At 42.4% G+C, this 62,820-nt stretch overlaps 2 protein-coding genes across 2 annotated transcripts; one reads left to right on the top strand and one right to left on the bottom strand.

Moving 5' to 3' along the window:
* Positions 1-3,855: 3,855 nt before the first annotated feature.
* gtpbp10 (GTP-binding protein 10 (putative)) lies at positions 3,856-26,850 on the bottom strand. The gene is made up of 10 exons (XM_083786080.1): positions 26,746-26,850; positions 25,379-25,572; positions 15,374-15,465; positions 10,969-11,113; positions 9,183-9,256; positions 9,033-9,085; positions 8,682-8,789; positions 7,717-7,794; positions 6,866-6,989; positions 3,856-4,908 (listed from the first exon to the last, which is right to left on the bottom strand). Exons 1-10 carry the CDS (start codon positions 26,776-26,778, stop codon positions 4,673-4,675), a joined length of 1,137 nt encoding a protein of 378 aa, XP_083642206.1. The 5' UTR covers positions 26,779-26,850; the 3' UTR covers positions 3,856-4,672.
* A 5,869-nt stretch (positions 26,851-32,719) lies between these two features.
* On the top strand, positions 32,720-34,243 carry LOC310873687 (sodium-dependent lysophosphatidylcholine symporter 1-B-like; the record flags this gene model as incomplete). The annotated part of the gene is made up of 1 exon (XM_083786236.1): positions 32,720-34,243. The coding sequence occupies one exon, from the start codon at positions 32,720-32,722 to the stop codon at positions 34,241-34,243; it is 1,524 nt and encodes a 507-aa protein (XP_083642362.1).
* Positions 34,244-62,820: the final 28,577 nt, after the last annotated feature.

The following is a 62,820-nucleotide window of genomic DNA, read 5'->3' as shown; positions in this document are numbered from 1 at the left end:
GCATTTCCCGTTTAAAGTTTGCATTTTCAGTTTTAATGCTATATAGCGCATTAAATGGCCAATGGCCGTGGGCTTCGCAGCCTCACCGTTTGGCATAGCCCTCTACCATATTGCCAAGTTTCGCGAAAATCCGACAGCACGGTTCAGCCAGACCTGCTATTTTTGGCGGAAGAAGGAGAAGAGAAAAACAGACACAATAAGGGACCAAGATTCCCTTCTGGCTTGGTCCCATAATAAATAGACTTGGTAATCTAACTGTAGGGAGTACAAACACAGTAAAGAACCTGGGTGTTATCTATGAGAAGGCAACACAATGATCAGAATATAAATATAAACCATGTAAATACAACAAATTGAGCAGGGCACCGCAGGGAGTTGAACCCCGTTCTGGTGAACCAGGAAGTACCACACCAGTGCCTTAGTTTGTTTTGTTGTAATTCACAGATCCAACAGCAATCAAATTCATTTACATGTATTTCAACAGTAAAGCCTGTCGCTTTTTCGTGATTCACCTTTTTTTCAAATCCTCCAAAATCTCACACACCATATAGTAGGCTACAGTGGTGGCGATCCGCGGGCATTTTGCGGCCCGCGGAGCCGCACAATGCGGCTCATGAAGTGAATTAACACTACCTCTAAGTGACATATACGACACCAGTGCTGGTCTCGGAGGGCATACTATAATATGTCGTTTTTCACGATTTGGGAGGAATTGAAAAAAGGTGAAAATCACGGGAAAAGCGAAAGGCTATAGTCCATCGTTTTTTTACGATTTCGGAGGATTTAAAAAAAAAGGCGAAAATCGCGGAAAAGCGAGAGGCTATAGTCCATGATCACGGACCGCATACTGGTCAAGGTCATTTATACTGGTCAAAGTCATTTATACTGTTATAGGCTATAGTCCATGGTGTAGGAGGGCATACTATAATATGTCGTTTTTTATGATTTTGGAGGATTTGAAAAAAAAGGTGAAAATCGTGGAAAAGCGAAAGGCTAGTCCATGGTCACGGACCGCATACTGGTCAAGGTAATTTATACTGGTCAAGGTAATTTATACTGGTGAAGGTCATTTATACTAGTGAAGGTCATTCACTAGTCTTATGAAGGTCATTTATACTGGTCAAGGTTTGAAAAAAAGACAAAAATCAAGACCATTGTCTCGAGTGATTTTTGTCCTTTTTTCAAATCCTCAAAAATGATGAAAAACGGCATGCTATAGTATGCCGTCTGAGATGGGCTATAGCCCATGGTCTAATCCTCGTGATTTCCGCATTTTCGCACAAAAAAATGTGACAATGCGTGACGGAAAAGCGTGACGAAAAAACGATGAAAAAGCATGACGAAAAAGCGTGACGTGTTTTCAGTGCAGTGGTGAGGCGAGTGGATACAATTGGAAAATACTAACAAAAAACTGCTTTTTACTTTTATATAAAGATTAAAGACTGTGCCATTTGGGCTGCTTTCAGTGCTGGGACCTACTTCCCAGCATCAGAGGGGAAAACCCCTGTGACATCAGCTCCCATATGCCCTTGTGTTTATTTTGTTTTTAGAAGGCACCGCACCTGCAACATGACAACAGATTGTTATATGCTAGCATAGCCAGTATATACCTAATGCAGTTATGTAATGCTGGTAAGCCATTTGACTACCTGTGTGCATTAACATACTATATCGAACCTCAATTAGCAACACGAATATAATATGCAGCAGCAACAACATAATGCAACACCAACCACTGACAGCCCATATCCAACCAGATTGTAAACGGATTTAAACTCACCAACATTCTAGCTGTATAGCCTAAAGAAAAGCTTGAATTATCTTATTTCTATCTAGTGTTTGTTTCATAAAAATCACACCCGTGTGAAGTGAGGGGTGCTCTTAATCATTTTACAACATCGAGGAGGGAATTCCTCTATTCATCTAACTCTAATATATTAAAGTCTAACTCATATTGCTATGATTACGGGATATAATGATGTAAAACAAATGGTGACAAAAAAACATTACATTCTCTTCATTGTTAATGGTTTTTTAAAAACAAACATTAAACTTGTATATAGGGCTAAATAAAATAGTAAATATGTTATTATGACTCTGAGCTACTTTCTGCCCAAGTGTTGAACAATCATATAGGACTTTTCTGTTTGGATGTATGGGCTGGCAAGGGTTGGTGTTGCAACTCTAGATTAAAAAAATCACACCAAAATCTACTATAAAATGTATTTACAATTAAAGCATTAACCATCTGCATTATGGATCGTAACAACACCACTGTTATTATTGTATGGTAATGATTTGCATGCTGAAGACGATCAACAATTGAATTACAAAAGTAATTGAAGAAGTCACGATACTTGCCTTTACTGTAAGAGAAGAATAACGACATCCGTGTCAACAAGTGTCCATTCATCAAAAGATTTTAAAGTGGCATTTGTTTTGTTTTTCCAAGTTAAAGCAAAACAAAGTGTTTCGTTCCCATCGCATTGCGAGCTGGTTTCCATTGCTCCTCTGTGCGCTCAGATTGACAGTTTTTGACACCCACTCTGCAGCCAGACATACAATAGCATCGTATCGGTACCGAAGTTTAGGACAGCGTTGCGGCCGGAAACGGCATTGCGCCCGTAGTGATTTTTCACTACCATAGAGAATGAATGGAGAAGGGAGGTTTAGCTAAAATCCTGCATGATTTTAATATGGTGTTGTAAAATGCATTTATATTCATGTTTTTCACAATGAGTTTGAGTACATAGGAAGACATGAGTTACTGCCTCCCATTTCATATTTATTGAGACAGGGTCTCGAACGTATTAATTGTTCAGGCTACCATTCGTACCTTTGTCTTTTATGTGTAGATGCAATGACAACCTTTTTAGAGTGGTGGACTTAGAGTGGTGGACAATTGAATTCTCATTGAGAAGAGAGGCCCTAAGACATGCTCTTTATTAGTTAAGTGTTTTGCTAGTTTTGGTTTGTTGCTCTACTTGTCTTCTCATCAAGGAAAGAACATTACATTCTCTAATACATGCAATAGCCTATAATCCTGAACCCCCCCCACCCCTCCTTTAAGGACTTGGCTACCTGCTGCCCTTTTTGCACAATTAATCAGATTTTATACTCTTACATTGTCTAAAGGACTCAGATTGCCATTCAGTGCAATATTGATTTTCAAAGTGATGTGTATATATAATAATGTGAATTTGTTTACTATGACTGCACTTTTGGGTTCTTGTTGGCTGTAGGTTATTTGCATCAATACGGACAGAGGAAAGTGTCACACCCTATGGACACTATAAAATGTGACACTTCTGTTGTTGACAGCATAGTATAACGCTGACGAAGGCTATACGCCGAAACGCGTACGTTGTGCGTACTGTGCGAATATAAAATAATAAAAAGTGCCTTAAACCAAATGACATGTCCGTGAGTGCTGGTATTCTCTCTATTTCTTGTAAAGTTAGCTAAAAGACCCCCAATTAGCCTGAGGACCCTCCCCCATTTTAAAATACATGCCAAGGACTCCCATAAGAGAAGATCTTTACAGCTCAAGGGCCCCCGGTTTGACCTGAATTAGGCTACGGCCTCATATTTAACCTTTTTACCTATGGTAAAATGAAACTTAATTTAGTGTACAATTTAAATTTAGTGTACAAATGGAACCAAATGGATCCTAATGGCTCCATTTGTACACTCTCTGAGTTACAGACCCATAAGGGTCAATTTGGTTCCCAACTATCATTTAGCTGGGGAACCCCTGAAACTCCCTCAAGGACCCCTAGGGTCTTTGGGAACCACTGATCTACTGTACCCTATGAATAAAGGCAAATAAAATAAAATAAATAAAGATACTTTTAGGGCAATGATTTACAAAACAAAAATCACACTTGTGTGGAGTGAGGGGTGCCTTTCATCATGATGGTCACACACAAAGACGTTGTGTGACGTGGCGTCATTTGCCATCGACTTGGCCTGAAAGTTTGTACGGAACAAATGTCGTCATAAAAGTTCCACAGACTTGGCCACACACATGACGCCACGGGCAGAAACACACAAAGCCAGGCATGGAAGGGGCTAGTGCCCCTCAAACATACTGGAAGTAAAATCGGTCAACAAAAAATATATAATAATAATTGTGCGTTCTCCCTCACTGCAAACTCAGCTTTCCCCTCTTGAAACCAAAACTTGACGCATTTCCTCATCATGATCGACATGGTTGGTTGTAGGGATGCGCCGAATGGGACATTCTTGGCCGAAACCGAATACCAAATATAGGTAACAGTTGGCAGAATACTGAATAGCCGAATATGATTAATATTATTTTTACCAGATTTTGTACAATTATACATTCCGGGCGCAGTTTCCACTCTAGCAGCACCTCGGGGGGTGTGGCGTGCCAACCATTCAGGTGCGATCCTAAATCATGCGTCATGACCGTACCTTCGTTGTAGAGCTAGCGACATGATAAAGGCAAAAGACATGATTACATTTTGATCACGTCATCACAACAAAACAGTAAGTTACAAAAGGTTAACTCTGGTTCTTTGACTATTTGGTTCCGGCTCTAAAAAATAAATCTACCGAACCGAATATGCATTTCTTTTGCCACTATTCGGCTCGAATAGTTTTGGCGGCAAAGAATATTGGGTGGATCCCTAGTTGGTTTGGTGGCAGTTCATAGCGCAGTGCTCTTGCCCCATACGGGCATCATGGTGGCTGTCTTTCTGAGAGCCTGCAGTCTGTCCCAATGGCCGCTCTCGTCTGCCTCGGCAGCGTCCAAGTCCAGGGAGCTCCGGACGAGTGCTTTGAGCCGGTCCGTCCCCAGGCCGCTACAGGCGGACACTGGCACCACGTGTCGAAATGTCAGCTGTTTGGTCGGGACCATGTCGGGAGGCAACAGGTGGAGGAACTCTGCGAGAGAGAGAGAGAGAGAGAGAGAGAGGTGTTATAACAGGCCTAGTAGTGGGAAACAATTTTTTGTTACTCAAATACTGCAATGTAGAAATAAAGTAAAAATCCGGAATTCAAAGTGTACTTGAGTAAAAAGTACAAAGGTATCGGCAAAAAAGCAATACTGCAATGTAGAAATACTCTGTTACAAGTAAAAATCCGGAATTCAAAGTGTACTTGAATAAAAAGTACAAAGTTATCGGCATCAGAATGTACTTAAACAAAAGTAGAAAGTAGTCATTATGCAGAATGTCCCATTTAGAGTTTTCAAACGTGTATAGAAATATTTTGAAAATAGCCGATCTACAAGCTCACAATGCGTCGCACCGCGACACATTGTGAGTATGTCAAGGACCTACAAATTGACACTAATTAGCCTGCAGACCCCCATTTGAAAATAATATGCCAGGGACCCCCATAAGAGAGGATTTTAGCAGCTCTAGCAGTGTGGTCAACCTGTTCAAATCCAAGGACCCCCAGTTCGACATGCATTATAATAATAATAATAATAATAATAATAATGAAACTTTTTTATATCATGACATGAAATGCAGCTCAAAGTGCTATACAGAGCAATGGAGGGGAAAAAAAAGAAAAGCAAGGCAACGACATTAAAAAACAAGCAGTAATGCAATACAGTGAGGACATGAACAACAAAAAATAAAAGATCAATTAAAAGCAATGTTGTAGAAGTGGGTCTTGAGCTTAGAGTATATATGAATAGAGAGGGCACCCGAGTTCTCCTTCCATCCACTTGCATTAAGTTGCTCAAAAGCGCATGAGGCAATTTCACTCCTCCTTCCGGGTAGGAACAGAGAGCATTCTGGGATGGATTGGCCCCAAACACATGAACGCGCTGCCGTTGAACGTGCACGAACGCGAACGAGCGTGCTGCCGTCGTGAACGTGCACAATGATAGTCAACGGACCAGCGCGTTCATGTGTTTGGGGCCAGGCTGCAATACCTTCATTCGGCCACTATGTCCATTTCGCCAGTCAGGGTTTCCTCTGGGTGCCTTCTCTATTCATATATACTCTATGGTATTGAGCTGTGCTTTAAAAATGTCTACAGAGGCTGCCTGACGAAGGTACAGTGGGAGCTTGTTCCATACCGTCGGCCCGTAGAAGCAAAAAGCTGCTTCCCCGTATTTTTTAGTTGCCATTCTTTTAGGCAAAGCGAGCAGGCCAGCAGTGGAAGACCTTAGGGGGCGGTTTGGGACATATTTAGGCAGGCAGTCATGTAGGTAGGAAGGTGCGAGACCATTGAGAGCTTTATACACAAGTAAAATAATTTTTAAATCAATCCTAAAAACAACCGGAAGCCAGTGCAGTGAAGCCAAAACTGGAGTAATATGTTCTCTCATCTTAGTTCTAGTTAAAACTCTGGCTGCTGGATTTTGGACAAGTTGTAATCTGTCAGTTGTTTTCTTAGGCAGTCCAGAAAAAGGTGCATTGCAGTAATCAAGCCGAGAAAAAACAAAGGCGTGGATTAGCGTTTTTGCATCGTCCAAAGACAAATAGGCTCTAATTCGTGCAATATTTCTAAGGTGAAAAAAGGCAATCTTGGTAACATGATTAATGTGTGAATTAAAATTACATTATTATAGGCTACAGACCCCTATTTAATGGCATTTCTATCTCTGGGACCCCAATTTATATTGTAAAATCAATGTTTAATTTAACTCTGAGAGTGTACAAATGGAACCAAATGGACCCATTGGTTCCACTTGTACACTCTCAGGGTTACAGACCCGTAATGGTCCATTTGGTTACAAACTATCATTTAGCTGGGGACCCCCCTGGAACTCCCTCAAGGACCCCTGGGGGTTCCCTACTTTGGGAACCACTGCTTTACACCACTGATAACAGGCAAGCCATTTTGACAGGAAGAAATTAGTTTTACAGTCCATCGGACTCACCGTGTGGGTTTTCCAGCTGCTCCTGCAGCTCTGCCAGCCTGTCCTCCGCATCGGGGAGGTCCATCTTATTCACGGCAAGCAGCGCAGGCTTACACAGCAGCTCCTTCTTATAAAGCTCCAACTCCTGCAGGAGGAGATGCAGTAACGTCATAGATTCACTTATTTACCCCATTGTGATATTCCATAGAACATGGAAACCCCCCCCGACCACCACACCCCAATATTTATATTTGAACCGGGGACCCCCAAAATAACAATATTTGAACTAGGGACCCCACCAAAAAACAACAATATTTGGACTAGGGACCCCCCTAAATAACAATATTTGAACCAACCCAAGCACTTGGAATGTAAGAGTTACAGGCATTACATTTTGTCCGACTTGGTTCCACAGATATTGTGGGGAAAAAAGCAGATCTACAGGCAATTTTTACAATATTTGCCTCTTTCCTATATTAAATATAACTTAACTTGACAATTTGGACAGTTTTTTATAGTATATATAGTTATTGATTACTTTTGATTCAGTAATTGTCTCTCTGTATTAAAAATCTCTCATTTTGTGATCTAATCTCCGCTCTGTCAACAGGAATGGTAAATTCTCTATTTACCATTTCTCTATTATTCTCATTTCTAGGAAATGAAAATGCATGCACCTACAGTATGAACTGAGGGATTTTCCTGCTCAACTTTAATTACTACGCACAATTACCCAGACGGCTCAGTTTACTCTCCCTTTTGCATTTTAGTGATTGGTAAAAGCATCGTAAAACTTTGCTCGAGGTTTGGGTTCGTAATCAAGTCATATCACCTGGCCCTGTATCTCTAGATACTGTGTGACTGGTTCTCACCCTAGTCAGCAGCTGCACGGCTTCAAAGGCCGACCTGAACGGCGTTTTGCTGGCCAACTGGAACCCACAGACATCCACCTGCAGGACGAGAGAGAGAGCGAGAGAGAGAGAGAGACGAGCATCACTACAACATGATGAACCATTACAGCATTCTACCGTACTACTACTGTTGTTAGTGCATGCTTTATTTGGCCCAGAAGCATATCTGATTTCACCGCCTGTTCAACACAAAACCACAAAAGGCATACAAGACAGCAAGTAGCAACATACAGGTACTGCGCATCAGCACCAAAACATAACCCACGGGGAAGACAGTTGACTGGCCTGCGCTGCTATAATATTATATCACACCATAAAGTTATATCGTTGACCTAAGGCGTTATATTAAAAACGATATAGTATGATTTAAAAAAAAGGGTTAGGCCTATGTCTTTTTCATTCAGAAATTACTTTGGACATGTGGAAAACGTAACATGCAGAGTGACGCATTACTTTACCTGGGTTACATCATCTTCGGATAATTCAATATGTTTTGACATGAAATAATAATCCCGTCCCGTACCGTGTAGTATTTTGTTTCATTAGCGCGAGCGTGACAAAATAGGCTGCAGCTGTTGTTGTTCCGCTGCTGCTCTGAACACATACGGACACGGTAACGGTAAAGACATCAAGTATTCGACAGTGTCGTTTCCACTGTTATGCTGTGCATAACGGAAGTGACGGAAGTGACATGGACTCGAAGCAGTTTATAAACCAGTCAGTGTCCCTGATGAATCCTTGTATTTTCATTCAACTGGACAGAGTCAACTTTTCACAGCTGTTTGGGAAATCCTGGTGACGGTCAGGAAAACCTGGGGTCCCTTCTCGCGTACCAGTGGAACATGTTCCTCCGCGGACCGGTGGTTGGGAACCTCTGGCATAGTGGACCAAACTCCTGTACCTCAGCACTAACTACTATTACTCACCACAAACAGCAGTTGTTTGGTTCTCTCCACGTGTTTGAGGAACTTGTGGCCCATGCCCTTGTTGAGGTGAGCGCCTTCTATCAGGCCAGGAAGATCAGCTAGTGAAATCTAGGGACATATAAACAACTTACATAATATATAGGTACTGTATAAGGCTCGTGGAATAAAGCTAAATAAAAATAAATCTAAATAAATCTAAATCTGTGATTTGTGAAACAGCAGGAAAGGAGCATCCTACATCCTAAGACTGAGATCTTTGATTCGTGATAAGACATACAAGGACATGAAATCAAAGGACATACAAACTACTTATACAGTAGGGTTCAAGGGTTGTAGTCGGCCTTCACTCACCTGTTTGTGATCCGTGTACATCAGTTTTCCAATCTCTGGTCTTACGGTGGTGACTGTTGAGTGAGATAATGACATTTTTAGAAAGATGCTGACATGAAGGCGTGAGTGAGTGAGTGTTTGCGTGCGTGCGCGCCTGCTAGTTATACTCACAGGCATAGTTAGCAACCTGCGGAGTTGCATGGGACAGGGCAGACAGTAGGGAAGATTTTCCTGCATTGGGAAACCTGTTGACATTCCAGAAGTTCAGAACATCAAATGTGTGTGAACTGTAATAGTGTAAAGCAGTGGCTGCCTCTCAAACGTTTTCATAACAAGGTACCCCCTGAAGACATGTATTTGCCCACAGCCGCAACAGAACCCAATCCGAAAATATGTTGTGCCAGGGAAATTATTGTTTCACAATCATAGTTTGTTTTGGGGGGAAAGCAATACTTTTGTGACATTTTTAAAAGCTCTGTGGAAGTATTTCTATTTTTGAGGGGCCCCTATGCACAGCTTTGTGTGTTTGTACCACGGAAATGATTTGATTGGCTGAGCACGGAATGTGGTGTAGATGACATAACATTGGTCCGGTTCCCATAGCAACGCCCCACCGTTCCAACTATGGGATTGCATATATATAGAGTAGAGAGCAGTGGAAGGGAAGATTTTCAAACAGTCATAAAGGTCATTACACACTGGTGATTTTTTTTTTAAACCAATTGAAGTCAATGCAAGCCTCCACATCAGTGGAAGCTTGCATTGCATTGCATCTCTTTATTTGTTCGCTCTGGTGTCGGATTTTGCAGACATTCGAACTACAACACCTCTGACCAATCAGAATGCAGCCCAAACTGCGTTGCTGTTTATAAACAGTGAAGTCGGTGGGGCGAACGGTTCTCGAGTTACGTGGATTACAGATGTATAATGCTGTGAACGTTCCTTTGGTTCAACTCTTTAACTTTTTAAACCAAGCCATCCAAAAATCCAATATGGCGGTGATTTTTCAAGATGACTCAGTTTAAAAAGTTAAAGAGTTGACCCAAAGGAATGTTCATGGCAAATGTCACGCTTGTATCACCAAGCGAACAACCATTCCAATGATCTGCTAATTGCAAAAATGTTGTGTGTGTCTGCATCTGTAATCCACGTAACTCGAGAACCGTTCGCCCCACCGACTTCAAATTCGACACACACGTTCCACACACCCACAAGGAGTGCAGTGCCTGGTCTCGAGTCGGCCGGACCCATGGTTGTCCAGAACCGCCACAAACCTTTTTCATTTGGCGGCCATCTTGAAAAATGACCGCCATATTGGATCTTTCGTTGGCTCGGTTTAAAAAGTTAAAGAGTTGACCCAAAGGAATGTTCATGGCAAATGTCACGCTTGTATCACCAAGCGAACAACCGTTCCAATGATCTGCTAATTGCACGAATTTTGTGTGTGTCTGTACATCTGCAATCCACGTAACTCAAGAACCGTTCGCCCCACCGACTTCAAATTCGACACACACGTTCCACACACCCACAGGGAGTGCAGTGCCTGGTCTCGAGTCGGCCGGACCCATGGTTGTCCAGTACCGCCACAAAAGTCCTTTTTCATTTGGCGGCCATCTTGAAAAATTACCGACATATTGGATTTTTCGTTGGCTCGGTTTAAAAAGTTAAAGAGAAGACCCAGAGGCATGTTCATGCCAAATTTCACGCTTGTATCACCAAGTGAAAGATCGTTCCTATTATATGCTGTACTAATTCCCTTTAAGGCTTGAATACAATATATTATCTATATGGTTTATTGAATCATAACGCTGCTGACCAACATTTGCACACACGAGCCATCCCATGTTCCCTTGTTTTTTCTAAAGCATCAGTGCTGTGTGTGTGTATGTGTATGTGTATGTGTATGTGTGTGTGTGTGTGTGTGTGTGTGTGTGTGTGTGTGTGTGTGTTCTCTCACCCCACCATGCCCAGGTCGGCAATAAGTTTGAGGTCCAGCCGGATGTGTTTGACTTGACCTTTACTGGGGTGGAACGCAGAGTGGAGAGACCCACCCCGCCCGCCCTTTGCCACCAACACTCGCTCCCCTTCTGCATTCAGCTCACCTACAGCCAACAGACAGACAAGAGGTGGACACAAAAACAGTCAGTCACAAAATGAAATCTTTTGCAGTACAGTAGAGGTTTTTTATTTTTTAATACTTGTCTACTTGTCTGGCCTAAATGGAATGCCAGAGAAAACCTTGGGAACTGTCTATTTAGGAAGAGCGGCTAAGATTGTCTCAACAGTCTTCGAAATGAAGTATTGTTGTGCTGAGCAGAATTGATGGAAATACAAAATAAGTCACAGATCAGAGAGAAAAAAATAGTTTATACTCAAACTAAACATACTAATCATCAACAGTAAAGAGGCTGCAGCACTGGGCTCCCACAGCGATTCCTCTCTCTCTCTCTCTCAGCAGCAGCTACACACACTGCTGCTGCTGCTGTTATTGGCAGTGCATCCAATAACACCCAATGCCCTGAATGTGTGAATCACTTACCTTTTGCTGCTCGTTTTCAGAAGAATTAATCCAAGGTTTGTCATATCGTTTAAAGTAGTCATAAACTTTAGCTGGTCAGTCAGTGTGTGCAGAGTGAGAAGCAGCACTGCTCTGCTGATTCAATTGATATGACCTAGAAGTCATATGCGCAACTGACTGGCAAGATAATTAGATATTTGGCAACACCTGTGTGGAATACCAATAGTATAATTTATAAAAGGCTTTCATATAGCTTACTCTTAGGCTACATTTCGGGGTGTTAATTTAGTTATACTTGCAAATTGAAGGCCAAAATAAACAAATGAATGAATTAAATTAATGTTCACACAGGGCCTCGCATTTTTCCCAGACGCCTCTGGTGACGGTCATAGTGCGGTGTTTCCCAAACTCTTTAGCCCGTGACCCAAAAGAGAAATTTGAGGTCTTCCCGGGGCCCAAACTAGTGAAAATAGCAGCTCACAACACGTCACTTTGTGAGCTTGTAGATCTGCTAATTTCACTACTACTTAAACATTTGTTCTCTAATTTATATAACTTTTTAGATTTGTCTTGGATTTCTTCATGAAATGACTGAAAAAACATTGAATTTGTTGAATTGAATTCATGAAAAATGTTGCAGTTTTGTTTGGGACTGTATTTTGAAAAAGTTTTTAAACAATAATTATTAACTATTTTTTTGCTGCTAGCTGGTAGCATAAATGTAGTTAACTTATGCCAGCGCCTGTGTCCAGCCGTCCACTAAGAGAATCGGTTTCCTCCCCGCTGTACTAAGCATTAAAGTATGAGGTATAAAGTACAGCAGCCATGTGTTCCTAAAACAGAAAGATTGGGTATTGGGTAAGACTGACGTTATGCATCTTTCAGGACCTTTCACTGCTTTGTCTCAACCATTACTCAATGGCTCTGGTCTCAGCCACTGCAGTAGTTATTTTGACATTCCGTTTTTCTTTTTTTTATGTTGCCACTACTGTTGGAGCAGCCATAAACTACACAGGTTCATCCCGATGTTCTGGGCATCTTTGTAATGTTAGTGTTAGTAAAAAGCAGGTAAAAGAGTAACGTTTGAAGCAGACTAACATCAGTCACTTTTCCATTCACTGTAGTAGAAGCTTGGTGCGGGGAAACTGCAGATGTGTCGTCTCCGCCTACAGGAAATACGTAGGCTGCGACCATGAGACCCACTACGGTATCGGTCAATAGAGACACACGCCCCCACAAATTCCACGCCTCCAAATGAGACAGCGTCCCCACTTCTGGTCCGTTGGAACAGTGTACTGCAGGCCAGCCCTTTGAAATTCAACTGTAGTTAGCCTACTTTTAAAATAATATGAAATGAACTGAAGACTATATTGATTTGAATAAAAATGTTTCCAAATGTATGAAGTGTCTTTGTCAACATTAGGGCCGGGACTAATTGCGATTAATTACGATTAATTAACTACAGAAAAATTAATGCATTAAAAAAATTAACGCATTTTAATCGCACTATTTTTTTCACCGCGGAACGTTGTCACTGGACAGTTTTCAGACGGACCTGCGCACCAAGTGTCCGTGTCCTCTTCAGACAATAACACCACCAGACACTGCAGACAGTTCACCAGACTGGGGGAAGCCGCTGAGATCACTTTGCTTGTCCCCGTGGATTGGAAATAGGATTTAAAAGGCTATCCGATGGTAGCGTGGATTACAGCACAGTTGTGTGCAATTATTCAATAAAGAATTATTACCCCTATTACTACAAAAACAATGTTTTATTGCTTAAACGTATGTATTCACTATTCATTGATTCACTAGTATACCAAAATCCATTTGAAAAAATTGCTTTCTCACTGTTCTCGGGTCAAATAATGATATACGATTAAAATGCGATTAATCTAGATTAATTAATCGCAAAGCCTCTGCTTAATTAGATTAATTTTTTTAATCGAGTCCCAGCTCTAGTCAACATATATTGTTGTTTTCTCAATAGAGGATGTATTTCACATTTAATTTACCACTTGAATGAGTTACCCATAATGTTAACAGAGCAGAGTGGAGACGGCAGACAGAGAACCTGTCGCTTATAAGGGACGTCACTGCCTTTACGAGGCTACGAGCGCCGACTTTGAAGAGTGGAATTCTCAATATACATCCCGATCCCGACTGACTTTGTTATTCATGTCTATATTTTGAACATGTCACAGGCTTACTAATATGTTCTACCTGCCTCGGAGCTCCGACGGTGTGTTTTACCGTTGTTAACTTGTTGTATAATTAACTTGGCTGAATAGTTGCATGGGAAAATAACCCAGCTAAATGGAGGAGTGACATCCTGACATTTTCAACTAACCTAGTGAATTGTCCAGAGACTCCAGATGAGTATTAATAAGTCTTGCAAGATGCTGTTTAGATCATTTTCAACAAATACATAGCATATAAAACGAAATACAACGAATATATCTGGGTATTGAAAACCTCAAGGGATGCAACCGTGACGTATATATAAATATATATATATATATAAAACACTTTGACTTGAGATTTACAATGCTAGCATTTTTCACAAACTGATGGAGTATATTATAGTACATTGTGGGTTGTATATTGAGATGGCAGGTATGTGACATTGAAAAGGACAAAAGAAAAATATGGGACACTTTATTAGAACACAAAAGAAATCGCTACAGCCTCAGTAATGGACCAGTGAAATGAGGGTATTTTATGATCTCATAGGGATTGCATTGACAGCTGCAGTACACCGTTGAAACGGACCAGAAGTGGGGCCGCAGTCTCATTTGGGGGCGTGAAATTTGTCCCTGTGTGTCTCTATAATTCTATATGATGGGGAACGAACATGTACATACTTGGCTGATAAACGTGTTTGTCTGTGTGACACTGCTGTGCTGAGCCCGAGTGCCGCTCGTCACATGCACGTTCACTTTGAGCAGAGCGCTGTGGACCCCATCGTCCAAGGGTAGTCACATGCAAGTTCACTTTGAGCAGAGCGCTGTGGACCCCATCGCCCAAGGGTGTGTGTGTGTGTGTGTGTGTGGTATCTTAGCAACACTGAATGATCTGTCCCATTGGTCGTGTGCTCGTATCATGAGCCAATGGCTGCAGCTCTGAGCTTCCCAGACCCAGGTTCACATCTCAACTCCCACATGCCGTATAGTGAACTGACAGCCACAGCCACAGGTCCGCTCTGTTCTGAGCGGTGAGCGCTCTTCTCTTCTCGTGAAGAAAGCAGGACAGATTTGTCAAATAAATCCCGCCGTCATTCATACTGTATTTATTCCCTGACCCGACATTAAAATACGGAACAACGTGCGTGCCGTATCAGTTCATTACGGGACTCGTGACGGGCTGCAGACACTTGAGAGTTGGGACTACTAGCCGATAGCGCCGCTGCTCCTTCAGTTTCGTTGTTTACAAAATAAAGTTTCTCCTTAGGTCTAGGTTCTTATTGGGATTTGATCATTGATGCAAATTCTAAACATATGGATGCAGCTGCAGAAGTTGTGTTGCTTAAAGGAATGCATAGTTGCGTTCTCAACTGCTGCGCAGCAACAACAAAAATATAAAAAGAATGAAGAAAAAATTGGAAAAAAGTCGTTCGACACGTCGATTTTCTGCCTCGATTCGTCGATTGGCCAAATATGAGTCGTTTGGCATCCCTAGTACGAATATATTCGTACTTCACAGTAAAAGAGTAAAAGAAGAGAAGAAGGAAAACTAAATGTAGGAAACTAAATAAATAAATAAAGGACCCATACAAATGGGTCCCGACCCAGTGGTGGGGAACCAGTGGCATTGTGCATGTAGGTGCTTTTCTTTTTTTACATACCAAGCAGTTGGCCATCATCGCTGGTAACGGTGATACCCACAGGAGCGCAGATCTCCTCGTCCTGTCCCTTCTCCCCTCTCAAAGCACGGATACTGAAACACAAACACGATCTCACCTCCACTCCTACTGCCAATGCTTTTAAACCATTAAGACCGTAACACATCTGTGTCACCTACCTTAACTTTTAATCACTTTAACCAATATTTTAAACTTTAGCTATTGAAAAATAGCAGATATACTATAAGCTCACTTATAGTATATCACTCTGTGCCGCGCTATGAGCTTGTAAATCTTTTTTTTCCTTTTTTTATAATGGAAATTTGTGCAAATCTTTGAATATAATATTCTTTCACAGCAAACCTTTTTAACTCAAAGATTTGCTTCTGCAGGGTCCTTGGAACAACATATTTTCAGATGGGGGTCTGAAAATGCATATATATATATATATATATTTCACTCATTCTTGAGATGAGGGACAAAAGTGGAAAAAACATGTCCCACACATAAGAGCCTTATTATTGTTAAAAATAAATTAATTTAATAAAAATAAAAGCACTTGCAAAGTTACATGTAATACAGTTGTGCATTATTATGCCATTCATTTCATTATAATTGTTTTCATATGCCATCTGAATTAGTTAAAAGCAGGCACTGTACCCAAAAACGCCTGTATTTAGCCTGTCCCCAGCAAGTGGTCATAATTTCAAACTGCTAAAAAAGTGTCTAATACTGTCACAATCACATAAATATACATACTAAATTAAAGTAGATTGTCAACAACATAGCAAACAATATACACAATAATTTTAATTTATTTTTTCCATTAGTTATCTCATATCAAATGTGTGTCCCACGTCTCCCGTCAACTCCGTCAGGTTTTTTAAAAGTCTTAAATTAATCAGAAAATATTGTCGACAGATTTAGCCTGAAGACTCCTTTTCCAAGTCCCGTTTGTATTTGTTGCAACAGTGGAGCACCTGGTCTGACAAGCATTCAATTGTTTGATATTTTAAACAAACAATGTTGATATCAGGGTGGTCACAGCTTTTACATGTCAACTCCGTCAGGACATTATTATGATCTTTGTTAAGAATTCCAAAATAATGTTTATTATTTTAGTTTAGGGTTAGGTTTAGCTAACAAATGAAGCAAAAACAAAATGGCTACATTGTACTACAGAGGGTTAAGATGAAAACAAATTTTGTCAACTCCGTCAGACGTCAACTCCGTCAGGTTTTGTGTCTGATGGAGTTGACATGTATCTGACGGAGTTGACAAAAGTGTTCCTAAAACAATAAAGTTATAGTTTTTGAATAATGGGACGTATTCTAATTTGGCACACAGTTAGAGCATGCCTTAAGGAACATTTTTGGCTATAGGGCCATCACAGATTTGTCTCGTGGTGACCATGGCAGCCATTTTCCAAAATTGCCGCCACCTGATGTTATTTTACAATAACTCAAGTTCTACACCACCTAGGATCTTGATTCTGGTGACTAAGACTACATTTTCAAGGATGAGGGATACAGTGGTACGATTTAGATTTTCCCTGTGACCATGGCAGCCATTTTTCAAAATGGCCGCCACCTGCTGTTATTTTACAATAACTCAAGTTCTACACCATCTAGGATCTTGATTCTGGTGACTAATCATACATTTTCAAGGATGTGGGATACATTGGTACTATTTAGATTTGTCCTGTGACCATGGCAGCCATTGTTTTTCAAAATGGCCGCCACCTGCTGTTATTTTACAATAACTCAAGTTTTAGACCACCTAGGATGTTGATTCTGGCGACTAATAATACATTTTTAACAGATGAGGAATACAGTGGTACTATTTAGATTTGTCCTGTGACCATGGAGGCCATTGTTTTTCAAAATGACCACCAACCTGCTGTTATTTTACCAATAACTCAAGTTTTAGACCACCAAGGATCTTGATTCTGGTGACTAATCATTACATTTTCAAGGATGAACTTTCTCTGGGAGGGGTCAGGGCTTATTTCAGCTGCAGGTTGAGTTGCTACTGACAGGACATTAAAAGGAGGTGGGCTTTCTGGCCTTTGACTTGTCCCTTTCAGGTACACAAGACGCACAGTTTGACTTCACTGGCCACTGCAGTGTGGCGTTGTATCTTGGTGGCCTCCTGCCAGTGTTTCTCCATCCTTCTCATGAGCTCTGTGTTCTGGGGCTCTGTTATAGTCAACTTACATTGTCTTGGCTGGAGATTGCTTTCCTGCAGGGTCCAGCCCAGTCTTGTGCAGATGGCTGCTGGCCCACCTGGAGGCCCCAACCTCACTTGTTCGGTTGGTGTGATTAGGTGGGGTGGTCTTCCCCAATCAGGATGAAGGGTTTGACCCTTTCAAACGGCAGTCTGGCCAAGTGTCTGTATTTAGTTGTGAGGCTAGATACAGGATACGATTGCTCACCCAGCCCCAGGTGACTTGAGGTGAAGGCTCCTTTGATTTGGTAACATTGCTTTGGTTGACATGCTGGGGACACAGAACGACACTGATGCCTTCAGTGTCTGCACATCCTGCCTGATAGTCCTGAAGGCAGATCTTCTGTCTTCAGTCTTTCGCTCACTGTTCACTGCTCACTGTTCACCTCAAGCAGGTCTTCAAGGTGTTTGCCTTTGCACAGGCTATATGGCTAGGACTCGTGCTTCAACCACTCAGAGAACTCCAACATGGTGTTGGTTGCTCCTGGGCCGCAGAGCATTGTGCGGCAGAATTCAGCTCTCATCTCTGGTGGCAGCTTTTTGAGGAGTCGTGCAACATTTGAGCCGCATCAAAGTTCTGTGTCTCCCTCTGGGCCTAGGGTAGACACTTGCTATTTTCCGTAACACTAATTGGTGGGGCTGTCCAAACTTGTTGTTTAGGTGTCAATCGGGTCTCTGTTGGTGAAGTCGGATCTAGGTGGTCTAGAAGATGAGTTAGTCAGGGGATTATTAATACAATCTGGTAATAAATTCCTTATCAAGAATTTTCTTCACCAATGTGTTTGGAAGGGTGTCTACTAACATATCCGCTGAAAGTTGGGGTACCATCAACAACCTATATAAGGCAAAATGTTCATTATGCTTTAAGTAGCATGTGACATGTCAAACTAGGGAGTTTGCATGATTCTGAATGCATTCCAAGCATTAGCTATGCACGAAGAACACTCCTTGGGCTGAAAACGGCCATAGCCGTCATCACAAAATGAGGTCAGCACATTTGGGCCAGTGGATATATGGCCGAATTTAGCCGAAGGGGTTTGACCCCTAGTTTGGCCATAGACTCCCTAGTTTGGCCATAGCCACTTGGTATGGTACCCAACTTTCAGCAGCTGTCAAAAATGCCCCTAGGGTGGTTCAATAGAAACCAATGTGGGATATGTTAGTAGACACCTTTACAAACACATTGGTGAAAAAATTCTTGGTAAGAAATGTAATCACAGATTTGACATTATTCTGATAATATTCCCTGACTAAATTGGTAAAATAATAGCAGGTCCACCATTTTTGAAAATGGCTGCAATTGTCACAGGATAAATCTAAATAGTACAACTGTATTCCTCCTCCTTGAAAATGTAGCATTAGTCACCAGAATCAAGATCCTAGGTGGTGTAGAACTTGAGTTATTGGGAAATAACAAAAAGTTGGCGGCCATTTTTAAAAATGTCTACCATGGTCACAGGACAAATCTAAATAGTACCAATGTATCCCACATCCTTGAAAATGTATGATTAGTCACCAGCATCAAGATCCTAGGTGGTGTAGAACTTGAGTTATTGTAAAATAACAGCAGGTGGCGGCCATTTTGAAAATGGCTGCCATGGTCACAGGGCCAATATAAATAGTACCACTGTATTCCTCATCCTTGAAAATGTGGGATTAGTCACCAGAATCAAGATCCTAGGTGGTCTAGAACCTAAATCAGTTAAACTTGTCAACTCCGTCAGATGTTCGTCAACTCCGTCAGACGTTCGTCCCGTGATGTTTTTGTTAATTTCCAAAGAAATAGAAAATTCGATGTTAAATATTTTGTGCATATGTATTGAAACACCAACTGAAATTATACGTAATGATGTTTTTTTTTTTTTTTTTACATGGTTTTCATGTTATAATATTGAAAATAGAGGTTGAAATGACGGATTTGAGAAATTGGATATTTCATAATAGTGTGATATTGGAAAAAAACAATATTAAAATAATTGTATTACTTAACTTGATTATTGAAAGCCAGTATAAGATAACTGAGGACTTTATATTATTGTTGAAATTATCAAATTCAATTAAAAAATATTTTAGTGTGTCTGACGGAGTTGACATGAATCAGGTATTAAGTGCATAAATGTCCCATTTTAGAAAGAAATGTTATGCGAAAAACCTGTTCCTTCTCAATATTGGTAGTTGAGACCTGTGTCTACAAATACATCCATTTGATTTGAATGTATCTTAAAAAAAAAAAAAATCCAGTTTGAAAAAAGTTTTGTCCCTTATCTCAAGAATGGGTGATATATATATATATATTTTTTTTTTAACTGTCAGGATTTAGATTTTTTGATTTTGTAGAATCAGGTCCTCAGGTCTTAATGGGTTGAATCACATGAGAATGTCAGGGATTCACTTGCATTGCAATTGCCTAATTACTATTAATGAATTACTTATTTTAGGTAGGGTATATCGCCCTCTTGGAACGAGGACCGTGTCCTGACTTTCTTCAATACTCCATCCCTTGAATTGTTGTTGAATTGCAATGACTGAGAAAAGCCAGTCAAATGCCTACAGTATTGTGCAAACAAACCAACTACCACCAAACAAATACAATCAGCATTTTCACTGTAGTACACACCGTAATCCACTTGCAACTCTTGAGAGTATTCATCAAATTCACCCAATTCTATTACATTTGTACACTCAGGGTTAATTAGTGTGGTTGCCCGAATGGGCAACCAGACTCTTGTAACTGTGACACTTTATTATTAGTGTGGTTGCCCGAATGGGCAACCAGACTCTTGTAACTGTGACACTTTATTATTATTTTCTCACTGGAGTAGTCTTTATTTTGACGCTTTATACCTCCCACACTGTACGCTGTACGCACTTGAGCCATATGTCAAATTGACCGGAAAAATCGGGAATCGTGTGCTTGTATTTTGTTAAGAGAAATGTTGTATAGTTTAATTGATATGAATTTATTAGTGAATTAAATTTCCCCATTGACATGAATGGGAAAAGGCAAAAATTCACATAAAAGTATTTGTTCCTCGGAGACTGTAATCACTATAGTTACAAAACTTTTAGGGATAATTCAACATTATCCCTAAAATTATTTAACCCTAAAATTTTATCGGTCGGCCTCATGGTGGCGCTATAACAGCCCACTTTACCTTTTGGCTTATAACTCTTGAACCGTAGGTCGTAAAATCAAAAAAATGTTTTCCCTGGATTCCTTGGGTCATGACGCATCTCCCCATATAGGCCACGCCCATTTCCGCCATGATAGATTTTCCGCCATTTTGAATTTTGTCCAAAACACACTTTTTGCTTTTCCTCCTACAGATTTTGTCCAAATCTCACAGAAATCGGCACACGTGATCTCTGGACCCATCCAATTAAAACTGAACCGCAGAATTTTGAAAGTGCGTATCGTTCGGCCGCAATCGTCTTCCGAAGTTAGTAGGAGGGGCCTATATCACAAAAAATGCCATAAATCACGAACGGAATGTCCAATCCATCCCAAATTTCAATCACATGTCCGGGGTGGTTCAATCAACCAAGTTCTAAAAGCAATTCAATTTTCATCCATAGGGGGCGCCGCAAATGCGAGAAATTTAACCGTTTGTCGCAAAAACATGAATTTCGGGGGTTAAATCCCCTCCGAATGACTTACGCATGATCTAAGGCGTGACTTGAAATTGTAATTGGCTGGCAATACTAGTGGGAGGGGCATATGTAAGCCACTGCGGCAACCACACTCTGCAATTTTTTAAAATTGCGAATTTTCTAGTGTTATTTGTTAGTGTGGTCTTTATTAGTAGTCTTTATTTTGACGCTTTATACCTCCCACACTGTACGCTGTACGCACTTGAGCCATATGTCAAATTGACCGGAAAAATCGGGAATCGTGTGCTTGTATTTTGTTAAGAGAAATGTTGTATAGTTTAATTGATATGAATTTATTAGTGAATAAAATTTCCCCATTGACATGAATGGGAAAAGGCAAAAATTCACATTCAAGTATTTGTTCCTCGGAGACTGTAATCACTACAGTTACAAAACTTTTAGGGATAATTCAACATTATCCCTAAAGTTATTTAACACAAAAATTTTATCGGTCGGCCTCATGGTGGCGCTATAACAGCCCACTTTACCTTTTGGCTTATAACTCTTGAACCGTAGGTCGTAAAATCAAAAAAATGTTTTCCCTGGATTCCTTGGGTCATGACGCATCTCCCCATATAGGCCACGCCCATTTCCGCCATGATAGATTTTCCGCCATTTTGAATTTTGTCCAAAACACACTTTTTGCTTTTCCTCCTACAGATTTTGTCCAAATCTCACAGAAATCGGCACACGTGATCTCTGGACCCATCCAATTAAAACTGAGCCGCAGAATTTTGAAAGTGCGTATCGTTCGGCCGTAATCGTCTTCCGAAGTTAGTAGGAGGGGCCTATATCACAAAAAATGCCATAAATCACGAACGGAATGTCCAATCCATCCCAAATTTCAATCACAGGTCCGGGGTGGTTCAATCAACCAAGTTCTAAAAGCAATTCCATTTTCATCCATAGGGGGCGCCGCAAACGCGAGAAATGTAACCGTTTGTCGCAAAAACATGAATTTCGGGGGTTAAATCCCCTCCGAATGACTTACGCATGATCTAAGGCGTGACTTGAAATTGTAATTGGCTGGCAATACTAGTGGGAGGGGCATATGTAAGCCACTGCGGCAACCACACTCTGCAATTTTTTTAAATTGCGAATTTTCTAGTTATTTTCTCACTGGAGTAGTCTTTATTTTGACGCTTTATACCTCCCACACTGTACGCTGTACGCACTTGAGCCATATGTCAAATTGACCGGAAAAATCGGGAATCGTGTGCTTGTATTTTGTTAAGAGAAATGTTGTATAGTTTAATTGATATGAATTTATTAGTGAATTAAATTTCCCCATTGACATGAATGGGAAAAGGCAAAAATTCACATAAAAGTATTTGTTCCTCGGAGACTGTAATCACTATAGTTACAAAACTTTTAGGGATAATTCAACATTATCCCTAAAATTATTTAACCCTAAAATTTTATCGGTCGGCCTCATGGTGGCGCTATAACAGCCCACTTTACCTTTTGGCTTATAACTCTTGAACCGTAGGTCGTAAAATCAAAATTATTTTTTCCCTGGATTCCTTGGGTCATGACGCATCTCCCCATATAGGCCACGCCCATTTCCGCCATGATAGATTTTCCGCCATTTTGAATTTTGTCCAAAACACACTTTTTGCTTTTCCTCCTACAGATTTTGTCCAAATCTCACAGAAATCGGCACACGTGATCTCTGGACCCATCCAATTAAAACTGAGCCGCAGAATTTTGAAAGTGCGTATCGTTCGGCCGTAATCGTCTTCCGAAGTTAGTAGGAGGGGCCTATATCACAAAAAATGCCATAAATCACGAACGGAATGTCCAATCCATCCCAAATTTCAATCACATGTCCGGGGTGGTTCAATCAACCAAGTTCTAAAAGGAATTCCATTTTCATCCATAGGGGGCGCCGCAAATGCGAGAAATGTAACCGTTTGTCGCAAAAACATGAATTTCGGGGGTTAAATCCCCTCCGAATTACTTACGCATGATCTAAGGCGTGACTTGAAATTGTAATTGGCTGGCAATACTAGTGGGAGGGGCATATGTAAGCCACTGCGGCAACCACACTCTGCAATTTTTTAAAATTGCGAATTTTCTAGTTAGTGTGGTTGCCCGAATGGGCAACCAGACTCTTGTAACTGTGACACTTTATTATTATTTTCTCACTGGAGTAGTCTTTATTTTGACGCTTTATACCTCCCACACTGTACGCTGTACGCACTTGAGCCATATGTCAAATTGACCGGAAAAATCGGGAATCGTGTGCTTGTATTTTGTTAAGAGAAATGTTGTATAGTTTAATTGATATGAATTTATTAGTGAATTAAATTTCCCCATTGACATGAATGGGAAAAGGCAAAAATTCACATAAAAGTATTTGTTCCTCGGAGACTGTAATCACTATAGTTACAAAACTTTTAGGGATATTTCAACATTATCACTAAAATTATTTAACCCTAAAATTTTATCGGTCGGCCTCATGGTGGCGCTATAACAGCCCACTTTACCTTTTGGCTTATAACTCTTGAACCGTAGGTCGTAAAATCAAAATTATTTTTTCCCTGGATTCCTTGGGTCATGACGCATCTCCCCATATAGGCCACGCCCATTTCCGCCATGATAGATTTTCCGCCATTTTGAATTCTGTCCAAAACACACTTTTTGCTTTTCCTCCTACAGATTTTGTCCAAATCTCACAGAAATCGGCACACGTGATCTCTGGACCCATCCAATTAAAACTGAGCCGCAGAATTTTGAAAGTGCGTATCGTTCGGCCGTAATCGTCTTCCGAAGTTAGTAGGAGGGGCCTATATCACAAAAAATGCCATAAATCACGAACGGAATGTCCAATCCATCCCAAATTTCAATCACATGTCCGGGGTGGTTCAATCAACCAAGTTCTAAAAGCAATTCCATTTTCATCCATAGGGGGCGCCGCAAATGCGAGAAATGTAACCGTTTGTCGCAAAAACATGAATTTCGGGGGTTAAATCCCCTCCGAATTACTTACGCATGATCTAAGGCGTGACTTGAAATTGTAATTGGCTGGCAATACTAGTGGGAGGGGCATATGTAAGCCACTGCGGCAACCACACTCTGCAATTTTTTAAAATTGCGAATTTTCTAGTGTTATTTGTTAGTGTGGTCTTTATTAGTAGTCTTTATTTTGACGCTTTATACCTCCCACACTGTACGCTGTACGCACTTGAGCCATATGTCAAATTGACCGGAAAAATCGGGAATCGTGTGCTTGTATTTTGTTAAGAGAAATGTTGTATAGTTTAATTGATATGAATTTATTAGTGAATTAAATTTCCCCATTGACATGAATGGGAAAAGGCAAGAATTCACATTCAAGTATTTGTTCCTCGGAGACTGTAATCACTATAGTTACAAAACTTTTAGGGATAATTCAACATTATCCCTAAAATTATTTAACACTAAAATTTTATCGGTCGGCCTCATGGTGGCGCTATAACAGCCCACTTTACCTTTTGGCTTATAACTCTTGAACCGTAGGTCGTAAAATCAAAAAAATGTTTTCCCTGGATTCCTTGGGTCATGACGCATCTCCCCATATAGGCCACGCCCATTTCCGCCATGATAGATTTTCCGCCATTTTGAATTTTGTCCAAAACACACTTTTTGCTTTTCCTCCTACAGATTTTGTCCAAATCTCACAGAAATCGGCACACGTGATCTCTGGACCCATCCAATTAAAACTGAGCCGCAGAATTTTGAAAGTGCATATCGTTCGGCCGTAATCGTCTTCCGAAGTTAGTAGGAGGGGCCTATATCACAAAAAATGCCATAAATCACGAACGGAATGTCCAATCCATCCCAAATTTCAATCACATGTCCGGGGTGGTTCAATCAACCAAGTTCTAAAAGCAATTCCATTTTCATCCATAGGGGGCACCGCAGAAGCGAGAAATGTAACCGTTTGTCGCAAAAACATGAATTTCGGGGGTTAAATCCCCTCCGAATGACTTACGCATGATCTAAGGCGTGACTTGAAATTGTAATTGGCTGGCAATACTAGTGGGAGGGGCATATGTAAGCCACTGCGGCAACCACACTCTGCAATTTTTTTAAATTGCGAATTTTCTAGTTACCAATATATTTTGACTTTCACTGACTCAGACCAACCTGCTGTTAACTCCAACCGCTCCTAAAAAGCGTTTCTGGGGGTATTTGTCCTTGATTTTCTTCAGGGTTATGTCTTTTGTGGCCGTCACCCACACATCTCCGCCTTTCCCCCCTTGGCCCCCCAGCCGGGGCAGCCCCATGCCCCCACAACCTCCACGGACGTAGAGGCGCAGGTTGTCCACAAAGTTCCCATACTGGGGGAGAGAAAACGTTTTTGATTATTAGACCACCAGGCAGTCCAATCTGTTATACATTATTATTCTATATAAATGTCATATTACATGTGCTCTATCTGTGTTACTTTGTACATGATCCTACAGACATGTGGCATCCGTTTGCGTTTGTATATATATGTGTACATTATTGTTACATTATGATAGGTATAATAGGTCTAGGATAATGTACATAGCTGAAGATGTCTGTTTTATGAATTATTTTTATTAGTTATTACATTCATTAGCCTGTAGAATGATATTTAGTACATCAGTGATTCTAGGTGATTTTAGACTAGCCTTGGATCAAGACGCAATAGCCGCAAACATAGTGAGGGGAAAAGGGGGGGGGGCGGTGGGGGGATTCAGATTTTTATACCCTATGATTTGATTAGGATTACAAAATGTCATGGCTAGAATGGATCACTATAGTACCCTCCATGACTGGGAAACTTTATGCTGACAAATGGAGGACAAAGTTCGAATCCCGTCAGAAACAAACGGTATGTAGTCATTATTTCATCGATGCGTATTGACGCATTACATGGGCAGCTGGGCTGCATAGTTAATGTATGTGCCACATATGTTTACTCATAGTTGCATCCATAAAACGTATTGTTGTACATAGACATTAGACAGTCACGGGAAGAAGGCGAGTGCCTTCCTGTTTCTCAACAACAATCACAAGAACAAAACACAAGGGTGTCTACCCGTCTCCCCCAAACGAGAATCAGATCGGTACGTTTTGTTTAAGTGTAGGATCGGGGTATTGCAACTCTAGATGCATCCCATTATAAAACAAATCTAGAGTTGCAAGGGCTAGTCTTCAGGGCTAGTCTTAATTGATCCAAGGCTACGTGATATCTGTGATTAGTAATTCTGTAAAGCACTTTAAGTTGTAACTTCGTTTGGGAGATCGCTATACAAATACAAAATGCATCATCGATTAAACGGTGAATTTGCATACCATCTCCAAAGAGTAGAGATTGTGTTTGCCTGTCATTTGAGCTATTATTTGTAAACAGTGTAATCACACTTGCATGACCCGACGGTGGCCATGCAAGGTAACCAATACATCATGCATTATTAACTGACGTTATAGCAATATTGTTTCTACAAACAATTCTCTCTAGTAACAGCCTCTTTTCTACTAACCTTCCGCCAGCAGATCCTACTGATGTGAACCATCTTGAATGGATTTTAACGTGGGGAAGGCATAGGAGGGAACGTGGGATTTCTGACCGCTGTGTTTCCTGTTTGCCACGGTCCAGCCCCGCCCACAACATGTACGTCACTCAGAGCGTCACCCAAGAGTGCTGCCCTAAGGCGCTGCCCCTGGTGTAGGTGCAATGATTCTAGTTAATGCGTAGGTGTCGCTGTTTAGACGTGTAAATAATGCCTCACTAACTCGCAATGAATAAACGTTTTGGAATTGTGCTTGCGTGCTGCGCTGTTAAGGTAGACTACTTAAAATGCTGTTTGCATCTAAACACAACCGAGGGCAATAAACACTCATTATATAGGGCTTGACTGGATGCTTGTCACGATGACGATGCCAGTCGACTATAACCATATATGGAGTAAAGTTCTACATTGGCATGATGAATCATCATGCCAAAGAGCTCCATTCCAGTGCTGACATCATCATCATCATTGATGATGATGATGATGATGATGATGATGATGTCAGCACTGGAATGGAGCTCTTGTCAGGGTTTTTGATTGATTGATTGAAATATTTATTAACAGTTTGTAGAATTTACAGTACATTTTAAGCACAAACTCAATACAAAGACTGTTAACTGTGAGTGGATGACCCAATTAAGCATTACACTTGTTTACAACAGGGTCCACATTGTTCAATTCATCAAAACATTTAGAGACATACAAATAGACACTTCTATGTAGCTAAATAACAGAACAAGAATTCATCATATAGGAAGCAAAAAGGGAAAAGATACATATACAGTGACTATATTATCAGTAGGCTATAATATCGATCAAATCTGGGAATACATTTCTTACAAATAATTTTCTTCACCAATGTGTTTGTAAAGGTGTCTGCAGTAGACACCTTCAGTAGACACCTTCTAGTAGACATAACATATGTATCCCACATTTGTTTCTATTCAACCACCCTAGGGAAGTTTTGACAGCTGCTGAAAACTAGGGTGAAACCATTATAAGGCAAAATGTTCTAAATTTCATTATGCTTTAAGTAGCATGTGACGTGTCGAACTAGGGTGTATTCATCATTCTGAATCCATTCCAAGCCTTAGTTTTGCACAAAAACACTCTTTGGGCTAAAAATGGCGTCATCACAAATGAAATGTGATGAGGTCAACACATTTGGGCATATTTGGGCAAGTGGCTATGGCCAACCTAGGGGGTCTATGGCCAAACTAGGTCAAGGGGGTTTTCATGATTCTGAACCCATTCCAAGCATTCGTTTTGCACGAAAAAAAACTCCTTGGGCTAAATTTGGCCATAGCCACTTGCCCAAATGTGCCCTAATGTGCCAAAATGTGCTGACCTCATCACGGCTATGGCCTTTTAAAGCGGGAAGGAGTGTTTTTTTTGCAAAACTAATGCTTGGAATGGATTCAGAATGATGAAAAACCCCTAGTTTGACCCCTATAGTTTGGCCATAGACTCCCTAGTTTTGCCATAGCCACTTGCCCGAATTTTCCCAAATGTGCTGACCTCATAATTTGTGATGACGGCTATGACCATCTTTTAGCCCAAGGAGTGATTTTCGTGAACAAACTAATACTTGGAATGGATTCAGAATCATGACAACACCCTAGTCTGACACGTCACATGCTACTTAAAGCATAATGCAATTTAAAACATTTAGCCGTATAATGGTTGTATGGTAGCCTATACCCCAACTTTCAGCAGCTGTCAAAAATTACCCTATAGGGTGGTTGAATACCAATGTGGGATATGTTAGTAGACACCTTTACAAACACATTGGTGAAGAAACTTCTTGGTAAGAAATGTATACCCAGGTCTGATTTTATTAAAGCAGAAATAACATGCATTTTAAAACTGTAATATTTAATATCATTATTATTGTCTATATCCCTCAAACGTATTACTTGCGCAAGCACAGCACGCAAGTAAAGTTGTTTGTCCGGTGCTCAGACGCGTATGCCGTGGCTGCATGATTTGAGAGTGACGTAATGAAGATATGTACCAATGCCAGGGTATAACTGGCTTTTGGTGACGTAATAAAGGTAGGTTTCAGATTACATATGTTGATATGTATACATAGAGGCATTACCTTTAATCCACCCGACACTGAAACATATCTTTATTACATATCTTTATTATCTTTATTGCTGGCACTTTGCGAAGATGGCCTGTGTGTTATCATTGAAGGTAAGATTAGGCTTTAAGTAATTAGTCACAAATCCAACTACAGATTACGGTAGTAAGTATTTTAGATCATGTATATTTTAACAAATATGAAAATACCATTACAAACATTGAAGTTAGAGACACCTATTACTCAGACCATGATTTGAGTATCACTACAATCCAAAATTAAGTTAAATTAAAGCAAGGTCATTGAACGTTTAAAATAAATAATATACGTGAATCTGATAGGCCTATCCATGTTTTATTTTTCTTTGAGAGTGAATCCTGGACACTTCTATAAAACCGATGGGACTGTATTTCTTTTATAGATAGAAGCTTTTACCATACTTCAAAATACTTCTTTTTTTTTACCTCCAATGACTAGGTAGCCTATGTAGCACATAGCTAAACCTAATAACTCAATATTTAAACCAACATTTCACAAAGAGGCTGAGATTTGAAAGTTCGTAGCGGTCAACACAGGTAACATTTTGATAGATTATCAGCCATTTTGGCCCACGGTACGCTGCTTTTCTTTTCTACCTTTCATTACACAGTAGATTGTGACATTTTTTTATGTATGAAACATGAGCTTTTGGCTACATTTATTGTATTCATTGTGCTGTGTGCCAATCACTTAAGTTGAAGCGTTATATTGTTACATTTCAATTCATGATCTAGATTCACATATGAGTAAACAAGGGCACCAATACTTGTTTCAGATGTTACATGTTAGATATGTGTCTGTGACGTTTGAGAATTTTCTTGTGTTGCCAAAATCAATATAACACATTTTACAAGCAAAAACAGCAGCACAAGATTTTCGTTTTTTGGTTATACACGGTTATAATATCCTGCAGTATTTTGTCACAAGCCAGAAATGTATATGAGTAGAACTGTTAACCCAAAGTCCAGAAGGGTATTGTCTATGCAAAAATGCATTGAATGAGTAGTGCTCATGACGCAGGAACGAAATTCATTTTCTAGGCACTTTTTCTGGTGTCCCAACACAGCCTATAAACAAACATTTAAAGTCCATATATAGACTTCGCTGCCAGATGTTGGAGGGGATAGCGCCCCTCAAAAATGTCTACTGCTCTTACTGCATTTACTTACTGACCTGCACTTAATGTATCACTTTTTACTGACAATCAGATGCGAAAATACCTTTTGCTGTACTGTACTGTACTTTTACTGTACATTGACAATACATTGACAATAAATGTAATTTCATCTCATCTCATCAAAAATATAGTTTTAAAAATCAAGGATAAAAATAATAAGAAATTACACCAGTGTGAAGTGAGTGGCGCCTTTGGATGAACATGTATGATGACAAACATCACTTTTCGGGCCCACAGTCACAGTGGCCTAAAACGTTTATATACGGAATAAAAAGTTCACGGTCATGTGGCAACCACTGGAGCACACATGAACAGACACACTGGTTACAGTATAGTTAATGTTGTGATCTAAAAGGGCGACCATAAGACCTCTAGAAGTCTCCATCTAACCTTGGGATGGTAGGTGAGGATCTGCCGAGCCACAGGCGTGGAGAACATATGCCAACACAGCGCAGTATTACACATACATTCTAAAGTTTATTACAAACATACAGAAATATATAAATATATGTATAGGACAGTGGATCTATGACATCCCTATAGTAGATTATGGAAACCATGATAAGGACAGAATGAGCAGGAACACGCTTGCATCTCATATATTGTACATACAGTCAAACCCTCTGATACAGTAGTAGACAATCATCAGGGCATCGTTATCAATATGCTTATGCAGATAAATGTGTTGTCACTGAGTCAGGCAGCTGAGGCCATGAATTATAACAGTTATTTTTAATAGAAGTGCTCAGTGTGAATGGCACACTGACACCGCACTCCCGGGTCCTCTGTGATATGCACATACCGGTATGTTTGAGGTCGATCGGTCAAACGTTCTCGAGATATGTGAAGGACAGATACGCATACACGCATGCAGGCAAGCACACTGAGCTTTCGTGATTTAGCTTATATCTTACAATACAGGCCAGAGTGGGCTCTGGCCTGTAACCTAATTATTGCAGAAGTTAAATATTGAGTTTGGTAAAGAGACAGTACATTCAACCATTTGCATATAGCCTACTGTGGTTGAAACACACTTAAAACCGAGTTGACCGGATTCCCAAGCGAAGGGCTAGGCCTGCTACTAGGCCTGCTCTTGTTTTTGTTTGACACTAAATATGCACACCGGACATCGCCGATCTCACAACCCCAGAAGAGTGATGGTTCAGTCAGGACAACTCAAGGATGGATGTAATATATATTTATTGAATATAAGATGAGCAATACAGTATATGTATTATGGTTTGGCGATGTATTGGATATGCTTTTTAGGTACTCAGATCAAGCGCATCAGTCCCGGCCATAGGGACTCCGAATCCCCCGTACCTAAACAGTAGATCCAAAACGACAGGTGGTAGCTGGGGTGGAGGTGGGTGAGCAGCAGGTTTGTATGCAGCGGCACATTCATACAGCAGCAGCAGTAATTGAGTGCAGGTTTGTATACAGCAGCACGCTGATACAGCAGCAGCAAGAAAGGAAGCAGGCAGAGGAATGCAAACCTCCGGTTAAAGTAGCCTGTATGAAGATGGAGTGAGTGTGTGATTGGCTGAGTGAATCATGTGAATGAGAGCGTGATGCTGAGGCGGCCCAATTAACGGCCGGCAGCAACTGCACTGAGGTTCCCTGACTGAACTTGCTCTGCGCATGTCTACAACAGGCACAAATGCTCATTAGTGTTGAAGTGGATAAGTCAGTTCAAGTCATTGAAACTGTAGAATAGAGCAGTGGTTCTCAACGTTTTAACCTAGGCCATGAGCCCCCCAAAACTGACAATTTAACTAGGGACCCCCCACCCTGACAAGCACTTACAGTACTTACACATTTAGTTTGACATCTATCTATAATAAATGTGCGTGCGTGCGTGCGTGCGTGTGCGTCCGTGTGTGCGTACGCGTGTGTACGTAACTCGAGAACCTTTCACCCCACCGACTTCAAATTTGGCACAGGCATTCCATACCACCACAAGGTGGAGTGCAGTGCCCGGTGCAGAGTGCAGGCTCTGCCAGTGGACCTCACCTGTAGATTCCATGATGTCACATTGAGATTAGGCAACACCCTTCATATTTGGGCATGCCTGATGCTCCATATATAGGAATAAAGGGACACAGGGAGAGAGATACATAAATTGCCATATATGGGCATAAAAGGGACACAGACAGATCATTGGAACAACGGCCAGGTGGGGCATCGATCTCCAACTTCCATCGTCACAGACTCAGTGCTCTACAGCCGGGCACCGGTCTAGTATTCTAAAAATATACACTGACTGCACATTTGTTGACCCACAGGTTGAGAACCACCACTGACAGTGACTAAAGCTTTTTGTTTGCCTGACCCTATAATGACATGTCCGATAAAGGTACCAGAGTTAATACAAATGACAGTTTGTTAATGTCATACTCATCGCTGGACCCGTAACATAGGCAACGGTTTGTTTAGTGTGTGACGACATATCAGCACTTGCTCAACCTATATAAGCCATAACACATAAGGTGCATGGTTGTGAATTCCTTACACGTTGAGCAAGGCCAATAGAGACGTGCATGCACAGTCTGAGAAGTCCTTAGACGTTGAACAAGGCCTATAGAGTCTGAACTGTATCATCGTAACAACTAAGTATACAGGCTCTGGCTCTGGCATCAAATATGGGTTCATCGACTAAACAGGAAGACCAGAGTAGCTCGGATCACATCGCTCGTCCCAATGAGCCGAGGAACAGACTGTCGCTGTGGAGTAAACTGTGCTATGCCATTGGCGGAGTGCCTTACCAGATCACAGGAGTTCCGCTGGGTCTCTTCCTGCAGGTCTTCCTACTGGACATAGTCGAGCTGGACGCCTCCTACGCGTCTATCATCCTGTTTGGGGGCCGAGTGTGGGATGCGATAACGGACCCGACCGTGGGATACCTGGTCGCCCGCAGCCCGTGGACACGGTACGGACAACTGCTGCCCTGGATTGTGGCGTCCACGCCATTGGCTGTGATTTCCTATTTCCTCATATGGTACGTTCCCCCTTCTTTAGTGGGTGATACCACAGGGCTCTTGCTGTGGTACGTGTCGTTCTGCTGCATCTTCCAGACACTACAGACCTGCTTCCACGTGCCCTACACTTCCCTCATAATGTTCATTACCTCAGAGCAGACAGAGAGAGACTCATGCACTGCCTACAGGATGACCGTGGAGGTCCTTTCCGTTGTGATAGCCACAGGCATCCAGGGACAGATAGTGAAACACGCACCGTGCAAAAGTGATGCCAATTCTACCGACCCACTGGACCCCCTGGATGAAACAAAAAGTCGCTACTTGATTGCTGCTGCTGTTCTCTGCACCATCTACATTATCTGTGTCATTGTGCTGTTCTTTGGGGTGAGTGAGAAAAAAGAATCCTGTCATCCCCATACAAAGTCTTTCACCCAGGCAATAAGGATGGTGGTTGGACACGGACCCTATCTCAAACTGATGTGTGGCTTAGTCACAACATCAATGGCTTACTTTTTCCTGGAGGGGAACTTTGCCTCATTCGCCATCTATGCACTGGGCTTCAGAGATGACTTCCAGAACATGTTACTGCTCGGCATGATTTCCGCTTGCTTGACCATCCCCTTCTGGCAGTGGTTCCTGACGCGGTATGGGAAGAAGACGGCCGTTTACTTTGGAATCCCTTTTGGAATGCCCTTCATGGTTCTATTGGTTCTGGTGGAGAACAACCTGATGCTCACCTACTGCCTAATATTTGCTGCGGGAGTGAGCTTGGCCGTAGTCTTGCTGTTGCCGTGGTCGATGCTTCCCGATGTGGTTGATGACTTCAAGGTCGCCAACCCCGAGTCCACCGGCCACGAGGCCATATTCTACTCCTTCTACGTCTTCTTTATCAAATTTGCCAATGGTATTTCTCTGGGCATTTCCACACTGGCCTTAGATATGGCAGGCTATCTTCCTCGAGGCTGTGATCAACCATATGAGGTTAAGATGACTTTAAAAATTCTAATCTCTGTTGTGCCCATCGTCCTCATTTTGTTTGGCTTGTATATATTCTACTCTTATCCAATAGATGAGAAAAGGAGGCAAAGAAACCGCAAAGTGCTCCTGGAACGACAGGAAAGCCAAGCAAAGTCTGAAATGAGCCAGGCAAAATCCGAAATGAGCTCTACAGACACCACCATTGTCTAGAGCTGACATCCATACACTGGCCTCCAACTTTGTGCCCGTTTCACCCAGCAATAACCAGGCCAATTCTGGATACCGGCTACATAACCTATAGATCTCTATCTTTTATTATAATATTGATCATAGTGCTGCAAAAACATCTGCAGTTTCAGCATAAAATATGTCATCCTCGCCCAAATATGGAGTCCCGTGTGTGTCTGTGTCCACAGCTAATCTGGCAGACTGCGGGCCCGATAGCAGCGCAAGCACCAACTCTTACACATGCACGGCCAATGATGTGAATATATCAGAATATATCACGTATAACTATATGTGCCATGGAAATATGCATTCCACTGAGCACACTTTTATTGCTAAACTTTGCTATGTCCCTGAACTCCCATGCTGCCATTATAATTATTTGTGTCATCATTTACTTTTTACTCTTTGTTTTATTGTTTCTTTTTTCTGTTGATGGCCTCCGTGCAGTACCCATTAGACAGTATACCTATTAGTTAGTACCCATTAGACAGATAATACAATACAGATTATTTTTTACGGCATGGCTCTGCGGGAGGCGGACTAGTTGTATTTGTATGTTGATGTTAACCTAGCACCTCCACTAATGTGTATACAGGAACAATACATGCAGTACCAATACAGTTAACATTTTTTGTTTATTTTTCTCCTCAAAACAATATGGGTAATTCAGGGCGGATTCACAACTATGGTCCGGGTGCGCACTCGGGACCACTTTGCAGATGTTGTGATATAGTGTGAACGATGCGTATACTGTTCCCCGGAGTGGATCACCCAACCGTTCCTGGGACCGCATGAGGATGTCGTTTCACGTAAGATTGATGCGTACTCGGCTATACGGCTCATTCCAATGTGAAAGCATACCTAAAGGAGGAAGTGGACTGTTTTTTTTAGAACGTGACATCATCTCTCGTCGACGAGCAAAGCGTAAAAAAAAGAAAAAGAGAGAGATTTCCAACTAGCAATTTAAATCACGCAATTAAAAACTTTGTTTACAATGTACTAGTTTATGCTTAATCTTCAGCATGACTTCATGGAGCTTCTCCATTTCATCAGACACTCATTTCTAGTGTCTCCTGCAGCTGAGCAAGCTGTCCACATTATTCTTCACGCTCACTTCACAAGACAGCATAGGCCTCACTCACACCTTTCGATCTAGCATACAACATTGATGCATGCTAGATGTAAGCAAGATGTAAGTGTCATGGCCGCCCCAATGCATTTCCAATGGAAGTCACATGGTTTGATACAAGTTGTACAACATTTTGGACTACAAGCTGTTGTATGGCTTTCGGCTGTGTTTCGACTGCCCCCCTCCCCCTCATACAACACAAATGTTGTGTCAAACCATGTGACTCCCATTGGAAATGCATGTATACAACAATCATACATCAGTCTGTTGCGAAGGTGTGAGTGAGGCCATAGTCTCACCCAACCAGCAGTGGTGGAAGTACATTTACTCAAGTACTTAAGTGTAGCGGACCCAGCTGGCAATAACGAGTTGGAGATCGACTGATGAATTTTACCATTTTATTGTAAAAACTGAAAGAAAAACATATAATACATACATCAAACATCAATAAACATCGCATCAATAACGTCACATATCAGTACATCATATATATAAGCAGTTTCATATATAAAAGTAAATCATATTTATGCATTGGCATTGCACATTTCCCATATATACACAGCCTACATTTCTAATAATCTACACAAAGCATCCAGAATCATAAACCACCAGCCCACCATAACACATTACACAATAGATCAAGACCATAAAACTCAATATAACATTTATAATAAACTTCTAGGGAATTCAACAACAGTACAGACAAACAACAGTACAGAGTAGACATCCAAACAAAATACCTTTTCCCCCTTCCAGCTAGGCGCTAAATCATTGAGATATGAACCGCTCGTCTCTCTCAAGGTCCATTCTTGTGTTCTCTCAAAGTTACATGTCCATGGGGATCGCACCAAACATGTCTAGTTTGTCATGCGATTCCCCATGGCGTCCGTCCATGCCAAACAATTCCTCTCCCTGCACATGCTAAGCTGGATTTAAATAGCCCTCTCTGATGACAGCCGGAAGGAGCTGGCTGGCGCTTCCGGCCATACTCTTCAAAATAAAGTTCAGCCTTCTCGGGGTCCGTTACATTAAGTAACATTTAAGTACTTGAGTAGGCTACTTTTACTTTAATGCAGTATTTCCAATTTCCAATAGGCCTACTTTTACTTCTACTCCACTACATCTCAGATCCAAATAGCCTGCCTACTTTTACTCGACTACATGTAGCCTATTTGAAAACGTTACTAGTTACTTTGTAGATTTTGATTATTAATACAAAACATAACAACAAACAAACAACATTGCGTCGCTAATTCACCGGTGTGTAAAGACCTTTAGACAGAAATCACGTGGGGTTTACGTCTATAAGACATATCAAAGGGTAAAGCACTACATTCTGATGGTAATCATTGCTGTAGAATGTTCAATAACAGGAGTCTCCCTCCTGTTCTCCCAACTCTTTAGTAGCCTATAAGCAGAACATGCATTTTCAGGTCTGCCATGACAATGAGTAGGCTATAGCTTACTATCCGAATATAGCTCTGCTATTTAACACTTATATTTAAATAAGTGATATACTTTTTAAATATCAGTCACGTAGGCCTACCCGTACCCTACCTTTAACCACTTGAACCCTATACATATACAAATGCCATTGTAGATCGGCTATGCATTCTGAACAGGGCTACCTATGACACACAAAGAACACTAGAGGGAGCCACATGTCAAAAAATACCCGCTACAAGGCCATTTTGTGGGATGGAGTTTAACTCCATATATGACTTTCTAAACCACATGGTTCCCAAAGTGGGGTCCGGGGACCGCCAGGGGTCCTTGAATGAGTTGCAGGGGGTCCCCAGCTAGATGATGGTTAGGAACCAGATGGACACTTATGGTTATGGGTCTGTAACTCAGAGAGTGTAGCCTACAAATTGAACAGAATGGAAATAGAATGTACACATGTGTACTTATACAAATTGTACATTTAGAGTTAAATTAACCAATTAACCAATTCAGCCCTATATACATTCCGGCCATTTGAAAATAGCCGATCTACAAGCTCACAATGCGCCAAGCGACGCATTGTGAGCTTGTAGATCGAAATGGGACATTCTGACTACTGAGTCGTTTGGTTCTTTAAGTAGGCCTACATTTCGATGCCAATACTTTTGTACTTTTAACTCAAGTACATTTTGAATTCCGGACTTTCTACATTTATTTCTATACATTTGAGGATGTTTTCCACCACTTACACTTTGCCACTTCTACATCTCCAGCATTGTGCCGTGCTTGTCTGTTATTTTATTGACAACAGAATAAACCATTACATGTCATAAAGAAATGTCATACTATACTATACAATACTATACTATACTATACTATACATTAAAATACTATGTTGTAAAAATAAAAATAAAGCCATCATACAGTATTATTCTGTTTCCCCACTACCTTATGTGACAGGTAGGCCATCTATGCTACCAGCCTAGTCTTTCGGTTGAGTTCAGTTAAGTGAATTCAACACCTGGTGGAGCTGTCTGCTTAGATGAATAAGAGTGCGGTGAGTAATGGGGGTCTGTAGGTGGTGTTATAATATCCTAGTATAGAGCACTGTTATTTCTAAAACAGTGGTCTTTACTAGGGATAACACCACCACACAGAGGAGCAAAATTAACTGCAACACTTAGGATCTAAGTATTGCATACAAGACTAATATGAAGTTTAAGCAATTCATTTTGACATGTTAACTGTTGTTTACATTTACTTAAATGACCACTCACTGCCTAATATAGGCCTACTAACAAACATTTATTTGTATAGCATTTTTGAAAACAAGGTTCCAAATAAGTTTACAACAAATCAGTATTTGTGGGGGCTTGCTCCCCTTGGCTCCAGATTTTTATTCATTTTTTGCGATGAAAATGCTTCAATCTGGTGCACTTTGAGATAAAAATGAAGAGGCTAGATCTATAAAGAACTACACACATCATATTAGATTATTATCATATTTACTGTGCTATTATTGCCATTTGTCAACATCAGCAGTAGGCTACAAAACAAAACATTGGATAGGGCAGGGGTGGAAAACTTTGACGATGGAGAGGCCCAGTATATTTCACTCCAGAGGGCCACAATGCATATAGTCAATAATAGCTGATCTACAAGCTCAAAACGTGTCGCAGTGCGATGCATTTTGAGCTTGTAGATCTGCTTTTTTACAAAAAAAAATTAATTGGAATCCTGAAAAGTAATCTTTTTTATTTAATTTCAAATACATTTATATGTTATGTTAACTTTATGATTATGAACTGAAATGCAAATACATTGGACATAAAAAAAAGTAATTAAAGCGGGTCATGTTTGCATGTTTGGAATTGTAACAGCTGAAATCAATAACATATCAGTATTCCGATATTAACCTGCAGGCCGCATTAAGTGAACTGCGTCTGTGCTCAGAGAATACATTCTTCAGCGTGTCCACAATAGTCCACAGCCCACTTTGCCACTCTCTCTGATCCACTGCACCAATAGCACCCCTCCCCCCCAATGGCAGACAATCATGTCAGACACATATACATTCATTTTCCCAATTCCGAATTATCATGTGTTGAACTTCCTGTGCCTCAGGAATGTCGTACTTCCTGCTCTTTCCAAATGGGAGATGGCCATGATGCATGTTAGTTGTTCCTTGCATGCCTGTAAAATACTTTTTTTTTGTTTGTAGCAGCATGTTTCGAGTTGTTATAACCAGTGCTGCTAGTGAATATCACTGCCAAATATCACTAGAAAACCAATCCAGCACAAAAGGAAGTTTTATATTTTATTATTTACATTATTTTGAGGGGTCAAGGAGGTCGGGTTGAGGGGTCAAGTACCCCCTTTGACCCCTCGTGGCGCCGGGCCTGCGGGGACCACCAGTAGTCCTTGAGGAGGTTCCACAGGGTTCCCAGCTAAATAATGGAGAGTTGGTAACCAAATGGACCCTTATGCATCTTTAACTCTTGAGAGTGTAAAATTAAGGGTCCATTTGGTGTCATTTTACGCTCTCAAGAGTTAAATTCTCTCCTGTGGTATCAACATCAATACATCATGGAACTATAGAACATATTCTAATCTATAGTCTTGGGTGTGAGAGGCTAAATCTCATCAAATGGTGGTCCGTGGCTCAAATGCCAAATAAATAATGGACCTTGATGTGAAAAAGGTTGAAAACCACTGCCACTATCTTTGTCACCAGTCAGTAATTGTTCTTCTTCCTACCAGTAAGGCCGCATATTTCAAGACAAACATGTCCTGATACTGCATGGGCTCATAGCTGTCCTGTCAGAGGCAGCACACCAGGGCTGCTACATCACCACTGGCGCTGAGGTGTAAGGCCGCTACTCTTTCTCTTATACTCTCTATATATCTGAGACATAATACTTGTTGAAGGCTTATGTAACATGTCAGCTAAACAGGGACGACAAGCGTGTGTGTGTGCGTGCGTGCGTGCAGGCACAAACACACACACACACACACACACACACACACACACACACACACACACACACACACACACACACACACACACACACACACACACACACACACACACACACACACACACACACACAGTATGTGAGCATCGGTGTGCTTGTATGGCTTTGCATGCATGTGTGTTTAATATGTACATACAGTATCAGTGTATTAGGGAGTTAAGAGTGTTGGCAGGGGCACAAAGTTGTGTCAGAGTGTCAGGACATATCTGTCCGAACGTGCGTGCGTGAGTGCACGTGGGCGTGCGAGTGCGTGTGTCTGTGCATATGTACTTGTACATGTTAAGTCTGATTTATTCATGGTTGCACGCCGGTGTCGCGCACTGGAAACAGTGCTAGATTTACAAGCTCACAACATGTCTAGCGGCGTTTGCATTGTGAGCTTGTAGATCACAATGCCAACAATGCTGACAATCACAATTGTCAGCATGCAACAATAATCAACTAGTAGAAGTGCGAGGTGCTGTGAAGCTCTCTGTAGGGTGCATGTTGGGTTAACGACCGGGGTCAGGGTGTCACAACGTATCTGCTTGAACAAGCTTCCTCTGGGACACTTCTGGACAGGTCCTATGGTTGCCCGTGGCAACGGTGCACTGGAGTTACTCCTAATATGTTCTTTCCTATCCCATAAGGCAATGGGGCTTTGCGCTGCAGAGCTCCAGTGGCAGTGCGTTCCTATACTGCCATAAATAACATCGTCTGTGAGCATCATTTCTCAAAAACCCAAACAGCAAAAACTTATTATATTAAAAACTAAAATAAGTCACCTTGGTGTTTTCAACAAGATGGGGGGGGGGGGGGGGGTCATTTGAGTACACCAATTGTACAGTGGTGTGACTGCACCTTTTCAAAAGAACAGAAGATGATATAAAGTATAAACCATATAGCCTATGTTAAACACTCAAAACAACTTTTAAATGTGATGAGATTGAGATATTTTGAGGTATTTGTCTCGGGACACTGCAGCTTGAAACCGGGACCATCCCAGCCGAACTGGAATGTCTGGTCACCAAGCGTGGTTTGTTTTTGTAGCTGTGCATTTCAGCTTTCCATTCTTTGCGCGAGTTTGTTATTCTCTAAAGCGTCATAGTGGCAAACCTCACAACGCTTTCTGAGCCCGTGTTGATTTTGCAAAACCCATTTAACGCAATCATTTGAATGAGTTTTAGCCATAGTCTTTAGAATAATTCTATTTAGTTTTAGTCATATTTTTTTGTCATCTGAAATGTTTACCGTTAGTTAACTTTTAGTTGACTAAACAAGTGTCTTTTGGCGGGCCTTGATGGTGCCGTAATACCTGGTTTTACACTTGGTTGCATACTGAAAATAGCCGATCTGCAAGCTCACAATGTGTCGTGCTGCAACGCTTTGTGAGCTTGTAGAGCTGCTATTTTCAGAGCGCAACACCCGAGTGCAACCAAACATAAAATTACTTGGAAAAAAGGACGAACATTTTCCTCGTAGTTTTAGTCGACGAAATTAACACTATTCTGAGCTAAACCTCACTTCCACCGTCCTCGGCGGGCTGCGTTGCTTTCTCTCACTGCTTCCCTTCTTTCTCATTCGTCTCTCTTCGCTCGTGTTCCTTCACTTCACTTTCCAGTGAGGCGCAGGTATCCATAGCAACACGTGTGTGCGAGCTTCACGTGTGTGCACATGGCCTCTTGTCCGTCGTGGTAATTACTGGAGCTTACCTCAGTGCTAATTAAGCGTCGCTATGGTAATTGTAGGGGTCAAGTGAACGATTGGCTCACCTTCCTGGCTCATTTGACGGCCCTTCTCCTCCACTCCCAACTTATCTACTCCACCCTCTCACCCCTGCACCGCTTTTCTTACACCCTACACTCCCTTCTCCACTCTTATGTCCCTCTTTCATTGTCCTCGTGTGTGAACTGCAATCGTTTCTTCCTGCGGAATTTGCCGTGGACAAATACAAATAAGGTCACATTCTCGATGCAAATGGGCGGAGAAGTTGCGATTCTTGCATATATAATTTGCTGTGGTTTGCCTTCACACTGGCTGTGTGTGTGTGTGTGTGTGTGTGTGTGTGTGTGTGTGTGTGTGTGTGCGCCCCCCGAGGGCCACTTTATCTAGTTGGCTTGGTTTTCTTATTCTTGGTTCTCCGTCCAATACTGGCTTCTTGTTTCTGCTCACTCTGTCCTCTAATATAAGACTTGAAGATGGCATATTATCTGCTACTTTCCTCACATTATCCACTTCTTCTCAATACCACCTCATCATCATATCTAATATCTCCTTATCGCATGAAAATAGATCTATTTGCCCTCTAGGAGAAGGCAGGGGGTGAAATGTTCTGCTACTGAAATAGCAAAGAGCAGGCTCCAACCTTATTTACTTGAAACTTCCCCTTCTTAAATCTAACAAACCCCCTACACATGCGCACAGGGTGGGTTGCACGTGTACACGCACGTTAATCAAGTGGTCCAGGCGCATGCCACATATAGGCTCTGGCCTGACAGCGCGTCGCGTGTTCGAGTCCCGTTCATGACGACCTTTGCTGCATGTCTCTCTCTCATGTCACTCTTCACTTGATACTATCAATAAAGGCACGAAAAACCACATCATTCTCATGCCACAACACATCTACAAGCTCACAACATGTGTTTTCATGCTATTTTTAAGCACACTTCTTGGCGTATTTTGCTATTTTTGAGATATGGACGAATATACGAGAACAAACAGACAGTGGATGATTTTGTTTCAAAGTTAAAAACAAGGCTTCAACCACAGATTTCCGGGTGTATGATGAGGTGAGCTTTGGCTTTGACATCATTAACAGGTTGTGGGTCTGTTTACTGTGGAGCTGTACGCATGCACGCATGCACGCACGCGCACGCACGCACACACACACACACACGCACACACACACACACACACACACACACACACACACACACACACACACACACACACACACACACACACACACACACACACACACACACACACACACACAGACAATCACTTCACACCTAAAACTGCATGTATTGAATTTACAGTCAAGGACACACAACCACAAGTAAACAACGAAGGCAACACAAACAATGCAACACATTATCATAGTGTAGCAGGGGGGACTCTGTGTGTGTGTGTGCGTGTGTGTGTGTGTGTGTGTGTGTGTGCTGGGGGGTTCTAGCTTTATCTAGGCTATACTTATCCTCTTGGCTCATTTTTTAGGGCGCCAGCCCCTCATATGTCCAGCTTTTAGTGTCGTGTAAACATAAACTTTGTCCTAACACAAACATTAAATGCCATTGACAATGAATGGACAGTTTTGAGTGTTTGTGTAAACACAAACATTGAAGACGAAGGTGAGGACGCAAATTGTGATTGGCCGGTATGAGATGATGTATGATTGATGATGTATACGATGATAAGAGCACCCCTCACTTCACACGCGTGTGTGATTGTTTATTAATGGGATGGTGTTTAGTCAGACCTGCTTTGCTGTTTACTGTAATGTATGATGACAACGCTGCTACCAGAGACCTCTGTCCATATAGCGTTGGTGTCAAGGACAAACCTCTTATCTCCGTATCTTATTCCTAAATCCACATCCCACTGCATCATACTTGATACTCGAGCTTGGATCTGACTCTTTTGATATATCTTTGAATTTGAAATCCTGAAAAGTAACAGTTTTGGCAGAGATGACAGAGACGGCATCGCCCTCGTTTTACAACAACCGATACAAAGCGGGTGGGAAAGTGTAACAGGGTAGCCTATTGGTGGTGCGTGCACGAGGGAGTATTGCACGGGAAGGTGTGTGGCAGTTGTTTGTCTTGCTGTGTGAGTGTGTGCGTGGTTGTGAAGTGATGTACACTGTGGGGGGTGTAAGAAGGGGCCACTCAGAGCTTCCCTTTGGGCTGTGAGCGAACGACACAGAGATACTGGAAGATATGATGTGATATGATGTGATGATATTCTACAAAATAAACTATTATTTATATTCGACGCCAATTGCTCATTTCGACGCTTTCTGGTCCAAAGTCCAGCACGCCGATTGTGTGTTTCACGCCTTTTTACCTTTTTACGCCTCTAGCCGACCTCTCAGCCAATGGGATAGTATTGCAGCCAGCAAGTTAGGCAACCAGACCCTTTTAGCCTCTAGTCGACCTCTCAGCCAATGGGATAGCTCTGCCAATGGGATAGCATTGCAGCCAGCAAGTTGCAACAACAACCCACTAGTTTTTAATATCAATTGATTAAGGTTCACAACTGTGTCCATAACACTCCAGTAGCAGTCTTTTGGGGGAAAAAACTGAAATGAAATGAAAATTCTGCTGGCTTATGCTATCTATGGCGTTTTTAGAATCGTTAATAGCTCAGATTCTTCTTTTTGGACCAAAAACAAGCTTGATTTGCGGCTCATTTCTCTAAACCATATGATCCTCGTTTAAAAAAGGTATGTTTTGGGTGAATTAAATGACAATTGCGGGACATGTTACATAGCAGATTTTCACTTCCTGACTCGCAGTTTCCGGTCAACGGCTGGCAAACTGTGAGTTCCTTTTCTACATGGTACTGACGGGGGTAAATGAGTTAAAGGTAAAGTTGTGGTGGTGTCTGTGGTGGGCCGATAGCCTACATGTCCAAATAAGGACATACGCCAGTCTGTGCTGTTAGGCCATGTGTGTTGAGTTTATCCCCTGAGCGGCCCTATATATATTTAGGTTTATTTATTTAGCACATAGTATAACATTTTTAAAAACAAAAATACAATGCAAGGAAAGGAAGAAGCCAGCTGGCTTATTTGCAATAATTTCCTGTATGGAGGAGGTCATTGACTATAAGCAGATTAAAAGTTCATTAAGAACAATACAGAAGTCTACAAGTTGTCAAAGGGGGGCAGCTGTGCTATAAGGAAATAAAAACACAGAGACTTCACAAAAAGGGGAAATAAACAATACAACAACAAACAGACAAAAGAAAATATAACACATCAAAGTAAATCATGTAATCTACAGAGAGGGAGAAATAAGATATTTCTTTAGATGTTTCTTGAATATTGGCAAGGATAATGAGAATTTAAGTGAAGCATCTAGGGAATTCCATAGATGAGGGCCTCTAAATTTGATGAATGAATCTTCCGCCGTAGTCTGAAAACCCACCTTTTGGGTTAGGACAAAGTTTGTGTTTGCACACACACTAAAAGCTGCTGGACATATAGGAAGGGCTAACGCCCCTCAAAAATCTGTATTGTAGCTTTAACTTTTACTGTGTACAAAATGAATACCTGCTAGCAGCTTGAAAACAAAGCGGACGAGGAAACCCTGCTTAGCTTAGGGGTGAACGAGACACTGGCGTATCCTGACAGTTGCTTACAACAAGATCTTACAGGGAAAACACAGAGGCACACACGCACGCACGCACGCACGCACGCATGCACGCACGCACACACGCACCAGGAAGGGTGAGTCACTATAGAATATGGGGTCATCCATAGCGACCACTGTCGCCACATTAGAAGAGAGAATGGGAGGAAGGTAGAGAGATAATAATAACAAGTAAGACGCGGGAAGCAAACACAGCTCATAAATTGCAATAACAATTAGAATAAATTACGTACTTGTTTTTTTGTTCGTTTTTTTGTGTAAGTTTGTGTGTGTGTGTGTGTGTGTGTGTGTGTGTGTGTGTGTGTGTGTGTGTGTGTGTGCGCGTGTGTGCATGTGTGTATTTTTTTGTTGTGATACAGCTGCGCCCTCTGGTGGCGGGCAGGTGGTGTCACAGTGAGACAGACAGACAAGACAGACAGACAGACAGACAGACAGACAGACAGACAGACAGACAGACAGACAGACAGACAGACAGACAGACAGACAGACAGACAGACAGACAGACAGACAGACAGACAGACAGACAGACATAAGTGAAGTCACGGGTGCTCTTATCATCTCATTATCATCTATCATCTCAAATGTCTGTCCTCACTTCAATGTACTTGTAAGTATACTATTCTTGTGAGGGCCTACAGTTGGAGCATGTGTGTACGTGTGCTGTGCCGTACACACATATTTAAAGTGTCTGTTTATGTAACAGTGGCAACTGTTCCGCCGACAGGTCTATCGGCCGACAGACGGTATTTGCGACCGACATCCCGCGAGACCGATGACATCTCACCAGCCCGCGGTCGCGGGCATCGGGGAAGCCCTTTTCCATGCGCACGCACGCACGCGCACGCACACGCACACGCACACACACACACACACACACACACACACACACACACACACACACACACACACACACACACACACACACACACACACACACACACACACACACACACACACACAGCTGCTGCTGCTGCTGCTGCTGTTGTGAATAATGAAAACAAGGCTCTCTTGATATGGCTTCATAAATATTACATCAATAATTTGACATTAATGAGTTTCGCTGCCTTGCATGTGCGTGACTTTGTTTCCGCAAAGCAACCACATGGACGCCGCTTTGTAAACCCATGGTGACCGGCCCAGACGCCCAGTACTCAGTACAGATTCAAAGAAAAATCGTGTACATTTTAATTATAAAACCAAATCCAGAATAAATGCTCTTCAGTGCATCATGTATATCACTCTTCAGTGCATCATGTATATCACTCTTCAGTGCATCATGTATATCACTCTTCAGTGCATCATGTATATCACTCTTCAGTGCATCATGTATATCACTCTTCAGTGCATCATGTATATCACTCTTCAGTACATCATGTATATCACTCTTCAGTGCATCATGTCTATCGCTCTTCAGTGCATCATGTATATCGCTCTTCAGTGCATCATGTATATCACTCTTCAGTGCATCATGTATATCACTCTTCAGTGCATCATGTATATCACTCTTCAGTGCATCATGTATATCGCTCTTCAGTGCATCATGTATATCACTCTTCAGTGCATCATGTATATCGCTCTTCAGTGCATCATGTATATCACTCTTCAGTGCATCATGTATATCACTCTTCAGTGCATCATGTATATCGCTCTTCAGTGCATCATGTATATCACTCTTCAGTGCATCATGTATATCACTCTTCAGTACATCATGTATATCACTCTTCAGTACATCATGTATATCACTCTTCAGTGCATCATGTATATCACTCTTCAGTGCATCATGTATATCGCTCTTCAGTGCATCATGTATATCACTCTTCAGTGCATCATGTATATCGCTCTTCAGTGCATCATGTATATCACTCTTCAGTGCATCATGTATATCACTCTTCAGTGCATCATGTATATCACTCTTCAGTGCATCATGTATATCACTCTTCAGTGCATCATGTATATCACTCTTCAGTACATCATGTATATCACTCTTCAGTACATCATGTATATCACTCTTCAGTGCATCATGTATATCACTCTTCAGTACATCATGTATATCGCTCGTTCCCAAACTTTTCAGGTCGAGACCCAAAAGAGAGATTAGACGTCACGTTGGCCCGGTACCCCAACTAGTGAAATTAGAAGGTCTACAAGCGCATAACACATCGCTTCGCTGTCATTTGTTTTCTAATTTATGGAGTTTATTTTATTTCCTAATGAAATTACTGAAAAATAAATGGATTTATTTTTGTAATTCATGAAAAAAGTTTATATTTTTGGGAATGCTTTTAGATTTTTTTTGAAGTAGCCTAATAATAACAAAAACAAAAGGTCAGAAACAAAGAATAAATGGACCCATAAAAATGTGTCCACGGCCCACAAACGGGGAAACAGTGTAAGACTATACTGTAGGCTACAAGACAAAGCTTAACCCAGAGGACCCATACATATTGTTTGTGTCTGTGTCCATTAAGCAACACAGCAGAATATACGGGCTGTGAATTATAGATGCGTATACCTGCATGCTATCTACCACCAACGTGTTGTTGTTTTGTGTTCTGGTGGCGCTGTGATAGCAGCCTCGCAGCTGTTGAGCTTAATTTATCCTCTGTGTCGCCTCCCTAAAAGAACACATCTACAAGCTATACAGTGCATTGCCGCGTGACGCGTTCTTAGCTTGTCGATCGGTTCTTTCATGGAGGCGACACATGTCTTTGTACGGAATACATATAGGCTATACGTCAGGCTTTGGGAGCACAGGGGAAGCCCTTTGTGTACCTCTGTGTGTTTGCTTTGGAAACAACGCTTCTGGTTTCTGGGGAAAGCCCAGGGGCTAACCTCCACCCACTCACTGCACCACTGTGTGTGTGTGTGTGTGTGTGTGTGTGTGTGTGTGTGTGTGTGTGTGTGTGTGTGTGTGTGTGCGCCCTCTCTGGCTGCAACAAAAACACATAATTCTCGTGTTGTGTCTCTTATTCTGTCCGCCCTTTCTTTTCTTCCAGTCAATATCACTTTTATGTATCCCCCCCCCCTCCCACCAGTGTATTGTGATCTACAACCCAAGGGCACAGACATAGGGCTTTAATTCTGTGTCGTTTTGCCATGTGTACCGGGGGGGTGGGGGGGATCTGATATCTCTACTGTGCTAGAAAGAACCCACGAAAACCGAGACAAGAGCCGGCTATCTGCTATGGCACAGGTCGAATGAGGCACTTATGTTGAGCTGGGATTACATATGCAGATTCATATGGGTGCACGCGTCAATACATGCACATAGCGCACTGATAGTTTAGCTTTTGAGAAATTATTTTCTATATATATGCTTATACGCTTAAACCCATGTGCAACAGATGGTTGCTTATAGATGGAGTGCCGTGATTCTTTTCCACCCTAAAACGTGTTCCACCCTAAAAATATGTTCATCAGGTATGGTGGGAGGACGGAGGCGTGGCTTTCACTAGTACAGAAGTGCTATTTCACCGTGGCTGATTCGGGCTGGGTGAGTTCGGGTTCGACATTATTTACTATTCTGTCCATATCGGGTTATAACTCGGACGGGGCTGTGTCGGCTCTACCGAACTTCGCAACGCTCGACACGGCAACTCTCGCCCCTTTAGGGCCACTCGGTGGTGTCTCCCATGGCTCAAGTTCGGTAGAGACGGCGCCCCCTCCGTCATTGTCTATGGGGGGGATTTCAGTGTCATATACAGTATGTACGGATTGTTTGGGTTTTATAGTCGTGTATGTAATTGCAATTCCGTACATATTTACGTATTTCTGTGAGATACGATTGAGCACCTTTAAAACAGGTGCAACCAACAGATGCTCCCCCATGATTACGGGGCTAAGAAGCCACTTTCAGTGCTATTACCCGGGGAGCCACAGGCCCAAAAGCTCAAGGAGTAGTGATTAACCTGTGATCGCGAACATCGCGAAAAAAAAGTTATGGCCATTTTTGTATACCACACCATAGACAACCAATATAAGGCTAAATTTCATCATACTTTAAGTAGCATGTGACATGTCAAACTAGGGGGTTTTCATGATTCTGAATCCATTCCAAGCATTAGTTTTGCACAAAAAACACTCCTTGGCCTAAATGTGGCCATAGCCACTTGCCCCAATGTGCCCAAATGTGCTGAAGTCATCGAGTGTTTTTTGTGCAAAAATAATTATTGGAATGGATTCAGAATCTAGTTTGACATGTCACATGCTACTTAAAGCAGTCTATGCCGGTGTCGTATAAAAATGGCCATAACCTTCTTTTTCACAATGTTTCCGGCAGAGCAGAACTCTCATTCTGTGGACCTTAATGACCAAATGAATAGAAAAATCACACCTGTGTGAAGTGACTGGTGCAACTCCGTGTGGGGGTCCCCAGGAGGGGTTCCAGACCCACAGGAACGCACCCAGGGTGCTGGCCCATTTCCGGCGAGCCGCCCCACGTCCGAAACGGTTGAGAAATGACAGAGTTACCGTGTGGGGGTCCCTCTACTGTACCCTGTACTGTACTGTACTGTACTGTACTGTACTGTACTGTACTGTACTGTACTGGCACACCCGGAATCACCATATATACAGTTAATACGTGCATGTCTGTTTGTGTGTGTGTTAGGTTGCGCACAGGTGGTGAAAAACAACCATGCTGTTTTCTTGCTCAGACGCACCCAGCCAGCCAGCCACACACACACATAGCTCCGTAAGGGAGTGGTTGCACCACTAAAAAAAACACACAAATAAAAAGTATGTCATGACATAACAGCAAGGTCATCTCACATTTTGGGTGACTGGCTCCCCGGCTATATTTAGTGCTCTTTGACATGTACATGTTGCGGAACTGTCCACAGTGCTGAAACTATCTGAAACTAATGAACACAGAACCCTGCTCCAAGAGGCATTCAACATGGCAGCCGCTTTGTAAAATGCCAAAGGAAACCACTGCACGGTGTACGGTATATATATGACACTATGTGTATTGCTCATTTGCAAATTCTTTCCAATCGCTAATAACTAATCAGCCCGTCTGCCTGTGTGCATGGAAAGTTCTGTGAGCATGATGTGAGTGAGTGTGTGGGTGAGGTAATAAGGGAAGAAGGGTGGTGGGAGGGAAGGCACCATGGCTGGTATTGGATGAGGTGTAGGAGGCAGAAGCAGGGCTCCCCTGGATACTGTTGCTCTGTGGGTGGCTGCAGGCAGCCCGGCTCTCCTCTCCTGGCACTGTCACCGGGCTGAGGGGGCGATGGACGGGACTGCCTCTCTCTCTCGCTCTCTCTCTCTCTCTCTCCCTCCCCCTCATGTGTTCTCTCTCATACTATCTCGCTCGTTCTCTCGCTCCTTATCTCTCGCCAGCCCACACTTTGTGCACCCCCCCCCCCCTCTTTCTGCATGTGTCTCCCCTCTTTCCGGCCCTTTCTCTCTCTATCACACTTAGTACACACTTTTCATGTCTCTGTGTCTCCCTCTGCCTCCTCCTTGTCTTGTTCTGGGTCTCCGCATTCTATTCTAAAGATGATATGGTTGATAAAATGTATGATCTCCACCGTGTGATTAGACTAAATGTCTTCCTTTGTTCTGCCTGTTGTATTGACGTTTTGTTATTGTTTGTTTTGTCATTACCTGTAGTATAATATAAGATAAAAAGGTATAGGCACTATAAGCTATACGGCTTCAGCCTATATGCACCTTTTCGGTCCAAATATTCTCTGTAAAGTTTGTTGAAATTAACCCTGTACATGATTTCAGACCGAAATAAACCATTCGTTCATTCATTCATTCATGTTCTCCTGCATGCTCCCAGTCCCAGGCCCTCGAATGGAGGTTTCTCTGAGCTCCACCAGGAAAGGCCGCAACAACACAGTTGATTTAGTCGACTAAAATTTATTTTGCCGTAATGACTGATTTTACACTCTAAATAAGCAGATCTACAAGCTCACAACGTGTCTGCTATTTTCAGCATGCAACCAAGTGTAAAATGACTTAACTGGATCTCTTCCCTTCCTAACATTTTAGTGTAGTTTTTAATTTGTTGACGAAATTATCAATACATTTAGTCTTAGTTTTAATTTACGTAGTTCCCAACTAGTTTTCGTCAATGAAAAACGCACCCCCCCCCACACACACACACACACACATACATCTCTTTGCTCCACGTGCATGGCTGAACCCCCTGACCTCCATCGCTAGAAGCTTTTCCTCTGAGCTTCCATTCTTCTTCAGAACCTCGCCGCATGCCTACTCCTGCATCGTTTCGATGGTAAACAGAGGCAAACACTATGAGTGATATAAAGCGTATAAAGTGGTAGGTGTTGACTCTTGTACCGCCACTCTTTTTTCTTTCATATTGTCGCTTGCATGCCTGTCGGGTAGAAACCTTGTCCTTGTTACAGCTTTACTTTCCAGGATATGGAAAAGAAACAAACTCAATCCAATGGAGTTATATATAGTCACAAGCTCTTGTTACTACTGTTCGTTGGTTAAATATGTATAAGCCTGCAGACACCAGGTATCACAGCTTTAGTCATACAGAAACATCTACAAAACAGGCCATTTATGAATGTATTTATGAAAACATAAAACATTTGAAATATGGAGACAAAAGGTTTCTGCCGGACAGAAGATAAGACCCTGGATTGCTTAAACACATTCTGTCCTTTACAGCTGTTATTCTTTGCATTGGTAAATAGTAGCAGTGTTTTTCAACCCTTTTCAAATAAAAGGCCCATTTTTTATTCTGCATTTGAGACACGGACCACCATTTGATATGATTTCTCAGAAATAATAAATAAAATAAAATATTTAGTGTCCATGTTGTATTGATGTTGGTACCGCATAATAAAGTTGTTTTTATTTGTTTTCTCATGCCCCGCCATGTAAAGCACATTTGAGTATTCATAGACATTCTACATTCTCTAGTTGCGTAGACTGCTTGTAAATTAACGTAAGTAATGCATATGTTTAAAAATAATGTAACTCTTGAGAGTGTAAAATGTTATGCTCTCAAGAGTTAAAGATATTTGGGTCCATGTGTTTACCAACTCTCCATCATTTCACTGGGGACCACCTGGAACCCCCTCAAGGACCACCAAGTATAGAATAATGCGTCACATTCTCGCATTAACGCACATGCACCGACGGTGATGGCAGCCAGCCTCCCACCACATAGGAATTAGGGGTTCAGTGTCATCCTCAAGGACACTTGCGGCCACAAATCCGGTATAAGAACTGCATTGGGGATCAAACCTGGGACTTTCTGGCTCCCAAAACAGACACCGAGTCGCCCGAGTCATTGCCACACCCTTTTTGCTCATCATCTTATGTGTGTTTCCACTGAACTCTGATTATACACTCCTTTATTGGTGTGTGTGTGTGTGTGTGTGTGTGTGACATGTGTGTGTGTGTGTGTGTGTGTGTGTGTGCGTGTGTGTGACATGTGTGTGTGTGTGTGTGTGCGTGCGTGCGTGCGTGCGTGCGTGCGTGCGTGCGTGCGTGCGTGTGTGTGTGTGTGTGTGTGTGCGCGCGCGTGCGTGCGTGCGTGTGTGTGTCTGTACGAGTGTATGTGCAGAGTCTCATCTCCCCACAAGTCCCCTGAGGGACACACGTGTTCATCTGCTCAGACACACTCCTCATATACCTCCCGCTTTGCCTTCTCCCACGGACGACGTCTAAATGCATCTGTTTGGCTAGGCGTTGTTCACACTCCCACAGTGCATATATATATATATATATATATATATATATATTAGGGCTGGGACTCAATTAAACATTTTAATCTAATTAATTAGAAGCTTTGTAATTAATTAATCTCGATTAATCGCATTTTAATCGCATTTCAATATTCAACCCGAGAACAGTGAGAGACCTTTTTTTCAAATGTTTTTTGGTATCCCAGTGAATCAATGAAAAGTGACTACAGGATACCACTCATTTTCAACATTTTACTATGTCATTAATATACCTTAGAGCTGTGTGGAAATAATACAAAAAAAGTCCCCCCATTCTGTGTTGCCTATAGAACTGGAGGTCTGAAAGAAATCAGTAACAGTAACAAGTACATCTCAGTGACATCACAAAGCTGTACTTCATAATGTTACTGTTTTTTGTCAGACCTCCAGTTCTAGGCAGCACAAAATGGGGTGACTTTTTATTATTTCCAGTTTTCCACACAACTCCATAGAAAAATGTTGAAAATGAGTGGTATTCCCCTTTAAGCAATACAACTTTTTTTTCCAACAGATAAACAAGTGCAGCAAGTGCCTATATAAAGTGTCTATGAATACTCAAATGTGCTTTACATGGCGGGGCATGAGAAAACAAATAAAAACAACTTTATTAGGTGGGAAACACTTAGACAAAGGAATCAAATAAAAAACGGTGGAATTAACTAGCTGGGGGTGCATTTCACATGGGGTTGGGGGGCAGACCATTGTCTGACCACGGACTTTCACACTTGCTGCTTCAGTATGTTTCGCATCGAGGACAGCTTGACAGCTTCGTGATGTGGTGAACGTGATGTGGTGAAATCTCTGCGAGCCTCTGCAAGCCTCTACTCTGCGAGACATGTTAAAGCAGCTAGCATGGAAGCTAACGTTGGTCATATGGCTTATGACCTTTCCCTCTGACATGGCACACAACCATGCTGCTATCCACACGTCCATCCGATAGCGTTTAAATCTAAATGTCCCATCCACGGAGCAAAAGCGATATAAGCGGCTTCTTCATTCGATTCGTTTGGGTTTTGTTGTCTGACGGAGCTGTAGTGTAGAGTTGACTTGACTGCTGCTGCTGCAAGGCGTGCAAGCGGTGCAGCAGCCTATTCAGTACTTGAAATGCGCCCAGTGAGAAACGTTCCACCATGAAAAAAAGGTGCGATTAAATGTGTTAATTATTTTAACGCGTACATTTTTCTTTAGTTAATTAATCTCAATTAACGCGTTAAAGTCCCGGCCCTAATATATATATATTGTGGAGTGTGTCAGGTCTCGCCACAGGGGGAGGGGCGCGTCTCTATGGCAACCAGACAAGCGCCGTCGCGGCACGCCCACGGCCGTGTCATAGACGCCATCTACTACCCCAGAGCAATCCTAAATCAGCTGCGCCTAATCCAGCCACCGTCCGTGTTAGCAATTAACGACAGACGCAACCTGTCAGCCGCACCCTTTATAAACGACCCTCACGTCTAGCAGTATCACTCGCTGCTACACACCAAGACGCGCAGGCAGCATATGCCGTCCACTTGGCGTTGGATGGTAAGTCCACTCTGCTCACCTTTATGGATCCAGACATATGACCTAAACACATTGTTTGATCGCTTGTACCACCACTCAATGTACGCTTGTATTCTCACCTCATCAGGCTTGTAGGAGTGGGGCTGAAAGCACACACGGTGTGTGCCCCCCATAACCAAGTGTCGCTTGGAAAGCGGTGCATACCTGGAGACCCTCCTGACTCGGATCGGGGACGAGTAGCAGAAGACGGGACCCTCGTATCCACCGGCGGACCACCGTTAAGGTCGCAGTAAGACAAACGTTCTTTCACTATCACACGTTGACTAAGAAGAGGCACTTACCGACGCTTGAGAAGCTAAGGATAATAAGAAGAACTGTGAATGAAGAGCACCTTGTTGATGTTAACTGAAGAAAAGACGTATAGTTACCTCTGTCACACTAGCACTGAAGAATGTGAACGAAGAGGATCTTGTTGATGTTTATCAAAGGCTGTACATTCTAGTTAAAGTGTCACCCTAGCCCTGTGAACGAAGACAGGCCGTTTCTGTTCAGTTAAACCTGTAAAAGACTTTAAGTTGGCGAGAGCCGCCCTTACCCTGGTGAAAGAAGACCAAGGCTGTGATTAGAAAGAAAAGTCACTGTTTCTGTTAACACATTGGCTGCTGCAGTATACTGCTACGGCAGCCCACATGTTTAGAGAGAAATCAGAATATAAGCACTTGTGTACCTACCTGTTGGCCGAGCCTAAGGGGTCCTAGCTACCATACTCACCCGGTCCCCTTACCAAGTACTTTTACTCTGATTACTCACCGATATGTATCCGAGTACTTCTACTCAAAAGTACTCTTCTGTGCCCTGTGGATAGAGAGAGTTACCTACCGTGATACCTACCTCCGGGGGAGCCTCCTGGCCCCTCTGGAACCTGGAAAGGAAGAAGAAAGAAAGTTACAGAAAAGACTAGTTGGTAGAATTGCCCAGACCGGAGTCTCAGGCCCCAACTAGACACTTACCTTGTACTCTGACTGCATGCTAACCACCCCTCTCATCCTCTGCAGTGATAACTCCCGCCTCGGACCCGGGACTTCTTGGAAAAGAATATTGTCTGTATGAGTTCTGATGTGAAACTGACTTTGTTTGAACTTCTTTGAGAAATAAAGCAAGGGGCGCCATCGTGTGTCTAACCCCTGATACTACATTCCGAGTACTGTTTCCCACCCGACCTCCCACAATATATATATATATATACATATACATACATACATACATACACACACACACACACACACACACACACACACACACACACACACACACACACACACACACACACACACACACACACACACACACACACACTGGGAGGAGCCCCCGGGGCAGACCAAGGCGCAGTTGAAGGAAACACATCGACTCACTGGCCTTTGAACGTCTCGGTATCCCCCAGGAGGAAGTCACTATAATGTTTCTCTGGAGAGGGAAGTCTGGAACACTCTGGTGGAGCTGTTGCCCTCGCGACCCGACTACGGATAAGCGGTTGAAGATGGATGGATGGATGGATGGATAAATGGATATATATATATATATATATATATATATATATATACGTGCACGTACACACGCACGTGTGCACGGCACAGATGCACGCTCACCTCTAGACCTCACTGCATGTTCACATCTTTATGAAGCTGAGAATTATACCCGCACACAGGCAATCATAACATCCCAATGCTGCAAGGGGACTCATACAAATATTATACAGTACCCTTGTGGGCACGCACAGTCAAATCCTCAGTGTTAATTTAACCCTTTAAGACCTTAGACCAGATTATTATTATTATTATTTTTTTATTCTGTCATTTAAAGGACCTATAACATAAAATTCAACTTTTTCCATTTCTTTTGTGTTTTTGGGGCTCCCATATGTGTTTTCTATCCCGACAAATAACCAATTTTGAACATCAGGCTTTCATATCATATGGGTGCTTTAATGGAAATTGCTCTCACGAACAGCTCAACTGATTTTGTCCTCATCGTGATGTCATCAATGTCACCCTACTTTGTATAATTACTCCTCTTCTTCAGTCTTCAGTTTCAAATTTGCATTTCCACTTTGTTTACAATGTCCACCATTGTTGATTTTACAAGCTGGCATGGAATGGAAAAAGCCTGGTTTTATCTAGCATCAGTATTATAATGACTCAAATATTAAATAATCTGCATATCGGCACCCCCACCACCTCAGGACATTGTGGTAAATTGTGGTACTTGTGGACATAGACAATATGATATTAAATATTAAAAGCAGTTTTAAAATGCATGTTATTTGCACTTTAAAAAATCCTGAAAAACGTATGTTGCTATATGATGAGTGATGCTCAATCGTTTTCCCCACAGTAATATGTATTTGACACCCATCTGAAAATGTTTTGTTTCAGGGACCCCCATGAAGCAAAGAGATTTTTCCAAAAATAGCAGATCTACAATGTACGTACAGCTGCTATTTTTAAAGTATCAAATAATGGTTAAAAGTGCTTTAAAAGCTAAGGTGACATGCACAGAAGCGTTCCGGGTCTTAATGGATTAACCCAGGTGTGTATAAAGTACAAACGGAACCACATGGACTCGTGTAAAGGCTCCATAAATGAACACATGGCGACTTTACAGTGTACAGTGGCCTAAAAGGAGAGGTTACTGGCCGCCACGATGCACATCAAAGGGAATACTCAAGTCAGTGACCCAGCAAAAACACTGGGTCTGCAGAATAACCTTGTCGTGTCTTCGTATGGCAGATGTGACTTGTACGATATGAACAGCGTGCATCAAGTGGCTTCACACACACCACTGTGCTGAAACAATACAACTCTGTCTATGCTGCTCACAAATGAACCTAACAGCTTAAAAAACAGCTCTCAGGAGGACAAGAAGTGAGAGAGAGATAGAGATAGAGATAGAGGTAGAGATAGAGAGAGAGATAAATCACTGACAGGGTGATTTATCTATAAACAATGACCACTCAGCCTGCTTATTACACGGAGCTACTTTACATAAATTAATAAATTGATCCAAACAAACAAACAAAACGAGGTAATTCCTTGCTTACGGTACTGAAAGTATTCCATAAGTATCGCGCTGGCCGGCGTCTGCCCAGCTGCAGCAGCACTGTCGGAAAACAAGGAAGTGAGTTGATCAAATATAATCCATTTTCGGGTACTGTATCGTTAATTCTCGCTCAAATGTGTTTTTCTTTAGAGCAATGTTTAGCTGTAAATGACATGTGTGTGTGTGTTCACAATGGCTGTCATGTTGGAAACAGCAGTAATAGAGCTGTTATAGAGCGGAGCGGTCATTATCTATAAATAACACACAGCTGAATTCGGTGATTGACCAATCAGAATCAAGCATTCAAGCTGTGTAATAATCTTATATAACATGAGAAGGGTCCACATTGATGTTCAGTGTTCCTATATATGAATTACTATATATGTCTTGCACAAACGTCTAGAATAGACTCGTGTTGAGGGCACACTTGGTTTAACTTCAATGCCCGTCCCATAGCTGGTGGTGACGGAGGCTACTGTGGGGCTCAACCAGTATACACAGAGTATATGTTGGGGTCCATATATATACGGGAAAAAAGTCCCCTAGCTGGGGGGTACGTATATATACGGACTTGACAGAGCAAGTATTAATTAATTTGTACAATATTTGCCTCTGAGACGTAGTGGAGTCTTGGAAATTGGAAATACTCAGGAAAATACCTCCAAATTGTACTTACTGTAGGTAAATGTATACTTAGTTACTTTACACCACCGCTCGGCTCCTTATCTGTCTCTATAGCAACCACTGTAGGCAGTTAGTTGCCGCAGTAAATAATCACTGGGCTGTTCCTGCCCCTGGCGTCGCTCATCAGCGTTTGATGTTGTCCCACTGGTACTATGCTGAACGGGTTAATTTCATAGCCCTCCTGCTGGGCGAGTTAGCCTCGCACGCGTGTTTTGTCTCTTTGATGTGCAGCGGTGGCGGGGTCATTCGGCGTCCGGGGTTTATCCGGAGGTGTTGGGTGCGAGCAGACGGCGGCGGCGGTGGGCTGGGGCCCGGGCCTGACATTGATGCTAAAGCCAAAAGAATAGGTCAATGTGTCTGCCGGTTTGTCGCGGCCGGCTGCACGCGCCGCACGTATACACACACACATACGAGATGCCCACCACTTGCCGTGGCCTGGCCGGCCCGCGGGGACGAGGGGGGCCGGGTGTCACAAACCGTTAGCCAAGGGAGAAGGAAAGCGCCGGCTGACACCAGTCAGAATGGCAGATGTCCAACGCGACTAGGCAGGGTGGCACATGAGGGGGGGGGGGGGTACAGGACAGGCCGGGAACGGGGCTTGTAGTGGGTGTCCCCGACGGGCATGGCAGGGAGCAGATAGAGGCGTTTCTAACGTGGGCAGCAGGGTGAACTGACTATGACATGCAGGCCTCTCAAAAAACTGAGACCCATATTAAAGACTGACAAAACTGATTAAGGACTGAGGTCCAGGCTGATTAGATGGAGCTCCATCTATGTGTGTGTGTGTGTGTGTGTGTGTGTGTGTGTGTGCGTGCGTGTGTGTGTGTATACTGTACTACTGTGTGTGTATGTGTGCTAGTGTATTTTTGAAGGAAGACTGACATTATTGGGAAGCAGCTTGTATAATGATTCAGACACAATACATAAATAAGTGATGAACATTTGCGGCGAAGCGTTATTGATTTCAGATATGTCGCTGGCAGAAACACCCATGCGTTCAGTGCTGTACACGCAGCGCTGAGTACGTACATGTTGACCATCTCTTGCTTGACAGACTCATTAGTTGTGCACAGACGGAACTCCCATCGATCTGGGATCCGTTTGCTGGCTCCACAAGTAGGGGCCTCCCGAAGCGAGTTAAGATGACATGGCAACAACTGGAATGGTAGATGATGGACCTGATTTTGCTTCATGCTTTCGCATGACTTATACTGTACGTACCAATTTGTGTGGGTTTCGGGGAAAAGGTTGTCGGAGTTGTATAACAAAGCAAGTGTTTCGAAGAACAGAACAATGGTGGAAAATCTATTTCGCGTCCAAGGAATCCAGGGAAAAAAAGACAAGAAAAAGGAGACACACGGACGGGAGACAAAAAACAAGATTGAGATGTAAAGTTTTGTAAATCAGGTTTACTTTCTACACACCAATTGTGGATCTCTGGCACAGTGATGAGCTTATTAAGAAATCGAATCGGATATATTTTGAAGATCGGAGGACCTTATGGTCTGTAATAGGCCCTGTCCTTTTGTAACCAATGCTAACCATGTTGCGTGTTCGATAAGTATATAGGTGGGAGTAGCAGGAAGTCCATGTTTCTCCGTAAGCCACATCTCTGAGGGAGACTATGGGTGGATTTTTTTTTAACAACACTTACATAAGCTCTGATCTGGCTCTGGCAGCCCTACCCCCCCCCCCCCCCCCCCTCTCTCTCTGTCTCTCTCTCTCTCTCCTTTGCCACACTGTTCTTCTGCTCTCCGCTCAAAGATTATACCTTGATCGCTCTGGCTAGACATCAGAGAGAAGTTGGGGAAACGGGGGGGACAAAAAAGAGGCAGAGTCAGACTTACCGCTGCACCACTGAAAGGACAGCTTCATCCTGTAGCCAGCGGGCCATACCCGCCATCTGAAAGTATACGCAAGGAACTTGGAGCACGGAAGATTCTGTTACCGTGGATCTGTTGCTGGAAACATACAAAGTGCACATAGAGGAATGAGGCGCCATGACGGCCTCCTGACAGCTGCATACATTATGTGCATGTAACGGTTTCATAAATAAAGTATCCGTTCGAGATCAAGCATATGAAGCAAACTTCAATTAAGTCCTTAAGACACTTCAAAGAGGGCTCTGAATGACATTACAGAACGCACGCACGCACGCACGCACGCACGCACGCACGCACGCACGCACGCACGCACGCACGCACGCACACACACACACACACACACACACACACACACACACACACACACACACACACACACACACACACACACACACACACACACACACACACACACACACACACACACACACACACACACACACACACACACACACACACACACACACACACACACACACACACACACACTATATTGTTTCCTGTGTTGGATAATACATCCAAGTGCACTGGAAGCATCTTCACCCTGCTGCACACACACACACACGCACGCACGCACGCACGCACGCACGCACGCACGCACGCACACACACACACACACACACACACACACACACAGTAGCAGCACAGCGTGCACGGTCCAATCGAGAGCGACTGGCTCATAAAACACGTCTAATCTGTTAATACCAAAATGAAGAAAGCCTGTCAGCCAACCGCGACTTATAAGACAACCCCCCCCCCCCCCCCCATGCACCACAGAGCCTTTGTCTTCCATCCCTGATGGAAATAGCAACACATGATGGGCCACTGTGTTGTTCGTGTCTCGTGGCGCTCGGCTAATCCTGCGTGAAGCGAGAGGAATCTCTTCAACGCCTCATGTCGCCGTGGATTTGTCAACAGCCGTCTACTCATTTCCTTGGTAAGGTGACACCATCATGCGTCACCTTTTAATACACATCATGATAATAATGTGGAGGTGGAGGAGAGGTTGAATTTGAACCGAGCTCGGTCGGACCGCCCGCCGGGTTTCGCCGGGTTGTGTCCACCACCAGGTGTTTTCTGTTTTTCTTTTTCCACACAGCTCTGAGAGTATATAACCACTTAAACGTTAAACCTTAATACTTTGTTGCAGGCCCAGATTAACAATAGAACTTAATGGAGCTTAAGCGCCAGGTCCCTGCAGCTTGCAGGGCCCTGTGCATGTGAGACTATTTCAAAGAGGTATACAGCTGTTGCTTCCGTCAAAAGCATATATTCATAGTCACCGATTTCAATGTAACGCAACACAGGAAGTGTCGTCCAACAGTTTCTCAGACTCAAAAGCAGATCCAGCGTCGGGAGAGCAGCCTTATAACTATATGTGAGCAGTCTTATAACTCTATGGGAGCAGCCTTATAACGCTATGGGAGCAGCCTTATAACGCTATGGGAGCAGTCTTATAACTCTATGGGAGCAGTCTTATAACTCTATGGGAGCAGCCTTATAACGCTATGGGAGCAGCCTTATAACGCTATGGGAGCAGTCTTATAACTCTATGGGAGCAGCCTTATAACGCTATGGGAGCAGCCTTATATAACTCTATGGGAGCAGCCTTATAACTCTATGGGAGCAGCCTTATAACTCTATGGGAGCAGCCTTATAACGCTATGGGAGCAGCCTTATATAACTCTATGGGAGCAGCCTTATATAACTCTATGGGAGCAGCCTTATAACTCTATGGGAGCAGCCTTATAACTCTATGGGAGCAGCCTTATAACTCTATGGGAGCAGCCTTATAACTCTATGGGAGCAGCGGCGATAGTGCTGGCGGTGTGCAAAAAGTGTCGTTCTTGATTGCATGGGGCCTTTTGATTTGGTGTAGCTCCAGGGCCCTCGGAGGGGTTGATTCGGCACTGCTTTGTTGTACATGAAATAGCAAAAGTAGCTGATCTGGCAACAGCGTCTATGTATTTTAGAAAAGGTCAAATTCTTCTTCATAACATGAAAACATTGAAATGTTCAATGTTTTCCAAAATACGGATGGCAGGTTTAAAGTGCTTATAGCGGACTGGCGGTCCAACAAACCAAGCCTGTCGATTTAACCACTGGTGTTTTGTTTTCTACTTGGAGGAAGCTGTATGTGTGCTGTGAGGTTCAGTGCAAAACAACATCTACTGAAGCAGGAGACACATTTAATCACGCAATTGTTTGAAATAAGGGGACAAGTGTTGAAGGTAATTAAAGATTCTAACCGTGGCTGCCTGGCTGGTGAATGCATATAGAGCTACGTACTGTGCGAGAAAAAGAAAGCTACAAACAACAATTAAAAAAGCCTCAATAGAAACACCCGGCTTAAAAAGCGAGCAATCATGTCTGAGATGTTGGGCCTAAATGAGGATGTTGTTTTTTTCCTCTCTTCTGTTCTGTCAATCTCCTCCAGAAAGCGATTTCCTTCCGTGGAGTGGCAGCCAGGGCTAAAAGCATGTTTTAATAAGCGCACCGACACATCCATCTTTGTTTCAGAGAGATAAGTCACAGCAAAGCAGCCAGGGCTATAGCTGGAAGGACGCCCGTTGCTGAGTATCGGTTGAACGTGCTGTATATCTACAGTATATAAACACACACACACGCACACGCACATACACATGCACTTCCACACATACGCGCACACACACTCACACACACATGCACGCGCACACATACACGTGCACACACACACA

Source organism: Protomyctophum parallelum (genome assembly GCF_964188405.1).
Source record: "Protomyctophum parallelum genome assembly, chromosome: 16".
Classification (NCBI taxonomy): Eukaryota; Metazoa; Chordata; class Actinopteri; order Myctophiformes; family Myctophidae; genus Protomyctophum; species Protomyctophum parallelum.
Note: the sequence above shows the minus strand (reverse complement) of the source record. Positions and strands in the feature narration are given on the sequence as shown.

Bases quoted from the DNA above. Each gene is read 5' to 3' on its own strand.
- gtpbp10 (XM_083786080.1), bottom strand. From the start codon at position 26,778: ATGGTTCACATCAGTAGGATCTGCTGGCGGAAG. The intron at 15,466-25,378 runs GTTGGTCTGAGT...TTTGTGTTTCAG, and splicing joins GCGGTTGGAGTTAACAGCAG to TATCCGTGCTTTGAGAGGGG. The intron at 11,114-15,373 runs GTATGTAAAAAA...TGTTGGCTGTAG, and splicing joins CGATGATGGCCAACTGCTTG to GTGAGCTGAATGCAGAAGGG.